Below are 72,089 nucleotides of genomic sequence, written 5' to 3'. Positions count from 1 at the left end.
CTTTCTAACCAACCAGGGAGCTCTATTTCTCATAGAGTGCTGTGATCTGCAGCCTAAGGAGTATTATTTATATTTGTATAAAATAATGTAAATCTACTGAATCATTCATTAATATTCAAGGAAGTTTGATACTTTTCTTCTAATTACAAAAAATTAGTGCTCTCGTGGTTTTTTGCGATTATCTCAAAATTAGATTTTTGGAATATGTGAGTTATGACTCTAGGCAACTCTATAATATTTGTAGCTTTTTTTATTTTAAATACTTCAAAAATGACAGTAGTGTAGTAGCAGAACGAGACAGAAATTCCCAGGCTTTCAGAAAATTACAAAAATGTATTATTATTTCACCGGGAGTCTAATCCGGAGCCCTAAAATACCTTACCCAATATCTTACGCATTGGACTTCTTCTTATTATTTACGTATCATAGTAACTGCCAACTTCGTTTATGTCGTGATCCCCTATTATAGTAGCTACGAGGTCTGCGACCCTCCGCCATATTAGTATTAAATATGTTTTAGGTAGATTATCATTTAATTGTTGTACCAATCTGTTTATCATTTAGTAACCATTTTTATTTTATGTCATGGTTTTTTCATATGGCTTATAAATGATTTAGTTTTTGCGAATTTTTCAATATTGAGATATCTATAGCTCTTTCGGGCTGAGTTGTAAAGATAAAACGAACAAAATAATAAGAAAAAAATACTGGTATAATTTTGAATTGTCTTTCAACAGTAATGAAGGGAAAAATTTAAACTTATCATTTTCGCGATGAATGAAAAATTAAGTATTTCTGTGTGATAACATAAGACATTATTAATTGTTGTTTATAATAAACCATTTCTTTAATGCAACGAATAATTCACAAGTAATAAGTATAAGTAATAAAGAATAAGTAACATTCTATATATTGTTTTTTCAAATGTGATTTTTTCTATTCTTCTTTAGACCATGTCCGATCCTAATAGGATCATATGGGCCTCCACAGAGTGGAGGTTTGTATTGACAGATTTTTGTTTTTACGAGAAATGGATGTCAGCCACTTGCTCAACCTATTAGGTCCATACTCTGACTCATACACAAATTGAAAAACAATATGTGTACTAGCCAGACCCAGGATTCGAACCTGGGACCCTCGACTCTATAGGCCGGCATTTAAGCCACTCGGCTATCGTGGGTGTAATTACTATTAGGTATTATTATTATTATAATTATAATTAATGTCTATTAGGTATATAATATCAGAAATGTTTTCAACTTATTTATGTTGTTGTTTAATTTATAACATCTCAGTTTTTGAATGACACTGGCAGTATGTAGATTATTGTAGAATACTGCCAGTTTTTATATTGCCTACTTAAAACTGAATATGCCTGATTTAATAATATATATATTTCATTTCCGTATGTCACGCGGAAAAAGTTGCAGGCTATAGCTAGTTTTGAATAGTAATATCGGTATATGAAAATATATCCGGTTTTAATTAATATTATGTGTGAAGTACTTTCAGTTGACAGTACGTATACATAATTACTCTAGAAGATTATATTGTTTTTGCAAACCAACACCTTCTCAACGTCAACTTGCATAATGCGCCTAAACTAGTACCTCTACCAAAGTTAACAAGGCAGCCAGCCTGGCAAAGTTGAGGCGCAAGATAGAATTAAGTTGTACTGTTATTTCACCACCAAGTTGTGCAGAAGTATGTCATTCTCAAGTGTCTGTATAAACAATGCACTGATGTTGATAATGGGATTTCTGAGCACTCGCACCCTTTACTAAGTGCTTTAGCAGAGATATGCCACCTAGTTTTCTATACATTTAAGGCTTAACTACAAATAGAAGTCGATACAATAGATGTTGCTTTGTATCAGTGATAACAGAAGCGAAGCAATGTGATATTGTTGTCAAATTGAAATAATATTATTAATTTGATAATATATTACTAAGTTATAGCTGAATGCATTATAACGAGGATTAAGTCATATGTTACCAATACAGAAATTTAATAATAATATTACTGCATTTAAAATTTATTTAAAGAAATCTTTTTCTCCGCCTAAATATATGAAAGGAAAGTAAAAACGGACACCTGGTTTGACTACAAATAACATTGTATTGCAGATTCATTTTAAAAGAACTTTACACGATTTATTTGCCAATTTGCAGGCCATATCAAAAGACAATCCTTTACGATAAGTAAATAAACAGCCATAATTATTTTGTTTTTTGCAAAGTATATTTTTGAAGCCAGATAATGGAAGTAATAGGTTGAGCAATATGCTAACATCCATTTGTCGTAAAAACAAAAAAAAACTGTTAACACAACTTCCACCATTTGAAGGCTTCTTAGGATCGAACATAGTATAAAAAAAACTCTATAGTTGATTTACTTAATTTGATCTTAAAACGATGCATTTTTGTTCATTTAATTCTCAAGTCACCAACTACAAATTTGAATTTAATTTGTAAATAATTATTTCAATATAATAAATCACTATCACTTCCAACTCACTCCAAATCAGAATAAAATAAACCATGATCAAATTGTAAACAAAATACATATCGACTGTAGAAATGAAAAGGGGCGTAACCCTCGCTTTTTCAAAAATAGGTTTTATTGCTTAATAACGTTGTACACGACTAAATACACGTTGTATCCAAAGGATGTAACCTGCAAATGTCGATTTATTATCTAAATTTAGCTAGCAATTTTTAAAAAAAGAAGGAAGTGACGTGGAAAAACGACATAACCATCATTTTTGTTGATTTTTTTTTTTAATTAACTCAATAATTAATTAATAATATAAGAGTAGGGATGTAAAAACTAAATTATTAATTATCATGTATTTCAAGGGTATGTCTATTTTGTATTTTAACTTTAACCGAAAACGATAACAAAAACGTTTTTGTGACTCCTTTAAAATTTGATTTTTGTGGAGTACACACTTTTCCTTTCCTCAGTCGATATGCCTTAAAATATAATATATTATGAATACCATCCTGCTAGGTATCGTATTTTTTCAAAAAGATTATTTCTCAGACGTGATTTAAAATTATTCATATTCATTAAAAAATCCTACATTCTTAAATTTCATAGATTATTCTTTGAATAAAATAAATAGTTAATAAATATCATATTGTATCAATTATCATAATACAGTGTTCTTTACCTTTGTTATTTTTCTGTGACAAGCTTTTGCAACTAATTTGAGCTTTACAAAAAATAATACCTACTGAACATTTTATGCATCGTCTATCGATACAGGCTTTAAAAAATGTTGCATCTGATGTATGACTGTGAAAGTGGAAGAAGATAACATAGAAAATACATCGAGACGTAATGATTGAAGTAACATAAATAATAATAATCGACATAATATATCCATATGATTTTTTTTGTTTCCTCTAAATATACAGATCGAGTTAATATTCATAACTGCGATATAATATATAGTCCCATACGTTAGTTAAAAAGATTTTATTGTAGATATATTAGTTTAAAATATTTAATAATAAATTAAGCTCTGTAGCATCAATACAAGCTGACATATTGAATAAAACATCGTATTTCTGATATTTTTGAGAATAATTTAATCTTCTATTAAAATACTGATATAAATAATTTATATAATATTAAAATGTCAAATTTTTAAATTGTTTTTTATTAAAATTAAGATTTTTTTATTAATACACAGTTAATCAAAATATTACTTAATTATATCAAGGGCATTGTTTTTACAGAGGAAGTACATTGTGGATACAGTTCAGTACAGTTTTCAATGGATAGATGGGCATCGTCGTACGCCTGGTGGTGTAAGTCTTCAAAAGATTCTCCTTTTGGTAAACTGTCAAATAAATGAATAACAAATTGTATAATTAGTTAATACTATTATCCATTTAACAGAAGAAAACAGGTCACGACTTACAGTAAATTTTGTTTTTTTTTTTCACTAAAATATAGCGCTTTATTAATATTTAAAATAAAATAATTATATTCATATAAAATACTTTCTTTGATAGTTTCTCTCTACCCCAATTATGGCTAATATAATAAATATTATAAATTACAATTGTATAACTTCAGTACTCACGTAAATATAACTCTCATAATTTCTTCTAAAAATGATCCTTGTCCCGAATTTTTATCCTGTCCCATTTCGCACAAAGCCTTCAAAACACAATTTCTGCCATCGTTACCCATTCTGAAAATATAATCACGTATATGTATAAAAATAACCTTAATTTCTTCTTTTAGTGAAACCCTTTCTACAATATGTATTTTTAAAATAAAGATCTTCATTTATCTATTTTTATTTTTTAGCAAAAGCCACTTTTGATAAATTGATATCGTGTCAATGTCAAAATCAATGAGTGCTTTAATATACTTCATGTCATTTATGACAATTTGTTTTGTTCATTAACAAGTTACCATTTTCAATATATTGTTATTATAACAATCGTATATTCAAATTAATGCCTGATATATTATTATTAGTATAAGAATTAAATATTACAAACAAATTGTTATGGAATATTTTACCTAATAAAGAAGGTATAAAATATTGATTATAATATTTACACATTTTTCTATTACAAAATAAATAGATAAATGCATATTATTAGTTTATATAAAGCCAATTAAATATTTCATCACACTTCATTTCCATCTCTCGTCCGTTTCATCTTCCGCAATCCTCCCTCAATTAGTATTTCCGATCACTCGTGCATCCTAGATGATGTCATTCAACCATCGCTATTTCGGTCTCCCAATATTGCTGAACCCAGTTGACATTACATAAAAAATATTTCAGGTTGGTCGACTATGGTTGTAGTCTACTTTGGTTGGGAAATTTTGATAGTTAATTAATTGATTATGTTAGTATTGTTTCCCAAATTCCTCGTAAACTTTACACTTGTGACGTATGTACTACACTCCATCTTGATTCTTGACTGCAACTATTATCTTCATGATCTTTTGTTCGAATATAAGAAGACCGTTTTAATGATGTGTTACCTTATAAGCCAGCATTCTAACCCATATAAAAGGATTTATCTCAGCAATATCGTTAAATAATATAGCAGTTTTTTGTGAGACTAATTATGTTTGTAATATATTCAGTATATTCAACATACATATTATATAATAGAAATATATAACAAAATATATATATACATATTTATTTGGTGGTGGCTTTATATCCAAATATGTAAAAAAAATATTTAACTATGTATTGGTTTTTATGGATAATTCAAATAAAATTTTAGTAATATTACTGCGGCAAGTAAATATATGTAAATGACAGGTTATCATAGCAAACCTAATAAGGATTTTCAGTTAACAAAAATGACTTTTTATATGGAAGAAAACATATTATTTTATACAATAAGTTCTACTCAAGTTAAATACGTTGGTTATCAATTAATTGCACCATCAAAAAATTGAAACATACAGAAACGTAAATTATTCATGTCAATATATCCCGCACCGACCGCGTTAATACATTATTTAAATGTTATCAGTATTATCACCACCATATATGTAATTTAAGTTCTACAATATTACATCAATAAATAATTAATATCACTTAGAATTATTAAGTTAAAGCTCCTTACCCTCTCAGGAGCTTTTCGATCTTCTCGTAGAGGCCTCTACGACTAAATCTATGATACTCTACGCTTTCCTTATTCATGTATACGGAATTCAAATATTTTCTGTCTTTCTGATCCTTGTGCATTTTAACTCTGTCAATTTTCATGATGGAAGCTCTCTCATTTTTCCGCGTAGTTTTATTTGGCTGCAAGTCTTCAATGCTTCGTTTAGCGAACACAGGATTAAAAATAACCTTTCTATGTCTGGGAGCCACCGATGTGTCTTCTGTATAGTATTGATTTTCGTTCGTTTTCTTAAAGTGTTTTTGTGCTGAGGGTTGAATTGGTTTACCGGAAAATCTGTAGAAAACATAATTAAAACTTTCTTATAAATTTGGAAAAATATCAAGATTTCTGTTGAATTCACTAATAGTCAACTTCAGCACAACTCAATATTAATTCAAAAATGTGGTAAACAAAACATTTACGTAATACTTGACTGACAAAGTTGTCATTAACAGAATAATAAAATAGTCAAAAATTTTAAACGGTTCATGGAAAATTACAATTTTTTTAATTTTGTAAAAATTGTACGTCGCAAAAAAATCGCGCATATAAAATACTATTTTATAATTTAATTTTACGATTTTTACTTCCTATTTGTTTAATTTATGGTTACACATAATTTAAAAACATCTCATGCATATACACACTAGAAAAAATCATATTGTAGAAAAAAAATAAACAGAGACCCAACGGATCTTAAACCTGTGTTTACTGGATTTGCGCGAGTATACTTTTCCAATTAAGCTACGAAAATCTTATTGAACTACGACGATTTTAACTACTAGTTGTTACATGAAATGCTTATCGAATTGCGATATAATATTGTCTATCGGTTTTAGTACGAGTATATTAAATTAAGGTATGTAATTTATTAGCATATTTATTAGCGTATTAGCCTTAATTACTATCCGACGTCGCGGATGACTCCATTATTTAGTTTTTATAACGTACATAGACTTGCTAATAATTTAATAAACTATTTATTAATCAACGAATAAGACGCATTATATAGAATGTTGTGTACAATTCGTTGAATAAAAGAAATAGTGTATTTAATTTATGGTTGTTGTATTTTATATATTACATTTAAAAAATCTATATGGATTCATATTTCAAATGTGATAATAGAGTCTATATATTTATAGTCCAATTAAATTAATAATTTTCTATAATTATGCAGTGCTAAGTAACAGTGAGTGCCTGAATACGCCAAAAAGTACAAACTTGTTAATTTAAACTAATTTAATGTTATTAATAATTTAATCTGATAATTTTTGGTTAATATAAATTATCAATTTAGTTCATAATCACTGCAATAATATGTATATTATGCAATGCTAAAGCTATAAGATTCAAAAAATATTTGTTATGTTGATTAATGGAATTGAATTAATTATTATTTTGGTAGCAGCTATCAAATTCTACACACACGTTTTGCCGTATAAGTCGCAATATTTATCAAAAATTGAAACATAGTGAAATGTCTGTATTTATAATATAATAGTATTGTGTACAGCCTTGATATAATAATACGAGAAGGCTGAATTACTTTATATAGCAGCTTTTATTATAATTATAATTTCTTTAAAACAAAAGGCCATTATCGTCATATTTTGTTTCCCCACTATACATGCGCTCGGAAAGTGTACAAAAAGATACCAAATTGCGATAAATTTTATCAAAAAATTATATCCCCACCATTCATAATAAATTAAAGATACGAGTACCCTCCCGTAATTTATATCCAAAGTGTCGGAAATAATGGGCAAAATTGTTGTACCTATATTCTGTTTCCAGTTTTAATTAGGGTAGCTAGGATTATAAAATAATTCCCGCCATCTGTCTAAGTCATAATAAAATTCGTGAATTTTTGCCCTTTTTTCGTACTTTCTCTGGCACTCATTCAATCAACACTTCGTTAATTTCAGCACTCTTAATCCACTCTTAGTAATAATTTCATCGAAAAATATTCGGCATGAGTGATAATAATTGACGGAATTAGAGCACGATGGACACAAGTACGTTAGTGAATATTTTTTAATACTAATAATATTTTTTTTTTAATTTAAGGTAAATTATCCTAATATAGATTGTAGAGTGAGCATAATATGAGCCTTAAAACACAATCACTGCTGGCCTGTTAATTAACATTTAATTACCACATTTAAATATCATGTTAATTATATCTAATGGCCAACTTACGCATAATATGAACCTTAACACAATCACTGCTGACCTGTTAATTAATATTTAATCACCACATTTAAATATCATGTTAATTATATCTAATGGCCAACTTACGCAAACGCGACAGTCGCGGTGTTAGCACCAAATGAGTTTTAACGTAGATGTTAACTGGTTTTTTTTGTTACATTGTAATTTACTAAAACCATTTGTTTAATACAACTGTATTAAAATAATCAATCTAATTAGCAGAAATACAATAATATGATTTTGGCCACCATCTTGGTATTTGGTGAGCTTTCAATTATTTGATAAAAAAATCATCTTACAGTAATATTAATCTCCATAATAAAACACATATTCTCTAAATTTTAAAACAAACAAATCACACAGTAAGTAGCTACACAAAAATTTAATTTTGATCACCATCTTAGTATTTTATATGCGTACAAAAGACTAAGTTTAACTTCTTCAATATCTTAAAAATTAACCTTATGATTTGCCAATTTAGCTATGCTGTTGGACTACCACATAAAAATAGTACATATTAAAATAATATTATTTACCTATTTACCAAAATCTTGCTACCCCAAGTATAAGGTTTTTTAGTGTTCGGCTTGGAATCAATATATACAACTGGACCTTCGTCTTTCCTATGCAGCGCTTCGGCATGGTGATCAAATGGTGAATATGGATCAGTAGGAAGTTGCCAGGCCAATGATGCAGTTGCTCCTAGGTAGACGATATCAGCGATTTGTATGTTTGACGTGTATGTCAAACAAAATACTGAAAATAAAAATATATTAATAGTCCAGTAACTTGAATGCTGTGTACGCAATGACTTTGACAATAATTGTCACAAATTGAATACAACGTATTACAAGCCACCCAATGCAACTGCATGCTGCAACACTGTAAATACTTTCACAATATTGCATTCATTATGTATTTTGCAAGTATTTGTAGAAGTGACATTAAAATGTTTGAATTTACGTACTGCATATTTGCGCAGGTATAACTGCATGTGTAAAATAGAAACTTGCACAAGTCAAGTCGCGTAGTTTTCGTTTTGTTTTATAATTTAAGTGTAAACTGACACCATTCGTATGAATATCGCAAACAATATAACTATACCGTTCAGGTATGCAGTTATGAATGTAGCTATATTTACGATCAATATCTTATCATTATAAGGCCTTCCGCTTATGGAAATACTTTAAAAAGACGAAACTGAAACTAAAATTCTAGCCAGTATCTATCTAATGTATTTCAATGGCGGCTCGCTCACGGCAAGAGTGGAATCTCTCAGTTTCAAAACATTTGTGATTAAACTGAAGAGACGCGACATGCTAGTCTCCCAGTCTCTCAGTTACCAGTCATCCCATAAATCAGTGGTGCCAATATATTCAATAGATTCCACAAAAATCATATTTTTTTTATCAAAATTGGTAGCACTGAACTGAGCTAAACAAGCAATTACAAGACTTTAAGGCATCAAATTTAAAGATAGACGAACCAATTTTTAATTGAAAATTTGTGGCAGTAGTTGAGAAATACCACTACCTGTATAATTACAGACTCCCAGAATATTCCCGTAATGATATTACGGAAAAAGCTTGGAATGGAGTATCCAAAGGTCCAATTTGACAGTTTGAGGTTATGAGATTATTAAATATTCAATTAGGGTTTAGTAGTGCCGTGTGCAAAGCATCAGTCATTTGCCAGTTTATGAGTTTCATCAGCAACCAGTTCGTCGAATTTTAATTTCTCCATGAGCCAAAGGCCTAACTGAGTGTAAATTTTAGCTTTAAAAAATAGACAAATTATTTCATTTTTATAGTGATTTAAATAAGTGGTCCTTTTTTTCTGGAGAAAACTAATTCAATTCTGTCATTTTTACTGTTTAAATTTAAAAAAATAAGTAATATAGAATAATATGTTGGTATATAATATTATAATATAACCATATAATATATTAATTATTTAAGACTACTAATGGAAATATTATGTATTTATAGTATTATGCATAATATATTGGTATTCCGTTATAATTTATCATTTTAAAATGTTAGGATTGGTCACTGAAATGTCACTTATATTTATTATTTACAATCAATTTTTCTTTGCTAGTAAAAATAACAAAATATATTAACAAACTGATTTTTATTCAATTTAGTCTTAAGTATCAATCGCTTTATAAAAAGCTGTTCATTCAAACGTAAAGTGACTCAAAGCTTGTAGATGTATTTTACTTAACTACTTTGTATTTCTTCAAACTATATTTTACAGTAAACTAGATGAAACTTGCCAACTTGTAGCGAACTCCCTTCAGGGAAGATGAGATAACGTCTCCGTCTCCTGAGAGAAGTTCCATGTCGCGAATCTTCTTCTTTCTCAGCTCTTTGAATAGCCTCCTCTAAGGTAAGTGTTGAGTTACCAACTTGTATGCTATCACTTGAGCATATTTGCAAACAATACAATATGTAAAACGTAACTGCGAATGTGTGGTAATGCATATTATCTGGAAAAATTAAAACATAATATCAAAATTAAAGAAAGCAAGATGTTTTGTTAAATAAAACTTGAGTAAAAAAAAATAATTAGGATAGACAATACACGCACTCTTACTTGGCACCACCTTACTTTTGTTACATCATAGTGTACGACAGACTATCACATGGGGCGATGAGGGGAAAATTAATTACAACTTTATGTAAGTATCGAATTCATTCAGTAAAGTACCGTCAAACTCTGCTACAAGTATGTAGATATCTAAAGAGGATAACATATTATATCCTAAATCAAAAGATATATTGTAATTTTTAGCATAGCATTAGGTATAACTTAGATATTATTAATATTAATACTATAGACCGAAGGTACTTAATGGAATTTGAATTTAAATTCTAATGGATTCAAGCTACGTACTATTCCATTTAAGTCATTTTTTGCAAACCGGGTTTCGCCTTTCGACATCTTCAGGCGCCGTGTACACTCACCAAAGGTAAACACACACTAACAACGAACACTCTTTACTCTAGCTTATATAATAAATCAATATAATAAACTTGGTAAAAACTCCATTACCTACTTGCAAGTTAAAGCTCAAAAAATAAACAAGTTATGAACAGTTGAAGTGTCAGTAAAAAACCTAATTAGTAAAAATCATATCTTGTTAATAACAATACACTCGATAGCATATTAAGTCGTCAAAACCTAATAAAAGATAATTATTATTAATTTATAAACAATAAATACCTCTTGAGTGTAGTCACTATTTTTGATTCAAAGAGTATCATGTAGGTTTCCACAGAGTGGTGGTTGTATAAACAGACATTTCTTTGATGGATGTCATCACACTTTCTCAAACTATTAATTCCATATGCTGAGTTCAAACACAGATTAAAAAACAATATGTAAATTTTCTGACCCTGATTTCGAACTCTGGATACATGACATTATAAACAGATACGTTACCGCTAGGCAATAGTAGGTATAAGTAATATTGAGGAATATTGACTTTATAAATTATTAAATTTAAAAGGTACGTAAATATACAATACAAATTGTTGGAAAATAAAAACAACCACTAAGACCTTAATTATCATCATATAATTATTATATTATGGTAGTAGATATTATATTATTAAGGCTATACCTCAGTTGAGGCATGGTCTTAAAAGATCGTGGCTAGGTGATGCGCGGATTGCGGGTCGAACGAAATATAATTTGTCTTATAAATCCAACATGCGTCAATTTAATGTTCTGTTTATTGTTCTATTAGTAACAATACTAATATATGCATTGACATGTTTTCTTTTTCATGTAAATGGGTAACGTTTTTAGTCATCTTTACACGACTTAAGAATTAATACTCCCGTCGCCATAACGAAACTAATTGACATTCTGACAGGTCGACTATTGCTCTCCGACTGGCAACGCATGCAAAATTACGTCCCACCTTTAGCTGATTTTTTTACCTTTTCACTGAACTATGCTCTTTGAATTGACGTATTGACACCTCGACGTTCGCTCTCCGAATGCCAGCGAGTCCAAAATTTCGTCGCGCCTATAGTTGAAAATTATTTGCCGTTTCATTAATGTATCGTCTTAAGGTTGGATTTAAAAGTATTTTTAAATATCTGAGTAAATCTTTAACTAAGAAAGAGTTATTGGTAAAAAATATTTCGAAAAATGATACTCAGATAAGTATGTAATTATTTGTTAATATTATGCAAATTTCTTAGTATTATCGAAACAACAAATGAAAAAAATTACCACTGTATAAGGGTAAAACGTTGTGGTATAAATAAATCATAAACACTTTTATAAATATATATATTCCTATGTCACGGTATTTTATAACATAAACTATTTGAATTATCCACGTACCTTTTCAGTTTCTATCCACAAATAATATCAACGACGTCACAACTTTAATTCGCATCATACTAAATCACTTTTAATTCATGAAACGTATTAAAAAAATCTATTATTAATTTGAAGTGGTGATTAGGTTAACTTCAGATGAAAACAGTTGGCAATGTGACAGTAGAGGGCAGTTCACTTCCTCGCAAGTCGTTACTCGTTCATTAGAGATTATTCGTTGTCGTCACTTAGTCACTCATAAACATTTCTACCGCTTACATGTACAACAGTAAAACTTTATAACTGTATTTTATAAATGGGTCAATTTGGTATTGAACAGTACGTCATTTCACATATTATGATTCATGAATCAATAGATACATAGTACTTACTGGATTATAAATTCTAGTCACAATAAATTAATTATTTATAATGTGTCAGTCGAAATATTAGAAAAGATTCTACATGGACATAATATATATTTAAATGTTTATTTAAAACATCATTTTTTTCAATCTTATATTTAATTTTACATTTTCCAAAAAAATAAATGTGCATGGGTTCACTGCGCAATTATAACTAAATGTTAAAAACATTATTTTGAAGTCAATAACGTAAAAAAAACAAGTAATTACAAGATAAAAAGAACTTTTTATGTACAACGTTTTTAAATTTTCTATTGAATCATATAAACTTGACTTGACTAGCTTAAATGATCAAAAAATATATATTTGATAGAAATAATATTGAAATGTTATTTTGACACTCATATTGATTTCCATAGTAACGCACGTATATATTAATAATTTACTAGCAACTAATAATAGTGGATTGGATGACGGATTTATTCCGAAATAACTTTTCATACAAAACAGAATTAACTGAAAATGAATTTAGTTCTACTTAAAGATGACTAAAATTATTTAAAAAAATGCATTAGCATCGTGTTCTGATATATTCTAAAAGTTTAAAATGTCTAGCTAGTCGGGAAGTTAATTAAACATCGATTGCAATATTTGTACCGAACAAACAACCACCGGTCAAATAATAATACGACCTAATAAAAACGTTGTAATAAAAATAGTTGAGTCGAAGGTCAGAGAAAACAAAGATGAATTCTACAGTCTGATTTGCTGAATCAAGTCTTCTACTTCTCTCGGTCCTGTGCATTACGTTGCCACGTACTTCTGCAGAACTTTATCATTTCATCGATCCAGCGGCCTCTAGGTCTACCTTGGGGACGTTTTGTACTTCTTGGATACCACTGGATGACAAGATTTGTCCAACGATTGTCTTTTTTTCGAGCTATGTGTCCAGCCCATCTCCATTTAAGGCATTTAATAAACTCTATTACATCGAAAACCTTTTTCTGCTTCCTTATCCATTCGTTCCTTTTTTTGTCCTTTCGCGTTATGCCCAGCATGCACCTCTCCATACCACATCGACGGTCCCTACGTAAACTCGGACATCTATAAAACGTAATTTTACAGGAGAGCTATTTGAAGTAAAAATAGTTTGTTTTCTAATGTTTTATTACTAGGCACCTGAAATTCAGGGAGTATTATAAATAATATACACAGTTTATTTACTCATTATTACATTCTTTCTAAATTATATACTTTTGGTAGAACTGTAGTTGTCCGACTTTACGTCGACTTCCAAACATCCGTTAATGAGACAACTACCACATGTCTCACTTTATGTGGGAAAGAATTCATCTCAATTATTAGCAACTTTACTTATTACTATTGAAAACTTCACAATTTTAACTATTTAGAAGAATATTAACTTCCCATTAGCTAACATTTTATTTAAAAAATCTTCTTTTATCAATAATAATGTAGATGTTCATCTGCTTTATCAACATTCCGACCCTAAGCAATAAAATCCGATCGAACAGGATGCCACCGGATTACGTTTATGACACTAGTTAAGTGTTTAAGTATCTACATAATTGTTGTTTTCGCCGACAATATTGAAAAAGTATCCACGCATATGGTTGAAAAATCTAAGGATTGTGAAGTCCATAGGTACCTACCAGCGTTCATTTCAATAAACAACAATTTTTGTAGTTTATGAAGGCCATGTTTGTTTCGAGGATTTTTACGATGGTTTTCAGATTTTTTATTTTCGAGTTTTTTCGCCTTTTTTTGTTATGTGACCGCTCATTTAAATATACATATTATCTGATATAACGAACGAAAACAGTCAAAATAATACACGTGCTTTTCTAGCGTACTTTGTTACCGGCCACCTGCATGGAGTATATAAAGACAACTGGCCACATGCACGACGTACATAAAGACAACTGACATTTATCTGTTTATGTGACCGTAAGTGATTGTCTGGTGTCCGATGTAAATACGGACAAAATAACATATCCGTGTTTACGTGGTTCGTTTAATAAAATTACAGTATTTATCGGTTTTTACGTACATTTTTTTCCGAAATTAAGTGAGATTTTTTTTCTCCTAATTTTATATCAAAGGGGAAGTTATTTTAAGTGTTTTGGCAGAAAAAACTAAAAAATGCTTTTTTGGTAGATGTCCGAGTTTTTAGGGACCATCGACATTGTGCTACTCTAAGTTTCTGGATCTCTCTTTTACTTAGGGTCCATGTTTCACACGCATATGTGATCACGGGACTGGTTGAACACTTTGCGCTTTAGGCACAGTGGAAGGTCACTTTTGAAGACATTATTCAGGCGGCCATAAGCACTCCAACCTAGCTTTATTCTGCGAACAATTTCATCAAATATACATCCATCTATAGACACTTCGTCGCTATAGGATTTGTTTCCCGAATATCCATTTTTGTCGAAATCGACATTTTAATGCAATTCAATTTCTTTTATCGAACTCTACCGAAATCATTTATAAAAACGATATATTTTTATCTAGGAACAGAGATATTTTTTTAAAAAACCCGAATACGCCATGTTAAGTTACAATTACTCCGTGGTGTTCTCCCGAATATCCAACTATTCGTACCTGAATATCTAAGTTAATTTTGGTCGAAATATATCTCTGGCTGAGTGTTTATTTCCCGAATATGACTTTAGCCAATCAAACCGCGCTCACGCCGTGCATCTCGCTCCCACATTCACGCTGTCTAGCTCTAAAACAATCACGCCCACTTTAATATGTTTCGGCCGTCCGGAGACTTCTTTCAAATTTCGTCTTATTGATATTGTTTTTAACGTTACTATTGTTTTAATAGTGAATTCATCAAATTTGAAGAGATTATTCATAGCTGATACATCACCAGTTCGCCCTGAACTTACAGTAGAGTTGTGGAAGTGACTATTTTACCCTAAAGAACTGCATTTTGTTTTGATAAATGACACAAAATCCCAACGGTTATATGAATTCTACAGTATGACCCGGCAACTACTATGACGTAAAAAATAATTATTATTTCAAATTATTATTAATCAAACATTGTTTGTCTTTATTTTACTTTTAATCTAGGTATTTCTATGAAAATAAACGCGATGCTATTATTTATTTTTGAATGCGCTGATAGTTAATTTAATTTAATATGTATGTTAGTAACTATTTATTTGGTGGATATTATATACTAAGAATATTGGTACCTACCTAATATTAGCAGCTTATGGTAATTAATTTATACATGCTATTATTTTGTGTTATTATTCCTTACAATAGTAAATATATAATATTTATTTGGTGGTTTGTAATAAGTTTAATTGTCAATTATAGAAATATATAGATATAATAATATACAGATATTATATAAATAGATTTTTTTTTTTTTTGGAAAAAGTATTAATATAAAATTGTTAGCAAGTACGAGTAAGTACCATCATAAAATATTGGAGAAATGACCGTGACGGCGGTTAATAATTGAAGTAGTAGATACCTTATAATATATTTTCTCAGAAGTTATTTTAAAAAATTATGTAAGTATGTTCAATTATTAGAATGGTACATTCTTAAATCTTGTGAATTATTCGTTCAATAAAAAAATAGTTAATTACTTAAAAACTATTTTATTACTTAATCCGAAAAAAAAACCGAAAAAGCGATTACCGCATGTTATTATTACATACGAACTTGGGTAATTACGATCATTAAGTACCTATTTAAATAGTAGAGGTAATTATTAACAATTATCGTCTAAATAAATATAACATTTGAGGCGCGTACTTTTTGACCACTCAGTAATCTGTGAGCCGTGCAGCAATACGCTACGGTTTTAAATCCCGAACGTCCATGTTTTGTCCCGAATATCCATTATTCTGAGAGAGCGCTAAAAAATTCCCGAATATCCACAGTGAATACTTGTAAATAAAACGCATTTTCTGTGCATTTAATGATTTATACCAGTATATTACTCTTGGAATCTATTCTTAGATAATTTTGCAATCATACAGTATTGAAAGAATGATTGATACATCTACTGATATTAAAATATACGAAAATAAAATTTGTTTTTCGTCTCCTGTAAAATTGACATTTGGTCTATTCGGGAAACAAATCCTATAGCGACGACTTGTTTTCCCATATAGATGTAGCTTTTCACCTGTTCGAACCGAGTGCCATTGATGAGGATCTATTGTTGTTTTAATTTAATAAAACGCAATTTTTCATTTAGTATTCAGTTGAAAATGTCCCTCTGAGGCGGACGAAACCGGTCCTAATCTATTTATTAAAAGTGTAATAAGTACTACAAAAAAAATGCGTTTTATTAAATTAAAACAACAATACGATGCAGTTCCGCCATGAATTGACAGTTAACAAAATAAAAGAAATTAATGACGAGGATCTCTTTTTGGCCCGCAAAGCAGTTGAATATGACTTTCGTCTTTGTTACATTTATTTTTAAGCCAACTTTGTTGCTTACTTCAGCGAATTCCTGCATTCTGCTTTGGATGTCTTCTGAGTCTAGCAAAAAAAATACTATGTCATCGGCAAAGCACAGATGACTCAGGTATTCTCAATTTATGGGGATCTTTTTGTCATTCCAGTCAAGTTACCTGAATAAGTCTTCAAGGGTAGCCGTAAATAGTTTAGGTGAGATTGTATCACCTCGTCAGACTCCTTTGCAGATAGAAAATCTGCGCGATGGTTTATGGAGATTGGCAGATGCTGTTGTGCTATTGTATATATTATTGAAAATATTTATATAGCGCCCAGGGATTCCTTGTTTTCTGAGTGCGTTGAGTATTGAACATTTCTTTATCGAATCGAATACCTTCTCATAGTCTATAAAACTCATGCATTGTGGCAGTTTGTATTCCTGGCACCGCTCTATGATTTCTCTGACGACTTGGATATGAACCATAGTACTATAATATCCTCCTCTAAATCCGGCTTATCCTCTCGGTTGGTTTTCGTCTAGTACATTTTGCAGACGGTTTGAGAGAATTTTTGTGAACGTCTTGTAAAGAATAGGGAGTAGACTTATTGAACGATAATTTGCTAGGTCTTCTCTGTCACCTTTTTTGTGAAGAATGACAATGCTGGCATTTTTCCATTCCTCTGGGACATCCTCTTTGCGTATACAGACTGTAAACAATTGTGCAAGCACTTCATTTGCATCCTTTCCCGCTTTTTTGTGGATATTTATCGTTAGACCGTCTACCCCCGGGGGTTTCTCACTTTTCATGTAATTTAAAGCATCGGTTACTTCCTAGGATGTGATTTCGGGAGTATGATCTTCCGAATTTCCATTTCTCTGAAGATCTAAGTCTATAGTCGTATTGTCAGTGTCATCACTGTAGAGATCGCTGTAGAACTCTTTAACTCTGGCTTAGTCCTTAATTTAATTGATTTATGGCTAACTCAAAATCTATAATCTATAAGAACGAATATTTGAAAAAATATTTTTTGCGATTCTTTGTTTTTCATTTGAACAAAAGTAATTTAACTTAAGCTTTAAATTGATAAATTCAGGAGGTGAATTTCAAAAATGATCAACTCAAAAAAATACTGGCAATGCTAGAGTGCTTGACAATATGTATGTAATTTTCAGACTTGGGCAAATTAAATATCAAATTGTTTAAAAAACCTACTAAATATGAGACTAATTTAGAGACAAATTCAGCAGGTATATTTTCAAATAACATCAAATCCGTTTCAATCAATGACATCGTTGCAAATCCAGATACCACATTGTTTAATACCATACATTATGAAGATGATCAGAAAGATAGCTCGTTTGTTTTATTGGTAATAAGCACAAGCATTTCAGGAAGGAGAAATGAAAATATCATTATTTTCTCACTTTATCAAAAAATTTATTTGACCAAATTTGAAAACTACCTCCTTACAAGATAGTTACGGTAACTCGTATGAACTATCAAAACGCTACGTGTTTACATTGATCTACCTGGCGCATAATGAATTATTGTTTGCGCGAGTTGCAGTCAATTCAATAGGTCTAGGAATACTTTTATTATAGGTGCGTTCAGAGTAACGAGGCCTGAAGTGCCATATATATTAAAAAGGAAAAAGATAATAATGACATGCTTTGTTTTCACTTCAGAAATAATAAACTTTTATAATATGTCCTATGCGGTACATTATTATACAATTTATATAAAATATCCTACACGTATTATCAAACTTCTTAGTTGTCAAAATAATGACACATTTGTAAAATTGCCCACATTTTGTAAAGTTATATAAAGTTAATAACTTCGTAATTGACTTATATCAACGAGACACCTTTTTGATATTCAAACTGTATGTAACGAGTACAAAAATATAATTTCGTTATATGACACATGTTCACAAACCTATATAAGTCGTGACATGAATAATCAAATTGTCATAACTCATAACCTTACACGTGTATGCGTAAAGTAACTAACCCACAATTTTGTAAAAAATTCCTACAATTGCTCAATAATGTAGTTACATTATTTAATTTGAATCAAATTTGATTTTAGCACAGGTTCTGTAAAAAAAAATATTTTACTCACAGACAATTTCATATTATACTTATTAATATTGAATTGTATTCTAATGTGTCTCTAGGTATATTATTATGTTTAAAAAATACATTATTCAACAATTTATTATAAGTCAGAGAATTATACATTTAGATAAAAAATATAGTTATACAGCATTTTGTCATTGAGCTTTTAAAACGCCTGATGTACATTACAGTATTGTCAAAATATATTTTTTTATATTTACTATCCATTTATTTTTCCACATAATTCAATAAAACCCGCAATGTTAATAAACCACTAGGAAAATTTTAATATAATGTATTATAGAATCGTCCGATTATATATTATTATTTTTCATTAAGCAATACAGCAATACCCTAATACCTCCATGTGCGTAGTCATTACAATAAGTTTTTTACAAATTGTGGGTTGGTTGTTTTCTGTATATATACGTCCTTGTATAACGTTATGTATCAATTTAAATTTGTACACACCACAACTGTATTAAATCACGTGATTGGACAAATTTCACTGTAGTTTCTAGATCAGTCAACGGGAAAATATTTTTATCTTCAGAGAAAATTGCCCCAGTTGGTACTTTAAAGTTGTTTATCGAAGTTCATTGTTACTTACCGAAGGCAGTGAACTAACGTCAATTGTTACAAAAATATATATAATACAATTATACCGTTAATAATAAGCTCTTTGTTTAGGATATAATATATAGTATAATAAGTCATCGGTATTTTTAATACTTACATAAAAACAAAAATGATGTGAACCTATTTTTTTAAATGCAGTTATATGTAGATATTCATTAGAAGATTTTATTCAATATGGTGAATGCACGTGTTTACAGTGTGATGTTTTTAATATTGATATGTACAATTTTAAAAGCTTGCGATGGAGACGTGGTCAAAAGTAGACCCAGAAGATATCTCAATTTTTTGGAGAATACCAAAGTGTTTGTAAGTCACAGTTTCATTATTATTTTTTCAATCTAATTTTGTTACATAAACCATCGTTCTTTTATTATTAAATAATATTCGTATTTAAGTTTTGCTTACAATAATACTCTTTTATTATGGCAGTATCAGAAAATTTGAAAATGTAGGTATTCTTTGTAATCTGACCTGAAGTAATAAATTATATAATAAAAACATCGAACATAAATAAATTAGGTATCTAATATAAATAAAAGTAGGTAATATAAGTTTATTAATAATTTAATATAATTATTATAGACAAAAATTTTCAATAAAAGATAGATAGGTAGATACTTTTGTTATTTTCCAAAACAAACCATTGAAACAAAACGCTAGTATTGATTGCTAAAGGGTCCTTAGTAACTAAATTGTCATATACGTCTGTTGCTATGTAAATCAATTTGAAATGTCAAAATAACATTTCAGTTTTCCTCTCTATAGAAATAAGAGTTTCTTCAAAATCTTTGGTTATGACAGCATTTACCAAAATGTATTAAAGGAGTGGTAAAATGGTATTAGTTTATTATCCTTACGAAATCCATCTTCACAGAGCGTGAAAATTAATGGTAATAGTGCCGCAGATTCCCGCATGAGCATTTATAAGTTTATTTTTAGACCAAACCCAACCTAACCTAACTTACACCAATATAATATAACCTAATATAATCTTAGTGTGTGATAATGATGGATCAAAATGTATGAATATTTGACTTATAACTTCATTTATATAGTATATAATCACAGGATTTATTTAGTAAAAATAGTCCAAAACTTAACGTACTTATTTTTCAAGTACTTGCTTTTCGGTTAGTAATCGTAACTTTTTTAATTTCAAAATACATAACAATGTTCGATTCTAAAAGGATCATAATATGGCACCCCACAGCGTACAGGTAGTAGTAACAAATTTTTGATTTTATGAGAAATGGATGTTAACCCAATGTTTACGGGACGCACAAAATTGTGTTTTTGCCAACTACTTTTCAAATGCGAATTAACACGTTAATTACAAAATTAATTAAAAGGGCCCGGTAAGCATTGGGTTCACATCTTCCTCAATCTACTAAGTCCATACTCTGGTCCAAGCACATATTGAAAAATAACATCTAAATTTTCTTGCCAGATATTATAGAGGTCAACACGTTAACTGCTGGGCGTCAATGTTATAATACATGTTAAGAATTCTTCAAGGGTGCTTCCTGCTGTAGTATTGATATACAGCCTTATTTTTTCACCTAACAGATGCAACGTTCGGCTAACTATGAGTAACAAATACTTTTCTCTGAAAAGCATGTTTTTTGTTTGTGTTCAACTATTCACTATAGTAATAGTTTATTATAATTATATTACTTTAACCCATGAAATATTCAATGTTTTTTTTAATATAACCAAAAGGCAAGTTTAGTGAAACAACGTGGTTATTATACTTCGTTTTCTTTATATAATTCTAGGTTCGTCTCAATACCAAACACAATATGGTTACTGGAACAAGGATTTATGCTCAGGCAACTGGATTTCGAGTAAATTTTGACGTTCCTGTCATTAAATTTGGAAGGCGGCGTCACAAAATAGGCAGAAGAGATCTCTATCAAAACTTGGAAGAGTTAGTTATGCGGTAAATTATGTACAGTTACTTAATCAATACTTCAGTTTTATTTCCGGGTTTAAATGACATTAATGCACAAAAAATAGTCAAAAATTCATTCAGTATACATATAAAACTTATTAATTATATATATTGGTCACACATCTCAGAATCTTTTAGAGATAATAATATGAGAGTTGAAATTCCCAAAATAAACAATATAAATACTGCAATTTAAAACAAATATTGATAAAGACTATCTTTTGTATGAGTGAAATCACAAAATGCTGTACTATTAACTATTCCAGATAATTTATATCAAAATAAACGAATTATAAATTGGTTAAATAGCTTTATCACTGTATCAACCGGGAAGAAGTAGTTAAGTCTTGTTTTAGGTTAGGTAAGTCATATAGCTTCTAAATTCAGTAAGTTATTTATTTATTTAAAAAAAAAAAAAAATTCAGCTAACTTATAAAACTATACCATCTCATTTGTATATGTAATTAAAGAAACAGATTATTCCACAATTTAAAAAAAAAAAAAATTTTAAATCGTTCCCTTGACAGATTGCTTCTCGCACCTAACTAACTAACTTAACTAACCTAACCTAACCTAACCTACCTACTTCTGCCCAATTGATACAGTAGGTGTAACTAAAAAAAATATCCCAAAAACGTATGAAAATACACATTTTGCAATGATTATTTTTATTATAATATGTAATTATTTCAATGCCAACTCAATTTCTGATCTTTTTTTTCAGGCATGGTTTTGATGGGCGTGCATGCATTTTAAGAAATTTATGTGAAGCCTCTAGAGTAGTCACTCCGCAAAGTGGAATTTTACTAAAGTTATACAAGAAAATTTTCACGTAAGTAGCTATTGTCTCATAATAAGTTAAAATAAGACAGATTTAAATCTAGATGTCATCAATCTTCATCATGAGAATACATGAGAATACTTACAAAGAAACTTATACAAAAAAAACAAAATGGCAAAATTTAAGTATGGTTTTTATCTCAGTTGTTTTACGAACGTAGACATCTTATTATTGACATTTAATCTAAAATAACCATACGAAGGCTCCAAACATAACAATTAATGTGCTAATTTTACTATGCAAGTCTTTGTTGTGGAGTTTTGGAAGAGCACCCGCCTCTAAAGCCATTTGTTTTCTCTTGTAGAACGGCCTGTATAAACTTGAGTATGTTTATCTTACAAGGCTACCTACATCTAAAAATTTCTTAAAATAATATGTATTAAAACAGAAAACTTGCCTAATTCAATCCAATCGGGCTATATCTTGATTGAAATAATAGAAAATCTTTACGTTTTTTTAAATAGCGGGGTCATTTTACTGTAAGCAAAATGAAGGAGGTGATAAGTCTAAAATCGCTTAAGAAAATTAATTTCTGGAGAATTATATATAGGAACTCTAATGTTTATATGTAGAATTTAATATTTTTGATGCGATGATTTGACTCACAATATTTTTCTCATTTATGCACATATATATATGTGTATTTTAATAGTTCATTTTGACTTTTGACTGTGTAATCTGCAAACCAGCTAACTGCATTTTGTTATAAACTAAAGAATGTTTTCTATGCTCATACAAAATTTCAAATTCCTGAATTATAAATAAATGCGTTATCATTATTCACACAAAATAACCAACTGCAAGTGCCAAATTTCCAATATCATAAATGGCACGACTCCGTTATTTGTATAAATTTGCAGGGAAGCTAAAATAGTGTATTATATTATTAATAATTCATAGTGCAGTTTATTTGTAAAAAATAAAACTGTATTTTTAGAATTATTGTTAAATTCCACTCGATAGTTAAATTATTAAGTAGAGTTAGCAGGTTTGCAGATTAAGCATTCAATTTAACTTAACTATAACTCGTTTAGATAACAGGAAAGATAATCTCATCCCTTAATAAATTCGACAGTCTTTGCTTTTCTTACTTTTTACAATTTATTTTTACCTCTTTTATGTGTTAATTATGTGTTGAAATTCATCAAATCTCTATTTTATTCAGATATCTTTCCTAGAGTCGTCAAAAAATAGAGAATTTTTTTGACCAATACTTCAATACTTTTATATGATACAACGCCTATACCAGGTATTGATATGACAGCCCTAAGCATACCTACCAATTGAATGTGTGGCGGTTGTTCCTGAGATATTTTCAGATCCAAAACTGCAGATGTCGCTCGTCATTTTTTTGCACTCCAGGATACGTTGAATTAAAACTATATACAACGGGACTAGTTTAAATAATAAAAACTTTAATAGAATATAGAAATAGTACAAAAAAAAATTATAGCAATATTTTTTAATTACAGGATTCCAGAAGGCGACAGTGAAAATTATCCATATTTAAAATCTGAAGAATGCGAAGAATTACGAGATCACTGCCCACTACCTTTATTGGAACTATCTAAATTCACCGATGACTAATTTCAATTATTATAGAATTACCAATAAAATAGTATCGTTCCCCATTATTTAATTTTACTAAAGAGTAATTATTGGGAAGCTACTAAAAACTTTCAATTTAAATATGGCAAAAATATAAAAAAAATTAACAGACACTGTAAATTTGATACAATTTTTAATTATGTACCCTTATGCCGATACCAGGAAAAGACTCAACAAAAATTTTCATAACAATATATTTCTTAGTAACGTCTATTAATTTATGCTACTATTTTTGGATTGGATATTATAATATTTTGTTGTCCTAAATCGCAGATATTGTTTTCGAATCAAATAACATGCTTATTTAATATTCTTGTTACAAATGTATAATGTTTATTTTATAAATAGAATTAATTCATTCATTCACTGCTTGTCATAATATATATTACCATGAATTTATTTCAATAATAAATAAATGAAACATTTATTTTATTATATAACCAGTTTTTTATTATTTTTCTTATCACAATTGTAACACATTATGCTTTATTATTAATAGAGCGATATAACAAAAAATTAGCTATAAATTACGACTAATTGTTAGTACGTTATACCATTAAATTAAATACACAATAAAAAACAGCTACAAAATATATGTAAACGATTCGCAAAATTGCTGGAGATCAACTTGAAATAATTATAAATTTTATTATTTACATATATTTTTTTACTTTTTGCCCCACTGAAAATACTTATAACTTTGACATGGAATAACTCTTGCTGACGTACTTTTGTGATGATAAAAATAACATTCCAAATAATCCAACCTTTTCAACTCTTTTGTCTCGGCAAGAACCCATGTTATCTTCAAAGAGTTTTGAGAGTTCCATCACACCTCCGTCTACATACATGATAATACTAATAATAAAATTGAACTGTTTGTCTGTCATTTCGAAATATAAGTTAATACACATGCAACTATTCATCGGGAGTAGGTAAAGTGGTAATCTATTGCCTACTTCCAACCGATGTCGTTCGCATGGTCTTAATCGAGCTCTCAGATAACGTTACTAAAGATACTGAATGTATACACATGAAAATATAATGGTTGGCAATAGGGGTTGGATCCAACCATAGTATAATATTATCTTATATTTTTAAATTTGAATCAACCTATTGCATAGTTATATTATGTGACATTTGTCTACTTCATATTTTTGTATTACACGTAAACGATGATATCACGGACTTTTGTTAGTATACCACAAAAGATAAAACTGTTACATCAATAATTATGATTTAAAAAAATCACTTAATTTAACTTTGGCTAATATATACAAAAAATAAGTTTGGTTCAATACCTATATCAAATAATTAAATTCACATCTTCGTTTGATCTACGAACTTCTATAAAAAATATTTTAAAACAGCATGAATAACGTGAACATAATGCAGTTTTCTGAATCTGAATCCAGAATTTCATTAAAAAAACAATAATTAAAATAAGTTTTAAAGATTTTTAAAACCATCAAAACTCTTAAGATGTTAAACTAAGGGCAAATATTGAATATTGAATCAGTAGATATAATATACATCGTATGATCATAGACTAATATTATAGTAACATCTATCGATATAAAATAGAATTAACTACTTCAATCGATATCAAACCTTCCAATCAAGCAGTTCACAAATAATCTCTCGATTGATTAATCTTTCCTCGCATACTGTGTGTATCCGCAATACCTATACATTAAACTAACAAAATAACAAAACCATACTATCATATAATATTAAAATAGATATTAAATAATAAACAATCATAAAAACAGTTCTATGTTTAATGATCAAGTATATATCCATATTAAAAAACACTAGCAAAAAGTAGTTGGACGTCATAGCAAATTAAAATAACAAACAACTATAAATGGTGATCCCGACGGAAAGTGACGAATAACTAGGTACAACATTAAGATTTATTTCAAATTTAAACCATTAATTCTTCCAATTATAAATATGCCATCTTTATTAATTATAGACTATCTTTTTTAAAGTCATATTATCACTATTGACATTACATAATATTATGACAATATGTGCCATTTTTAATATACTTTAAATAATCAGAATTTATCAACATATTTAATTTACCTATAATGATAGTCCACGTAAAATAATATAAAAATATTGTATAGATCCTTTTTGGTATTGAGAAATACAAATCTTTAAATAAAAATAATTTATTATAAATAATACAACAATATTGATGTAGGTACACTGTTTAATACTGTTTGGTAAAACTTAAACTGAAAAGAGATATAAATTATCTTTGAGTAAATAATCACATGCATATAAAATATTTCAAAATGAACAATAAATTAATATAATAATTATTTAATACTATTGTAATGTTGATATTATATCAAACACTCCATGTCCCAGAGGACATTCTGGATAGATTCCTCGGCAATCATACATTTGCTTTCCAGCTTGATGGGCAGCATTATAGTCATAATCTTCATCAAGACTGCTTGTGTTGATGTCAAGAGCTTCATCATAAGTTGGTCTGAAATGGTATTAATAATTAAACATGATTTTTTCAAAACCAGCCAGGTATTTTAATAGTGCATAAAAAGTCTGGAAACCTGTATAAACTCACCATAAAAATTAGCACAATAGGGGATTTATATAAAGCAAGCCAGTTTGAAAGTTTGTGAGGTTAACCACAAAATTAAGTCAGTAAGCAAATTAAAAATGATTTTATTATGTCAAACCTCCATTTTCTATAACATATTTTTATGTTATTTATTGAAAAATCAATTACTTTTTTAATACTATTAATTGTTTTGTTTTAAATTTTTAAAAATTAAAAATCTTTTCAACAATCCAATTGTTTATAATCACTTTTAAAAAATCTACATATAATTTTGAAGGTGAAAAGGCACCTTTAAATAATTGGAAAAAATTTGCGCAATTTGGACCAAAGTTATTATAATAGAACAACTTAAGTTAGAAAATTCGCAGATTACGATTTCTGTCACTTCACACGAATTACTACATTGGATAAATTTAATTATTGTAACCGTTATTATTTGCAACTGCTCTTACGTGAAGCCTATAGCATCGTTTTCTTTCGGTTTTCGTCACTCTAACTATTTAATATTATCGAACTTCACGCGTATGTGGAATAATAAATTTATAGGTAAGTACTTTTACGGTACTAAAAACTACCAAATTTTTAATCGATTTGAACTCCACACTTTTATTGAATCGATTTTTAAGGCGATATATCAGTGAAACGGCAAATAATTTTCAACTATAGGCGCGACGAAATTTTGGACTCGCTGCCATTCGGAGAGAGAACGTCGAGCTGGGAACACGTCAATTTGTTTCGTGATGGCGACGGGGGTATTAATTCTTAAATCGTGTAAAGATGACTAAAAACGTTACCCATTTACTTGAAAAAGAAAACATGTCAATGAATATATTATTATTGTTACTGATACACAATAAATAGAACATTAAATGGACGCAAGTTGGATTTATATGACAAATTATATTTCGTTTGGCATGCGTCATTTGCACCCGCGCCCGCAATCCGCGCATCGCCTGGCCACGATCTTTTTAAACCGTGCCTCAACTGAGGTATAGCCTTAAGTATCTTTTATGGCATTTATTGTTTATATTGTATTTTCAATGAATATGTTATATTGGTCAAAAAACTGTATAGATATTATATACATATTATGGAATAAATTAATAAATAGATCATGCTTACGTTAATAGTAGATGTAAAAGTTCTCCAAAAAGACCGTTTTCATGGACAGGAGCTTCAGCAGCTTCACATATAGTTCTCAAGAGACATTCTTTTCCATTGACCCCAAAACTGCAAACATTAAAAAAATTTAAAAAAAAAAACCTCTATAAATATTTATTTTATTTTTATAGACTGCAGTGGGGGAAAGGCGACATATTATTCTAACAGTATTTTTTCATGATGGCTTATATAACAAATTACATCATTGTCGTTTCATTAAACCCTCCGGTGTAAACGTTGACAAAATTTATTTTTAATATTTTCTGTTAATTTATATAACACTTTGGTAAAACTCCCAATATTCTATTTTATGCTACTGAAATAAAATAGAATTATTAGTAATCACATCCGAACTATAACAAATACTTGACGATGACGACTCCTTTACTACTTCGAAGTTATTCACAAATTTTTGTCTCTTCTGTAAAACTTTATTTTTTACATCTATAGTTTTTTTCCCCACATGAATCATCAAAATTTTAAGAGAAAATTCATTAAGAAAATCTTGTTGCATTTCCTTTTTTATAAATACTTGTTAATACTGAAAACACTAATAATAAACATAAAATCCAATAAAAATTTTATGAAATAATTAAGTATCTGTGATTTTTGATTAATTCATTGTATGTATATAGGTATGTTAAACTTTAATTTCTCCATACAAGCTGAGAAAATAAACTGCAAAAGTAAATTATATAAAATAAACAATCGTTATTTAAAAACTTGAGTACATAGAAAACCAGATTTAACTCAGTAAAACTATAATATGTACATCTCGAACATAACAACTTCATTCGGTCAAAGATCGCATACATGTAGGAGTTTATAATATTCATAATAGCTATAAATATTTTAATATTATTATTTAAAGTTATTTTTATAAAATCAAAAGTTTTAGTCACTTATTTTACGATCGAATGCTCTTTGATCACCTAATTAAAACTGTTATTGCTTCCGATTGAGGAAGAAAACTCTACAGAGCAAACTTTTCATTTGCACTTCGCCTTTCTGAGTTTTATTTAAATATTTTCTTGGTCCAGGGTTAATGACATTAAGACTGACAACCCGATAGCGGATGAAAGAAAGGAACTCCGAGATAAATACAAAATTATTGCCGTCTGGATGTGATCGTAGCAAAGGTTAATATTTCACGATAAAACAATTTTTATGGAGGTTTTTATTTTTAAAAAAATATTTGAACAATAGACGATAAAATCTGTAGCAACAGTGTTACATTTTTATTGGTTTTATTAAAAATGCGGTTGTATTCCAGTTGTTCTTTGTAGAGTTTATTTTAGAACTGTTTCTTTATTTTTATTATCTTTTTCCTATACCTAGTGGGTTCAAAGTTGTAACAGAAACGATTAGGTTTACCAAATATCTTATACAAAGTATCGATATATATTTATTAAGTACAGTCATTTGGGGTAACATTGGAATTCAATGTAACATTGGACAAAACCTAAGCAACTGCATTTTTTTCTGGTGGCTGGCATTAGAATACATTAATACAATTGATAGAAAAAGCACACCCAATCTACTTTCTTTCTACGGATGATTTTATATTCAGCCACACTAACCTGTCAAACCATTTATAATAACCGTTATTGTAGCAAGAGCAGCATTCTGTATTTGAAAGGTCATTTTCAATTCATCATCACTCTTGTTATGGGTACCTTTCCCTAAGCCAGACAGTAAGTATGGGTAATAGATACTAAGTTGTGATATTTTGATATTTTCTATTAGAATAGAGTTTTTACATAAAAAAAAATCATTCCAATGTTACCCAGATAGCTTATTCAGCTACAAATCGGAGAATTTGGTCATAGACAATACTAAAGTCCATAGTTAACCAACTATTCATTTAACATTGGACCACCTATAAAAACAGCGTTTTAGTTGTTTTTCTATATATTATTTTATAAGATTTTATATCAAAATTAATTTATCGAACTTATAAGAACACCTAATAATCTAGATAGATGTAGGTAGCTGACTATTTCCAAAAACCAATCAATCGCTAAAAACACCTAAAAATAGTCCAATGTTTCATGAATTAACTGTACAGAGTATGTATTTTACTATTTTTTATAAGAAATACTCAATTGCTTGTGTAATTACAAGATTGATAGTCACCGGGAAAGTCCAAGAATGAAAAGGTTGTGAAATATCCCCGACTTTTTAATCAATTAATGATTATCGAAGGATGGATTATCATTTGATAAAGCCACATTTTCGTACATGACCTGCGTGGTTATGGAATATATTCAAATCATTCATTAAATACTAAATCGAATTAGAAATAATAGACAATCATGACAAATACAGATCCTAAAATATCTCAATTGCAAGCTGTGCTGTAAAATTTACTGAATATAATGTTACTACATAATATTGGAAAATTAAGAAAGAATATTTTGGAAAGTTATCTATTCACCGACATATTATGAACACCATATTAACAAAACCTACGAAACTCTACGAACCAAATTGGTGACAAATAGAAATAGGCTGCCGTGGGCCTAATTAATGTAAATAAAAATATATCACAACTAACTTAAAAATATATATTTAGTGTTTAAACAAGCACTTATATAGGTTTTGAAACTAAATATTGTGGATTTGAGTAGGTTTTTAAAGCAAATTGAGTATCCTGTTAATATAATGATTGTTTTTTTCATATGGTTTTAATTGGATAAAAAAATAAATAAGCCATTTTTCTGATGTCATTGGTAGTATGGACTATGGGAACACTATACTATTACAGACTTGAGTTGGTTTTGGAACTAAAATAGATTTTTAACATGCGTTATCTTTGTATTGAGTGCGGTTACACAATATATTTTGTTGTGTGGATATTTTAATAAGGAACAATTTGACAACATAATTTGAAATAAATTACAAGATTAAAAGAACTTTTTATGTACAACGTTTTTAAATTTTCTGTTGAATCATATAAACTTGACTTGACTAGCTTAAATGATCAAAAAAAAATTGCACTTGATAGAAATAATACTAAAATGTCATATTGATTTCCATAGTAACGCACGTATATATTAATAATTTAGTTGCAAGGACCCCGGACCCCTAACAAGCAATAATGGTGTCGAAATAACTTTTCATACAAAACAGAATTAACTGAAAATGAATTCAATTCTACTTAAATATGGCTAAAAGTATTAAAAAAAATGCATTGGCATCGTGTTCTGATATATTCTAAAAGTTTCAAATGTCTAGCTAGTCGGAAAGTTAGTTAAAAATCGATTGCAAGATTTGTACCGAACAAAGAACCACCGGACAAATAAGAATACGAGCTAAGAAAAACGTTGTAAAATAAGATCTTTAGGTATATTTTCAAACTAATATCATGTAGGTAGGTAGAAAAATAAATTTTTAAATAACGACATTTAAAATATTTTTTTTTGTACGATATTAATAATATATTTTATTTGGACATGAAACGTTTACTTCTTGGAACAGACATAGTAATGATATTTATATATTTTTCACAAATTATGGATATTGTTCAATTATATTTACCGAATATGTCCCAAATTTGTAATTTATATATTGCACTTGGAGCCTTAAAAAAAGTCTTTCGTTGTAATAAAATTCTATTATATTATTCAAATCGAAAATATTATTTTATTTAAAACTTTAATATAAAGTGAGTTTCAAAAAGCTTCAATACAATGTATAACAATCTTCTACGAGTTAGGGGTAGTTTCATTAGTACTATTTGAAGAAATGATACATCTCTGGATCACTTTGGTAAATTACTGTGATTTTTTTTTCTCGTCTGGCGGAATCAGCATTTGGGAAACGAGAAAGTTAACATATTTTTGCACGAAACTTGATGACTTGGTTATGTAATGGAAAATGGAAATTTCTCCTATTTCAAACAAACAATAATTTGTGTGAGGAAACAGACTGCATTTACTTATTGGCAAGGATTGTTTGTTTGAACTCAAAACATCAGAATTTATGAAATCTATTTATGTTGTAGCTGATTATTTAATATTAAGTAGTTTATCAACTATACAATTCTGAAACTTCATTGCATAAGGTAACGGAAACCTACCGCAATAAAAATACTTACGTATATCATATGAAAATACATCAGTAACAGAGATAAGTATAAGAAAAAATCTTCAAAAAAGTACGACGGTAGGACCAGCCAATGTCCTTTACCAATTAAGTCATCTGCGTCACACATAAGTATGACGAAATTAACTGGTAGTCGAGCAACTTAAGCTTTGAAAATTTCGATGATGTTGGTGACTGGTGGTAAGAAAATTTTGCAGAAGGAAATAATTGTTCATTTATAAGTCTTGATAATATTTTAATGTTTACCTAAATAGATTTTGACATAATTATTATGTGTAGGTACTTTGTTTTATTGTTGTGTTTTATACATGTTCTTCCAGAAATGCATGCACCGTTTATAAATAAATTAGTACTATTAACCTTTCAAATGGATTTCTCCCAAATAAATTATGCTACATAAATTTATAATACAATTATCTTTAACAAAAAATAATGATTTACCATATTATATGATAGGTTTTCAGCTAAATTCACACAATTTCTATCAGTTCAAAACGCATTTAGACCCACTCATTGGTCGGCGTAGTGGTGTTACACGATATAAAGCCAATGAAGTATAAACTGATTATTATAAAGTGGTTATCGGCCAATGATAATTTAAAATTTAATTTGTCGTGGTGTGTGGTAATGTACGATTTCCATTTTTAAGTACGTTTCCATAGACGCAGTGAAAAAATTAATCCTTATTGTTATAAAAATACTTTACCCATCCATTGTCGTCTCAACCGCTTTGTAGAACACATTTCGGTCACTAGTTTGTGGTGGTAGACTTCTCTTCTTTCTTGATACTGTGACGTATGGATAGTATTTCGAGAAGAAGGTGATATTTGGAGGTACAGCGTACTGATATTGGAAGTTCAGGGCGAATATAAGGCTGACATTTGCTGGGTTTTTGATGGGCATAGCAAAACCTAACAGCAACTGGAAGGAATTAATGTAATAATAAACATCTTTTATTGAACACGCATAACTTGAAACACCGCAGATATATACCTACTAAATTAAATTTAAAATGTGATTTTTGAAGTTATACTTCTTTTGGCGCGTTTGGGAAATCAGATCAGAGTTTTTTTTTTGGCGTGTGATATGTTACACATAATTTATTTTTTTACACGAAAAAAACGCGCTCGATTGGATTCGAACCACCGATTGTTCGGCTATCAGCCGAACGCACTACCTTTACGCCACAGTATGATACTGCAATCGTGACGATTATACAGTATAATAGTATAGTTTAGAATTTTTCCGTTACCTAGGCAGCGAATTTATCATTGTCGGCCATTTGCAATTCCTTACGTAAACAAACGATTAAACGTCAGAGTGACAGTTGGTACTTTAAAAATAAAAACAACGAGAAACCATTATATAATTTAGTAATATAAGTTAGAGTGTGTCATGTTACATTTCACGTGACATGTCTACTTTTCAAACGCAGATATTAAAATAAATAATGTTAATTAAATAACAAAATTTGGCACAACCTTGTTAAAAAGTGTGTGTCAACCCTTGTTTCCAAGACAATGACGGTTAAAAATAGGCCAATCGGATTCATTCCCGCTTTTTTGAAAGCGTCATGTCAACAAATAAATTATTTCCGCCCGCAAGATCCTCACTCCGGGATTAGTTTCAGTGCAGATCGGACGTCTTTGATTAACAGTTAGATACAGTTTCAACGCCATTTGTAGTTACTTCCTTTCGGACAGGAGGAAGGATTCGCAGTTCATAATTCCAGCCAAGATGAAGTTCCAGCCATCACAATTTAAACATAAAGTTAAGTAATAGTTACCATCTTCCAAGAAATTTCTCTATGTCCATACCAAGCAACGCTTCTCAAATTGTATTTTTTTTTTGTATCATTTTTAAATTTCAATGTTTTTGTGTAATTAAATAACACTTTTCACGATTAGCTGTGTTCTTATTTTTATACTGTTATATTTAATTTGTAATTACACATCTTTCAAGGCGCCCAAAAATTATAATTTAATATTTCAACGAGTTTACAAATGACATTTTATTTGAGGTAGATAAGTGATTTATAAAGCATTCTTTACACAGGGTTAAGTTGGCAGAAAGCCGAATCTTATAAGCTGTGAGATTAAATATTTCATGTTTTATTGATTGAATTAGTTGGCACTATATGTTTAATAATTGTGCATTACAATTATTAAACTTCTTTTACTATCATTCATACTAACTATTTACATTTTACTCCTTTCCCAATTTTCTATTATGACAAGTGTATAGAAATAAACCAACGGCGTTCCAATAAGCGGTCCTTTTTCTTGAGTGTGTAATTTAACAAGATAACTAAGAGCTAGTCAAAGAATCTAGTTTATCACAAGTTTTTTTTGTGTTTTGTTACGCCAAAGAAGTATAACTTCTAACGCGCGTACATAAGTACACACACCGATTCTTTTTTTTCTAGTAGGTATATATCTGAGGTGTTTTTAAGTTATGTATGTTCAATTTATGGAATGTTGCATTCTCAAATCTTGCGAATTATTCATTGAATAAAAGGAATAGTTTATTAAACATCTTTATATGTCACTTCAACTGTATTAACCGTTAAATAATTAAGGAAAAAAAGTGTACCTACAACTATTTAATTTAAATAAATCGATAAATAGGTATGCTATTTAAATGACATACCGGGTTTGTCCACTAAGACCAGAGGTCTGGGAATTAGGGTAATTAATATTAATAAATTAAAATTATAAGTTTATATGTAACGCTAACTTCACCGCAGTCTAACTTTTGACATACTAATGTGCCTGAAGATCCTAAAGGATTGACCAGTTAAATACGAATAGAATATCAGAACAAGATTGATCTCTAATCTTATTGAATGCCAAAAACCTCATAGGATTTTAAAATTGCATATTTGGAAGTACCCACGTTATACATCATTTTTAAAACAATAATTAACTTTTATATTTACTTTAAGTCTGAGATGTGTGGTAATATAGTTTTTGGATAATACTCAAAAAAAAAATTCATCCCATGGATTAGACAGACATTGTGAATGTCAAGTGCTAATCATATATTTCACATATGTATATTATAAATAATTTAATTGTAATAATTAATTTATGAAGATGTGAAACTGATTAAATATCTACAATATTCATTAAATTAGTTTTGATTCATCGAAACAAAATAGTACAATAAATTAAGAAGGTGCTACAATTCATTGTGATTACTATTACTCGAGTGTATATATTATATAAACGGTAAATAATAATGCCAAAGTGTACCATATATCTACTCATCGTGACAAATTGTCTTTTTATATGCCCTTCTAATTGGCAAATAAATGTCATAGCAGTTGTATAAAGTTATCTGCAAATTCACATGCAATGCATCGTTACTTGTAACTAACTTAATCCAGTGGTCAATTTTTGCTTCAATTTCATATATTTCGACTGTTCTACAAGGTTGTCCCAGAAGTACCCAACCTAACAAAGAAAAAACAAATTGGGATTTTTTTTTCTATGTAGTCTCTTTTTAGGTCGATATATTTTTTCCAGTGATGCTCAATAGCTTTGATACCCTGTTTATAGTGAGAATCGTCGAGCTCCTCAAAATAGCCATCAACCGCCGACTCGACCTCTTCATTGTTGGCAAATCTTTTACCACCGAGCCATTTTTTTTAAGTTTGGAAACAGAAAATAATCTGAGGGGGCTAAATCTGGCGAATAGAGTGCGTGAGGAAGCAATTCAAACTTTAACTCATTGATTTTGGCCATCGCGATAACGGATGTGTGAACTGATGAATTATCCTTGATGAAACGAAACTATCTTTTTCGCCAAATGCGTTTGTTTTTTTCTTGATTTCATCAGTCAAACGCTGCAATAAGTTTGCATAATTGCCGTTGATTGATTTTCTTTTCTGAAGATAATCAATGAAAATTACCCCACGCGCATCCCAAAAAACTGACGCCATGACCTTGCCTGCAGATGGAACTGTATTCGCCTTCTTTGGAGCCAATTCTCCCCTTTCAGTCGATTGTTTTGACTGTTCTTTCGTCTCAAGTGTGAAGTGATGGACCCATGTTTCATCCATGGTTATGAATATACGCAAAAACTCTGCTTTATTGCTGTGAAACTTTGCCAAATACTCGATTGAAACATCCTCACGATGCTGTTTTTGTTCCATTGTGAGTAATCGCGGCACCCACCTTGCTCACAGCTTTCTCATGTCCAAATTTTTAATCAATATGTTATGTACAGCACTTTTTAAAATGCCTACTATGTTTACTAGCTCGGGCAATTTCAGTCGATGTTCATCCAATACCATTTTGTAGATTTTCGTCACCATTTCTGGCGTGGTCACCTCATTTGGTCGACCACTGCGATGTTCGTCTTGGCAGCTCGTCCAAGCTCGTTTAAACTCAGCCACCCAATATGTTACTGTTGTTAACAAAGGAGCAGACACCCCCAGAGTAGAATCTAGCGCCGCTTTAATATTGGTTGGACTGAAGCCTTTTAAATGAAAATATTGTATCACATAAATATGACCAATTTTTTCCATGTTTACAAATTCACTGAGAGCGTTCACTGTTGTTGAATGACACATAATTATTGAACAACGTAGCGTCGTTAAACTACAAACTTAGGCTTTATAAGGTTAATACTTTCTATCGTGGTCACTATTTTTAAACAACAACTGCTATCTATACGTCAGGTCGGGTACTTCTGGGACTACCGGTATCTATATCCATAAATGAAGATTTTTTTCAACATCTTTAGAAAACATATTTTGATTGGAACCAAACCATTAATCCCTATTTTATTTGAAGGTATTGTTGAATTTTGAGTTCCATTTGCAATTTTCTCAAACGTTTAACTTTGGTTTATATTCGATCTAATTTTGTTCATAAATTTTTAATGTTTACTGATTTTTACGAAATAATAACGCCAATTCAATGAATAATTAATTAGACTCCGTATGAATAATATGTTTTGGCAAATTAAGTATGCTTTGTTAAAAATTAATAGTGAAAAATCAATACATAATATCTGAAATCCGTGTTGGTTTAAAGTAATTTGAACTAAGGTAAAAGACGCTTAAATATGATATTTTGAATATTTTTGAAATTATTATTTATACACGTTAATTGGAAATAGCTTTACGCATTGCCTCAAACTTTGCGTACCGTCTTCGGCGTTTTATTTTTCTTTATCACGGCGAGAAAAAGTCTTTTGCAAAGGTTAAGTTTTAATAGCTTTTCAAAAGCTGTTTCGGCCGCAAAGTAATTAAGCGCCATTTCTTCGTATCCACTCGCGGCAATCGAGTTAACGTTTTTGTGAAGGAATTATTCAACCTCAAAGAAGGAACGAAAGGGGAAGCTTTCAGCATTGGAGAGCTTTTGTCGGAATAACACGAATGTTAAGAATTTCCACCGATGTAACTCAATATTGGGCTTGCCGTCTGCGTCAATTCATCGAAAACTATCCCATCTGTCAATTAATATAATTATATTAATAAACTTAAACCACTGAACAAATTCTTTCAAACAGTAATATCTAGGGATGTCATATTCTGGAAAAAAATCCCAAAATCAGTATCACTATCGAAAGAAAGTACCGATACATTTTTATGTCCCTAGTGGTACTCAATGAGCACTTAACGATCACATGATGATGCCTTAAACCCCACTAGATCAACTAACTCATAATGTGTAGTGAATGTTCATGAAAGCGAATAACTAGGAACAAAGACAGGTGGATTGCACTAGTGAAAGCCTTCATCCAACAGTTAATAGACCCCAACTGACAGATATTACGTGTACTATCAAATCATGTGTACTAGGTATTCGTAAAATGCAACCGCGTCCCATTATATGTAGTTTTTGCTTTTACATATTAGTAAGTACAAGAAACTACCATATTGTTTTATTGTTTAAGACTAATGCATTAAATGCATGCGTTAATTGCGTAATAATTATTATAGCCATATTGAATCTAATCGAATTTTGATGCACTGACTAACTGACGAGCTTTTGTTTTTTACACAAATGAATGTGGTGAAGATATGACATACGTTTGCTCCTTTGGTTAGATATCTGTATAAATAATTTTTAAAATGTTATTAATTTATATTTTATATTTTTCAATAGTTGACGCATGAGTAAAATATACTTGCTACTAAATATACAGAGTGGTTACATAATAACGTGCTAGATAACTTTCGCAAAATGCAAACATTTCGACGTTATATTTTTTTCACCTCCTTCTACAATCCAATGTAGCTCTTGGACGCCTCAAGAAGATAATATTATTAGATTCATGCTCTGGGTCTAAATGTAATGGGTAATTTATTTGAATCGCGAATACAGTTTCTCTAGTATTTGGGGACATTACAAGCATGGACCTTCCAAACCAACCCACCCCGCACCACACTCGTTCTTAATCGAGCGTATCACGAAGTCATACGTTTGACGTAAAGCATCATCTGTTTGTTACGCCTTGGAATATCTCTGGACCAGTTACCCCATACTAAGGCCGCGACGCACTCAAGTGTGATTTGACTGAGTTTAAATCGAATTTTTTTGATAAAAGTGAGTTCCATGGTAAGAGAATTACGGAGAACTTATTCAAATACCATTATAAGTAGGTAATAATATTATAAAAAAGTAGTACAAAACAAATCTAATTCAAAACTGAAGAACATTCTATATCTGGACTTTTTTTTAAGTAATAAAATTGGCTTTTATGGCGACCTAGTATTTAGCGACAATACTACTTGAATTGTAAGTAATACACTACTGAGACAGTCACCCATCGGATTTCGGCCAAAAATAGCTTTATTTTAAGCCTGCTTTAGGGTCTCTAAAACTTTTAATGATAATGTACTTGGACATAGTAAAAAAAATTATTATACCATTTTTTTTCAGAGCCTTCAAGTGTTAATTTAATTTATTTCACATTCTTTATCAAACACATATAATTTGTAAATAAACCTATCATAAAAAATCTTGAAAAAAAATATAAATACCGCCGGGGCTCGAATCTGCATCCATCAGATTGCGACTAATGTACTTTACCAATTTAATAAAATTAAAAAATATGCCGTATTTTTTGATATACTTTTGATATGTAATACTCATTATTCAATACAACTTTTATTTGTCATATTTACTTGATTTCTGTTTGCAATACGTATTAATGTGACATCTGTCACACGTTATACGGTATGTGTTATGTACGGGAAAACTCGGTATGTACTCCATACGTTCAGTTATTTTAATAAGTCTGACTTATGATAGTACCATTAGATATTAATAAAAGAAATAATAAAAACTACTAGTGAAATACCTTGGATGTACCTCCGCTGGGAAATACTATGGGCAAACTGTTTCTTTTTTGCCTTTTATTCGTTATTGTACCATTAGATACTGAATGGGTCGTGGCGTCAGCATTTAATAATGATATCGTCCAACCAATACAAATAACTGCTAACAACGTAGAACTGAATCTGGAACCAATAATAAAAAAATATTAACTTTCTGAAAATGGCCGAAACATCAAAAAATATGAAGATATTTAACTAAAAATCATTTCTTATTGATGAAACATAATATTGTCATATTATGATCATAAAAATATAAAATTAGATAAATATTAAATATGAAGTGTAAATCAATAATCAATTTACTGTTTATTTTAGAAAAATATCTACATATTAGAAATAATTTTTGAAAAACAATCAAACCGAGTGGGACTTGATAATAAATAATAATTTCATTGTTCATAAGTACAAGAATGAGAAGTTGGCTGGCGTGCGTCGGACGTCTATTAAGATTAAATTAATCAGATTTTATTTATAGCGCACGTAGACACGTACATGAATTTACTTGCACCAATAGTGTGTATTTTAAACTATCGCGATAATAACTGTTTACACGTAAATGTACTGTCTGTCTCGCCAATCTCATTGTTCAAGAGTAAGCGAGACGCAATGTTTCATGGTACTATTTGACAGGTCGTGAAAATCGGTTAACCTCAAAATGAGTCTCTGCGCGGTGTAGTTAGTTTTTTACCGGCAGGTTTGCCACTATCGCAGGGGCAGATATCGCACAGTCTAATTGTCACGTGAAAATGTATGCATGCAATCTTGCAGTTTGCGTGGTAATACGTATTTACACGTGCACTTTTTGTTATGGCTGCGATAATACGTACTGTCAGCATTTACTCCATTCACATGTAAACGGGGTATTGCCTTAATTAACTCGTTGAGTGAGCACACCGCGCCTGGCCCAAGGCCATTAGAGGTCATTAGCATGTTATCGAATTGGGTTAATTAAGTGGTAATTAATAGCTCAGCAGTGAATATACTAATTGATTATAAAGCAGATTGACTTCCTGATCAGTGGACTTTGAAGTACCTCAGTTACATAAAACGCAGTTATAAGAAATAATTTGCATGAATCGTAGACGGATCGATAACTTAAAAGCGAAAACAATGAACATTTTTAAGCCTTATGTATATTTAATAAAAAAAATCAATCGTAAATATTTCATTGTCATCGATGAAAGCTTTACTTTGGGCTTTTAACCAATTTAAACTTAGTCTAGTACTATTTGACAAAGAAATCCTGTTAAATTTTGTCATTAAGAAATCAAAACACATTTTTTATTATTGCAGGAAATTATAATCTGGATGTACCTGAATACTTACGCCTTTAGTCACGCGTAGAGAGTGTTTTTTCACAATGTTTAACGAATTATGCTCAACATATTTCTTTTACGCCTGAACAACATTTAAAATTAAATCAAGGGAAACCTTTTCATAGAAAATTTATTGAAATAAACAAAACTGAAAACAACTTAATGCCCAGGCACTACTTTTGCCGTTTGTTTGAGCGTTTTAAGAGGATTTTATATAACTTTGAATGGACTTTCACAAACAATTGAAATGTTTCGAGCTAAATCAAATAAAAGATTCACTGTACCTACAGTTTTCATTAAAAATTATTTCAGCTCTTTATTTCGCAGAAATCAAATTATTTATAAAAATATTTAACTTTGACAATCTTTATTTTATGTTAGAATATAAATAATTTTTCGTGTTTTGTCATTGTTTTATTTCTTTACCTTTCAATAAAACTTTATCTTTAAACAAATAATAAATATATAGCAAAAAATATTAAATTAAATTATTTAAGCAGCTACACGATGTCCTTCAAGCTTTGTCGAGCTTTCAAATATATCAAATCAGTATATAAAAAACGTAAACCATTTTTATTATCATATACCAACACAAATACGCACTTGCGGTGGTATATTTGGTAAGGCTCGACCCACGGCTAGAAAAAAGGCCATATTGTTTTTTCAACGTAGGTTTAATCCAGACCAATAATCTAGTAGTCTGGGTAAATAGCCAATAACTATTTGTCACAAAAATAGTATGTAAATACTATTAACACACTTTATAATTAATGGTAGGTAATTACTTAGCAAATTGTTTGATAAATTCTTTAAATAGGGTTCATTTGTTACGGTTTATATTTCTGTGGTTGTACGGTAAAAGTTTTTAATTCATGTGTTTATGAAATTAAGATTGTGTGTAAATAATTGTGCTCTTTTTATCATAGATTTTGTCACATGTAATCAAAATAAATAAATATTGTAATTTTTAGAAATAGCTTAAATTGAGAAAATCATTTTGAACTCTAAGTAAAATTACTTATTCAAATATTTAAAATAACACAATATTAAAACCTTAATGATACATAAATAGTGTAAATAAAAGATACATAGATTAACTTATAAGTGAGAGTATTTAAAAAAAACTGTGATTTATTTCAAACCCGATTATCTCAGCTGCAACCAAACTGTCTTAAATGCTTTTACCTCGAAACCTCAGATTTTAAATCTAATTTCTCAAAACTCATGTCTTTAACTTTTTAAATTAACAGTATTTTATAAATTAAATTAGTACATTCTAATATCATTGCTATGTAATATTCATTGTTTTTATTGTAATAAAAATAGTTATTATATAAACACAAAATAATTGATTACTTACTTATTCATTTTTTCGCAATAAATACTTCAAACAGATGATGTACTTTCGTGATGTAGGCTATATCGGCTCACATGCGCAGTGTCAAATGCGCCCGGTCAAATAATCCCGCGCGGAGATGAAAAAACCGTGTGTGTGAAAAACCAAATAAACCTCCACCGCCGCAGCAAAATGGCCGGCGAACACTCGACGGACTGGCCAAGCGGGAAAACTCTAATTGGACGAGTAAATCTTTCGGCAGTGTCGCCATCTGTCGGGACGGGTAATAGCTATGTCGTGTCCGCTCCACGTTGTCTATGGTCTGGGTGCCGTAGCTTCGATTTCTCGACGTGATCGCGCTTTCACTGAAAAATGTATTAGGTATATTGGATGTTAGGTAAATTTGACTTGGGTATTGAACGTTTTGTGACAGTTTAAAAGGTGTTGAAACCGTTTAAGACTTTCTTTGCAATATTATTTATAATATAAGGATTAACAATATTACAAAAAATGTTTTAAGGCAGATAAATAAAACGGGAATAAGACAACTGGACGCCAGGATAAGTGGACGCCGCACTATCGAATGTAATAACAGTTATTATTAAAATAAATAGATTTTCGTTATGATTTTATACAGAAAGTAGACGAGGAGGTTTTATAAATTTCTATCTACTACTTAGTAATTTTAATTGATTTTATTCTTAACATATTTTTATCGCGGATTGGAAATAAGATATTATGCCTGACGCTTAATATAAAAATAAAAGAACTATTTTATCGTTGGAACATGTTTAAGTTACAATTATCAATTACAGTTAAATAAACAATTACAATTACAGTAGTTAACAATTAAATCATTATTTACGTGTACATATTTAAATTCTCACCAAGTATTAAATGATATAATAATATATAAGTATTTAATATATGATTGACACCGACAGTGGCCGTGTGGCTTAAGCGTTGGACTATCACGCTGTGGGTCTCAGGTTCGAATCCTGGGTCTGGCAGTACACATATTGTTTTTCAATTTGTGTATGAGTCAGGGTATGGACCTAATAGGTTGAGCAAGTGGCTGACATCCATTTCTCGTAAAAAACAAAAATCTGTTAATACAAACCTCCACCCTGTGGAGGCCCATATGATCCTATTAGGATCAGACATGGTCGGAAAAAATTAATATGTATTTTAAAAGTACCTATAATTCTCGAACATCTATTTATTTTCGAATTTCATTCGATTTCGTAGCACCCAGTTGCCCTGGCGCCAAATCGTCCTTGACCCAATAAAACATATTCTTCTTCTTCCGCGGCGCTACATCCCGGAGTGGGATTTGACCTCCTCTATAACCGCTCTCCACTCACACTGGTCTCTCGCCACACTTCTCCAGTTACCGGGTCTTCATATATGAAGCCAGTCCACATCTCCTTTTTGGTCGGGCTCTGGGTCTCTTCCGTTGGGGTAGCCACTTCGTCATGATCCTTGGCGCTCTTACTTCTGGCATTCTCTCCACATGTCTCGCCCATCGTAGTCTTTCGTAGTTTAAGTAATTGGAAAAATTTAGTCCTCTTTTCCAATTGATAAGTAATTTGAATCGACCGCAGTATTGACTTTAGGCTTTTTACTTTCTACATAATGATTATTTCTATAAGAAGCAAAGCCGGACTAATATGTAACTAATATATTATTATATTATAATGGCTCGGTGTTTTATCTCTTTGATATGAAAAAATCAAATCGAATAAGTCTGTTGCTCCGTTCTTTACATCTATATACTTTTTATTTCCATGTTTCTGATAGTTATAATTCTAATGGATACCATCCGAGTAATCATGAATTAATTCATTGATCGGGCGACATTTTTAAGGATGTGAGATAATAACTATGTCTTTATTTTTATTTTCATATTATAATTTGAATGTTTACTAGCAATCAAATTCTCAGTAATCCTTATCATTGTTTTTTAAAGTCGCTTGACTTATTAATACTGTGTAATCGACAGATTCATCTTTTATTAGGAGTGAATTGAGGATTTTGGTTTTAAGGCCAAATAGTCGTACATATAAAATAAAGCTTCATTGATACAGTTGATGGTAAATATTTACAATATTAACGATTTTCAATATAAACATTTAATCTGAATTATAAAATACTTATGAAACTAGTACAATACTTGATAAGTATTCCAGATCGTTTCAAGTACCTATGTGCGGATAAATAACTATAAAATAATATTCTTTTTAAAAAACCAATTCTTTTATTCAACTAATAATTCACAAGATTTGAGAATATGGCATTCCATATATTGAACATAAATAACTTGAAAACACCTCAGATATTATATCCACTAGAAAAATCTATTCTAAAAACTTCAACAAAAAATATGACCACTGGTCTACTGATTAAGTTGGCTACAAGTGATTTTGCATTGCAGAGAAATTCACACTACTGCTATGGCATTTATTTTCCAATTTGCGTGGCATATAAAAATACAATCCATCACGATGAGTAGAAATCGGCCAATACTACACGTAAATCGTTTGGAATTGTACTAGAGTAAGTAATCACAATGCACATAAACAATGGCCGCCTTTGCGTGTGTAAGAATATTAGTTTGGAAACAGAGCGGTGTAATTGTGGAGTTTATGAACTTAACCATTCTGCATACGCTTGCAAAATAATTTCAAATGTCATAAAAAAAATAACGTATTAAATTCTTTCTGTTTACAGCACAAATTATTTGGTTTTATATAAGAATGTTTATATTTAATATTTTTAGTAGATTTTATTTTTTTCATATTTATTTTTAAATGAATACGTATTTTTTATTTTTATTTTTAAATCTTATTTGGTTGTTGTCTGCATTGTATCGCTCATTGTCCTGGTGGGTCTTCGAACAATGACCCTGAGAGAGATGCTAAAAGCATTTTTAATTCAATTCCAGTTACTTGAGTAAAGGAATAAAAATCAACCATTTCACGCTTCATAGAAGTACTTTAATAAATAATTCATTTAGTAAGTGCTTGTTTATCAGTCCGAAATGCCTTTATATATTAAACTTGATAGCAATCTGATTAAATAAACAATGTAAAAATTATATTTTAGAAAATTTTAAATAAATCTGTACATTACATTACAACCAGATCCATTTCAACTATTTAACTATATAAAACTCAATAACACCTTTTTATAATAGTTATTTCCGACATTCAAGTTAACACCAACGTTTTACGGGTTTGAATATAGAATATACCTACTATATTCTGTATTCGAAAAGCAAATATTTGTGGTGGTAAAGTGTTGTGAATTATTCGTTGAATAAAAGAAATAGTTTATTAAACTATTAGCAAGTGCAAGTACTAAATATTATGTGATCCGTGACATCGTTTAGTAATTAAGGCATTTAATTAATACATCACCTTGTTTCAATGTACAAAAACCGATAGCCAACTTTAATAACGCAATTTGATAAGCATTTCATGTAAGAACTACTAGTTGAATTCGTCGTAATTAAGTAGTATGCTCGTAGCTTAATTGGAAAAGCACATTGCCGCGAATCCAGCGGTTACAGGTTCAAGTCCCGTAATTAATAATAAATTTTCTTCAATATCTGCAGTTAATATGTAATTTTTTTTTAATAAACTTGTAAATATAATATCCACTTGAGCATTTTTCTGCTCTGGACATGAATTTTCTTTTTATGCATTATAACATTGGTCCCCAACCCCCGGTCCGCGGACCGGTACCGGTCTATGGATCAAATGGTACCGGGCTGCCCAAGGAACATTAAATTATTTTCATGTTATTTACTGTGGTGTATTTCTCTAGGGTTTGTGCGACTTTCCTACAGACAAGGTTTCGCATTAGTTTGTTTAAAAAAAAAACTCATTGTTTTTGTTAAATTTTAATTGTATCAGACTGTTCTATGTGTATTTGTCAGTTATAGTTTTGTTCATCTGTCATAATATAAGATTTAAAAAATATTACATAAAAAACCATTTTTATTTCAGTATTAATGGTCCGCGATTTTTTTTTTCCTTTTTTTACCGGTCCGCAGGTGTAAAAAGGTTGAGGAACACTGCATTATAACATCTCAATAATATATGATATGACAATGTTTAACAAAAGGAGAAGAAAAAAATGTATGGCAAAAGAGCCTTATAAACCAAAGCAAAGGTTTTTAAAATTATTTGTTTTTTTAAAGTGGTCATTTTTATTTATCAAAAATGTATACTGTAGAGCTTTATTACTATTCTAATTTTAAAGTCGAGTGTAAATTAAATATGCCCCACATATATACAAATTCATTTGGTTCATTTTCATTTCACGGTCATTAGGCCCCTCTAAAGCGGCACAGTCAATTGCCGAGACTGAATTATTTTTATTTTTCCTCCAGGGGAGAGGGCACAAAAACTGAACGGGGGAGAGGGCACAAAAAACTGAACGGGGTGATTTAGTTTTATTTACGCGAGCGACTTAGCGCGCCCAACTAAAGCCTGAAGGATTAAAGGGGACACAAGATGGCGGCTCACGAGTGACTACTCCCCCACATAAAATGTTTGTATTTGCGGCTTTTTAGATAGAATGATAGGATTTATGGCAACTATAAAAAAATAAGTATCTAATATTGAATCAAGAGGGATACTTACTATTTTATCAATGGTAAAAATTTCTATAGTTGTAAGGCAGAGTAATATTATTTATTGAAGAGCAACATAGAAGCTATTTTTAAATGTACGATCTCACAAAAATTAAACTAATTTACAATTATTTATCTAATTTGACATTGTTTATCATAATGATTTGACAACCGAAATAGCCATAGACTATAAAATACAAATGTACTCGTATAATAAAAGAGAATAATATATTATGCTTTGTATACTTTAATTCTTTCTGCAGAGTGGATTAATTGTAAACAATGTTTTCACTAGAAATCTTTGTTTTCCATTCTCTTAATGGATATTTTTAATATAATTTTTATGATACTTTTAGGTAGCTATCCTTTAACATAAATCTGATTTTTTTTCAAGACGTACACTAACAACATATCCTTGGTATTATTGACTGTAGCCAGTGGCGTCCCGTTGGGGGAAGGCAGATTGAGCGCCGCTTAGGGGCGACAGTTACTCGAAGGGCGGCAAATCGAGGAAAATCGTTTGGTATATAGAAATAGCTACCTAAACTTAGTACTTAATAACGAAAATATCTTTCCATTAAAATATTCAGCTCACTGGTTGGAAACAAAATGTAATTAACATAAATGGTTTAACAGCACTGTATTTTTTGTCGGGTTTGCGATATCTGGTTTACTTCCGCTGTCCTTCAATGTCATTGGTGACTAGAAACAACACGCGCACGGATGATAAAACATACTGTTTAATAAATGGAGCGGCATTTTTACTCTGCCCAGAGGCGGCATTTTGTCTAGGGACGTCACTGACTGCAGTGCATACAAAGATATTCGTTTAATTTATGTGTCATTTTTCTGTCAATTCGTAGAAGAAATTACGACATAAAATGATACACCACAGTTTTAATGCATCCCGTATTATACTGTTTTAATCGAGCATATATCATGAGGCAAAAATAGATAACGTGAAACGTCTGGAGTGTTTTAGACGTGAGAATGTTTTATAAACAGTTGCCTGAAACTGAGGTCTCAAAGAATGGTTGAAAACTATAAAAAAACATAATAAAGAAAGCTGAAATAAAGCGGTCGAGCTAATTACTATAAGAAATCCTCTCGCTCGCATTTTTTGAAAGTATTACTCACGGGCAGTATGGTGCGTGCAGTGCGGTCTAAATTTAGAAGTTCATGTGTGCGATTGGTACGATGTTGCATCACCGCATCGCACATTATTTGAAAATTATTTTTTTCAACGTTCTTCTAAAAAAAATTTCACGCAATCGGTTTTCAGATAAAAACGTAAAAAATATATGGTTATCGATCTAATTTCTGATACAATTAACATAAAACTCAACGAATGTTTGAATATTTTCAGATATCCTACAAATATGAGCAACGTGGTGACATGGCATTAAAAGTAGTCGTTGTGGTGCTAGGTCAGATGCATAAATATCCCCAACAACTGACTGTTGCTACATTAATTATACCTCTCACCTATCCAAATGCATTCCAGGAATTTGTCAAAAATGTCGAGATCATCTTGCAATTCATTGCTACAGATACATGTAATAAAATCTACAAAGCGAGATTGAATGAGTTTAAAAATGTGATCTCGATCTTAGTAGCAGTAGGATGCTCTATAGCAGTGGTTCACATGTGCGGCCACCAGCGTTTTACAGAATATTTTAAAATAATATTTATAAAATTATAAAATTTGTTGAATACACATTACTTTGCTTAAATTTCTTTCTACGTTCAAATGATCCATAATGTGTTCTTGTGATGGGATCATGTGTGAAATAGTCCGTTTTTGATTTAACAAAATTTCTGCCGGTATACTAGGTATTTCACGCATTTGTTTAAATGTGGGACCAAATAATATGAAAGATTCGTCAATTTAATACTTATCGTATTCGAGAGAGAAAGAGATTAGGTAATACTAAAAAAATATTGGACTCTTCGGGCTGCAGTACAATATTTTAGTCAGTTTCACGATAACCTACGCTTATCATGTTGTAATCACGTGATTATTTTCGGTAATAATTTACCTAAATTTTTAATTTAAATCTAAATTTAATTAACTAGGGCCTAGGCTAACGTTAAATATGCGTAATTGGAAATGAGTCATGACCAAATACTTAAAAACCATTTGAATAATACCAGGATTGAAAAATGTTGGTCAAAGTTATACGTTGACTAAGAATCAAGTCAATTCAAAGAATTGGCAACAATTGCTTTATTGTCGATTTTATTACTACTGTGTACTGTGAAAGATCATTTAGAGTAATGCACTTCATAAAAAAACAAATATCGAAGCCAATTGACAGATGTACTTAAACGTAAAAGCTACCATTGCTCGCATTGGAAAAAAGGATTGTTGAAGAATTTCCATTTGCATTATTTTAAGATAAATAGATATATACTAAAATGTTCAAATATCTTTTATTAAATGGACTTGTCTATAAATTAATTGATCCATTTTTTTAGTAAATAAAATTTAGCTTTAATGTCAAGAGGAATACAGTGAAGCTGATTATGACCAACTTGAAACAGAGAGATTTATATAGATTCTTAGCCATTGATCTGAATAATATGTAGCACTTGGTTAAGTAAATTAAGTTACTAAGGACAAATTGTGTGTTATGGCGGTTTATAAACTTTAACATTACAGTTTCTAACGATAACGTCACTGTGCAAAATGATAATGTGATGATCCAGAATTTTATAATACATTGACTCTATTTTAAACGAAATTTAAATTAATAATTTATTGCTATGATTTAATTTTGACTTTTCAATTTAGAATTGTTTTTATATCATCCCATTACCGACTGCCAATTAATCTGCATTCATGTGGGGAAATATTATTTAAATGCAACATTCTGATCGTTTCATTTCTCGTTAAAAATATGTATAATTTTATATTTCACATAAAATGATTATCCTATTTTTTTCACACGTTTATATTGTATTTTTACCACGTTTTTATTAGCTCGTATTCTTGTGTGTCCAGTACAAATTTTTTCTTGTTTTTCCAAGATTTGTATTGGATGATTGAAGATTTCTAACTAACTTTCCGACTAGATAGACATTTGAAACGTTTAATAAATATTTAGAAATTTTAAGAATATATCATAACACGACGACAATGCATTCTTTTAATACATTTAGCCATTTTTAAGCAGAATTGATTTCATTTTCAGTTAATTCTGATTTGTATAGAAAGTTATTTCGGAAAAAATCGTAAAAAGTACTAAAAAAGTAAAACACAATTATCGGTTGCTAAAAGGATCCTAGCAACTAAATTATTAATTTATACGTGCGTTACTATGGAAATCAATATGAAATGTCAAAATGACATTTCAGTATTCTATATTTATTCAGTATTTCCATCAAGTACAAAAAAAAGTATTTATTAATACATAGAATTGTCAAGTTTATATGATTCAACAGAAAATTTTAAAACGTGGTATGTAAAAAGTTTTTTTTATCTTGCAATTATTTCTAATTAATATTGCTCTCCTTAAAATGAGTTGGTTACTCGAGATAGTATGCACGATCACCGAAAACAATATTTTTTAAGTGGCAGTTAGGTCTTGTTCAGATGGCGCTTGTCTCACCGCGCTTTACGTGCAAATACCAAATGTATGCTGCATCCATATAACGCATTTCATAAGCGTGAGATTCCTATACTAGATAGTATTCAACATGAGACGTAATAATAATTAAATAATTGTTGCAACTATCGGCAATTATTTTCGCCTTTATTATATCGACACACTCGTAATACGCGCGTACTCGAGAGTCTGGCGAATGCTCGCACTCTTTTTTCTCGTTTTTCCTTAGCTCTTTTCACTCTTTTCGGCCTATAGCTCTTTACTGCAACGTACATCTCCCAATATTAATGAGTTGATCGGTCCAGCAGACTTTACAGCGTCCGTCTGTTCGTTTAATCATTTAGCGTTCTTTTGTAACCTTATATTACTGTGATTATTCAATAGTATGTTTAGTATTTTGCTACTTCATCAACTTGGCAACAGTTATCATATGGCGTGGGTCCGAGGTTTGAAAGCTGATCCTGACAAATACACATATTGTTTTTAATTTGTGCTTAGAGTCAGAGCATGGACTTAATAGGTTGAGCAAGTGAATAAAATTAATTTCTCGTAAAAACAAAAAGATGTTGTAAAAACCTCCACTGTGTTGAGGGCCATATGATCTTCTTGGGATCGAACATGGTCACGTGGTATTAAGTACGGCGTACTGTTATTTTCCTCTTTATCCATTTGTTTATTTTATATTTTTTTCCGATTATGTCCAACATGTACCTTACAATGCCACGTTGCGCTACTCGTAGTTTTCTAATACACGAATTCTGGTAGCACACATTGGTTGAACACTTCAGACTTTATAAGATGATAATAATGCACCGAAATGCGTCAGTTTAATTCTGCGAGCAATCCTATCATACATTCTTCGGTTAATTGACATTTGCTATCCATGATAAATGTAGTTGTTAACCCGCGCGATTTCTTTTAAATTACTTTTGATGCTTCCTTTGAATAAGGGTAAAAAAGAGGTATGTAGTATGATTATATTACATAACCAACATAAATTTAAATGTTTATTTATCAATTGTTACTGCAATTAATTATGTGATAATATCTGCCTCTCCAGCAACCTTCTATGAATGGCCGGTGCAGTAATATTGTGATTAACTATTATCAATTAACGCTTAAAAAATGGCATGTATTAACTTTTGAGTTGGGCATTTCATTATAAGTCTAATCATTTGACAATCTGGTAAGATTTTGTAAAAAAAACACTAAAATAGTAAACCTATGGGAGTGCCTGTGACAGTGCAAAAGTTTCCTCAGCCCTTGACAAATTGTAAGAGACTCCGGGGATTTAATTTGGAAGACCGGAGGACGGAGGAGGGGGCGAATCGGAATAATGTGACATAAAAAAGACAGAAATCAGAGACAAATTGAGAGGGCGGAATTATACGTCGAGTTAAACATTATTTTTATATCTTCAAATTCAAAAAGATTTTGTGAACTCTTTTAAGCTCCCTCGGTGGATAGGAGTGGAGACATCTTTCAGCAATGAGAGACTTTTTCTGTCAGTTTGTAATCTGTTGAGCTGATATTGTGAGTAGCTTAAATTTTTTAATGATACGATTTGAAGTATGAATACAGAAATGAAATTTTTAAATAACTACTATAAAAATAATATATTTTAATAAAAAAAAGTATATATTTATTAAGCTGCTACTGTCCATAAGGATCGGGATACACTAGCCGCAAAACAAAGTCGATTCCACTGTCAACAGAAATAAATAACTTATTATTCTATTTGCTAGACATACCTTCAGATTGAAAATTAACATTATAGTGATCCGATTTAACCAATTTATCACTCTAGTTTGAACTCTTTTAATTTTTGAGTTAACCATATCATAAAATTGAGCTCACATAATATAGACAACATTTTACAGTGACTTTTTGCAAAATTTTGTGTTATTGAATAGATTTCTTGTTAACTATCAATTCTTAGTGGAAATAAGTGTATTAAATAAAATACCACACAAAATGTAGTAGCTACTAATCCCACTTCCTATAATAGTAATTAGGACAATGTACATCATGTACCAGTTGAAAATGTCCTTTTGAAGCGGGAAATCGATCCTGATTATTATTAAACGAAGAATGTGTGTATATTATGTTTATTATGAATATTGTGTTTTATTTTAATTAATACTTAATGGGTATTAAATTCAATTATTGCCAGGTATTACAATAGATTTATTTCCTAAGTAAATCATTTGGGTAGAAACAACGCTCAATCTATAAATTTAAACCTGCCAAATACCTTCCAACTTACTACATTAAAAATTATCTCTTTTATAAGAATCTTTTATTTCTTATATATAATATAGCCTTATACTAGAAGGATGAAATGCCGTTCATAACATAACCTGTATATTTTTCATCTCTTCCAAGTAGAATGCATCCCTACATTCGTTATTCTTAATCCGGACCATGTAGCAAGAATGGTTAGTGCCCAACTACCGTGGGGCATCCTGGATACCAGGTCGGACGGTCGACTGCAGGCCCAAACATCGGTGGTTGGACGGTATCATTTATGATACTAGAGTCACCGATGGAGATACTGGCCCAGGATAGGGGGAAGTGGAGAAAATTCTTGAATGTGACTATGACCCAAATTGTTTTGTTAAACCTGCTCATGCCGATTAATATTCATACATATTATAATCGATCGCAAAAATATTATTTAGTTATTTTTATATACATTTTTTACAGGTCGTCAGCCGTATCGGTTAGTGCCTACTCAGTGAGATTGTTTTTAAATAAGATTGTTTAGTACATACATTTTTAGTATACAAATTTTACACGCATCAAATTACGAATTGAAAATAAGAACTTTTACTTTGGTAATATTTATTAATATGTATTATGTTTAAATGCATTTTTCATAGAAGGCATGGGATACTCAGTATCAGCATTATTCAATCGTGAATGGTTCAATAAAAAGGCTATCACGATTGAATGAATATCTCACTCCGTTTTTATCTTGATCGTGTAACAGTCACTCCATATCAGTCACTCAGTATCGCCAAGTCTCCGGTTATATCTCACTAGTTTGAATATTATTCTATATGATTGACTGTATTGCACCTATATAACCGTCACATAATTGCAGTACCTACTTGTCAAGTCGAAAATAAATCTCGCCATCTTCTCCAGCAACTACAAGTCTTCATACTCCGCTTATCAGCAATCATCATCTCAACTCACACACGTCTCACCCGAAATAAATATTGTACAACACGAACAGTAGAGTCACAGAAAAAAGATATTATATTGAATACTTAATTAAAATATAACAGACCTGCGAGTATGTTATCTTTTATTATTGGGATCAATAAAACAAACATTTTTAACTTCTAGTCCAAAGCAAATTAATCCGGCCATTGTAATTATTTAATAAGGTAGATTTAGTGCATACAATATTATAGAAAAATATTTGGTACAGTTCGGTTATGAGGAATACAGCGGCAAACACATTTTTAAAATTGCCGATATACTCAATTATTTGTTAGGTTAACCTAACCAAACCTAACCTAAACCAACCCAAACTAACAAATAAACCATTCTATCGGGTATTTTCAAAATGAGTTTTCCACTGTATTCCTCATAACCGAATTGTACCAAATATTTTATTTAATGTAAAATGTTATCAAAGATAAGTCCTTTTTTGAAGGAGATACTTTTTTGATCTAAGAATAAAATTAAAAGCTATTAGTAATTCATCATAGGTACCTATTATAAAACTTTTGTATTGTTTAAAAAGCTCATGTAGGTATAGTATGTAAACAGAAAAACTTTCAGGTTTTATAGGTAATTAATTATATTAAAATTTCCACAAGCCAACGCTATTAAATACATTAAAAAGACAAATGGTCCTTGATTTTCCTGCCCTTGATAGAGGCAGACAATGAAAATATAAAAGCTAAATGTTATTTTTCAGTCTTTTCAGCTTATTAAAGAGACTTTTCTTAGCTTTATATTTCCTGTTCAAGTATCAACGTTACATTTCCGGTACATATATCCCTATTTATTTTCATAAGGACTTTATCTTTTTGAAAATAATATGCCATGAATAGCCGCCTAATTTAAAAGACAAATAAAAGTACACTAATTGGACAACTCATTACAAATAAGATTTTGCGATATGAAGTTAGTAATTTGAAATAATATCGACTTCCGCATATGTAGAATTGTATATTATATTAGAAGCAAAAGGGCTTCTCTTTACTTTTTAAATGCACATCAGTCACTGTCTGTAATTTTCAAATTAAGACTAATAAAGTTCTTATTTTTAACTTAAAATATGAATTATGTTTATTATTAAACTTAGTAAAAAGTAATACAATAAAATTTATAATATACTTACCTTTAACTAAGTTTACGTTTTTATCCACATATTATCACGATGGAAAAAAGTGTTGCTTTTAACCTACTCGATTTAGAAAATTGAAGGCTTTATTTTTAACTGACAATAAAAACTATCCAGGTCTATTATGGCCGGCTGTATATCCATCATCCAAGAATCTCTTTTCTGAGTTCGATCTTTCCCCAGTCAGTCACACTCAGCCATTTGGTGTCCCTGTTGGCTTCCCTCTTGGCGTTATCCGCCTATCTCTTTAGGTAGCTGCCCAGTATCCGAGTGCATACTGGGATTACTTCATAAATCTTATTGCGATCTATTAACCACTAGTAACTATTTAAATATATTAGCATGTTTCAATATCACTTCTGTCTTATTTTGTGCTTATAAAATTTAGTAGATTGATGAATAACCGTTTCCTTAGGTCGCATTTAGAAAAGGCATGAAAAAGAAAAACATTCCATACTTTTGTAGGAGTGGTCGATGTGAGGATCGATGGTGTTGTAGATGAAAGACGATCGTGGTTATTCGTGATGATGGAGAAGTGAGAGTTTATTTATGGTTAAATAAGTACAAGGGTACGATCGGTATAATAATATAAATAAATTGACAGTACATTTATACTGATATAGTAACGGGATAGGTATTTAGATTCGAGTGACCTTTTTAATGAATTATTTTTCGCTATTTATACATCAATATAATATCTAAACATTATAATTTAGTAAATAATTATGTTAATCGAGTCAGCGACTAAATGGCATGTGCGTCAATGGACATACTAGTAGCTAGGAATTTATCATTGCGGTCATATAATTTGATACTATGGAAATGGATATTAAAATAATTTGTCATTGCGATACAGTATTTAATATCGCCGATCAATCTGCTGACACAGATAATGAGTTGTTTATCGCCATACCTTTATACCGTGAATGTACATGGAAGAATATGAGGCTTCGCATTAGAAGCAACGATGCGCGGTAAGTAGTGGCACTCATATTCATCTTTAATCTTGGTACTATGCTTGGCACTATTTAGCTATATAATTAATTCTGTAATGGGTTGTATCCAGCCATCGCACGCTGCGCAGTATTGTGTCTATTGCATCGTATATTTTTCATCAATTATTTCGTTATCAACATATCTATTATTAAAGTCCATGTTTTACATGTACACGATTACGGTGAGCACACACTAGTTGAGCACTGCGTTGTAGAAACAACTTAATTCCATGCGAGGGAGCTTATTTTTTGAGCAATTTTTGAAATGGTATTTGAAATGTGTATTCATCTCTAGAACATAATAAAAAAATGTTCTTTCAGATTTCCCTTTACTTTACTGATGTCATCAAATCTTTAATGTTGCATATTAACTGGCTTGGGTATCATTTGGAGCTTTTCATAGGTTCATTTAATATGGAAGTTCATAAGAATTCTTTGTAAAAAAACAACGTTATGTATATCGTAAATGAAAAGGTTGTATATTTTTATGTGACCGTGAAAATGAATTATAGATAGACAGTAAAGTTATCTTAAAATATTATGACGCCATGCAAAATTGATAAAGTTTTAAAAAATCTTTCATTTGAATTGGAGATATTTTTTTTTAAGTTATTAGTCACTTAACTGAATAAAATAATACTTTCTAAAGCTTTCGAAATGTATCATCACCAACGTAGATTAATCCAATACTAGATGAAGGCTTCTACAAGCTAATACCATTACCCACTATATCCGGTGTTTTATACTCCTTCATCGTTATTCCTGTCATTATTGTGTATTGTGTTGCTACATATTTTTACAGAACTTAATTATTCTTTGATTTAAAGTCTTCCTGTCTTCTTTTGGATGTATTCTACTATGTAACGATACCATAGCTCCCACATCCTAAAGCGGGCCCCCAGGGCAGAATTTTTGACGACCCCTTCCCCCATATCCATCGCTAGGCTTAAAGGCAGTAAGACGCTCTACAGAAGCGTTTTATTAAAGGTGTTTAAGGTAAAATTAAGGGTATTCGGTGTATTTTTAGCGATAATTTTGCATTGTTGAATAAATTCACTTGAATTATGGAGTTGTCAATTATGAACATAGAATAATCAAAAATTGTGTTACACGACTAGATATTTTAAAATACTAATACTCGCTAAGTAAAATAGCGCCGCAGGCGACTTTTTTCAAATTGGAGCAAATTTGTGATGAATTTTTATCTCACTTATCAAAAAGACCCGTCACGCCACCCCCCCCCGCAGATCTCGAGCCCCCAGACTAGACCCCTTTCAGCCCCCCCTTGTGGGGACTATGACCGATACCATTAAATGACTATAAAATAACATAATCTTCAATACGTCGTATTTAAGATTATCCCATATTTCTCCATACTCGAGAATTGTACTTTCGTATGGACACATCCAGCCACATACCTTACTTATCTGTTCCCTGGTTGACAGAATCTGAATCTCGAGGTCTCTCTCTCTCTCCAATTGGTCATATTCACCCTCTCTGCATATCACTTCACTTGACTTTGTCTGATTGTCCCATCATCTTCAGGTGCAAGCCTGACGCAGCCGTCATAAACCTTATATATTATATTTTTTAGAATTAATAATAACCATTTGTTTTTTCGTACAAGGTAGTTGTTAGTAATTTTGAACAATCACAAACACCCAGTCTTCGAGAAAAACACATAAATATTATGTCCTCTCCGGGAATCAAATCCAGAACTCTCGGGTGGAAGGCCAGCTCCTTCCGCACACTGCACCACGAGAGCCGCCTTATTCATCGCATCTTGTGTCAAAAAATTTGAAGAGCTGAACATTTGGTTATGTTAGGTTAGATTAGGTTAGGTTGGATTATATTAGATTACGTAAGGTTTTAAGCAACAATCATTGCTGTCAAAAATATAAAGCAATTCAATTTCATAGACTACCTACTACAAATCGTATTGTTTTAGTTTAATGGAATGTCACTGTATTGTGTATAATATATTATAATATTCGTACTATTGTAAATTAATTCTATAAACAGAAAGTCATGTGGGCAGCCGCATCATAAAATGTTTAACATAATAACGAGACTAGTTGTTAAAACCACTTTAAATTTTACCCCGGCTTAAATGATATTTCTGCCACACCACTTCGTGATACAATAACTGTGAGAATTTGTATGTTTATTGGAAATACAAACAAAATAATATCACGATAATTAAACGTTCGGGTCGCAAGAGCACGGCACCGGTCAACGGACGTGTTTTTTTCATTTGATATTTCCACAGTTTCATGATGAGTCAATCATGTTAACACATGAAATCAGTTTCAATCTATTTATTATTGCACTGTTGTTCAATTTGTGAATACCTGAAACGTGTATTGTTATGACAGTTATGTTGTACTGAGCTTTTCCCGTTGTTATACTGTCTATAGCCTAAAAAGCGAGAACGCGTATAGTTTACTAAAGTTTAGTTTGTGTCATATTATAATTAATAAAACTTTTTTAATTTACCAGTTTAGTCATATAAAATTGGTGAACGTTATTCATTTAATAAAATATGTGATAGATATATTTTAAAGGTTATAATAACGGATCAAATATATTCTATTATTTGTCTATCATATTGTCTGTTTGACTAATGTTTATTTGTGTGTATTAACAATAATTGAATACGTGTTGCAATCAAATTATAATTTCATGTATTTAAAGTCAGTTAATTATATTTCCTATATTTATATATATATTTATATATATTCATCTTGATACTGTTGAATAATTTAATATAAAACTAAATTAAGATGTTTTGTTTACGTAATTTGGCAATCTGCATAACCATCTTTGGTGTCGGGATCCTTTCATCCGATTTAAATGAACTAAATGTAGTTGAGTTGAGCCTTGGAAAAGAAAACTCACTGCTTCCTGTGCCAGCGATTGAGACGCCCCAGTTAAAAGAAAAACAATTTCCCGTCCTGCGCCGACAGAAGAGGCAATTGATTTTTCCTATTGCGACTTTACTACAGGCGAGTGGATTTATATTGGTTTTATTTTTTTAATACCTACTTGATTATCCAGTTAGATTTTTATTACGGTTCACTTCTATTATCTCTGATTGCCTTTTGCTCGATGAATTTTCCAGGAAAATACATTTTTTTACTGCCGCTTAAATGCTAATATCCTATTAACATTACGAGTTTCATTCAATTTTAAATATTAAATATTACAATTTCATTTAATCTGATAAACAAAAGCTTATTACACTAATAAATAATAATATTATAAGTATATCATATTTTTTAATTTATTTAATAAAAACAATATTCAATGCAAAAAAATGTATAAAAAGTATGTTACCATTTTCTTTGTATACTATTTCATCAACTTAATTTTACTTCAGTTATCTTATATTATATAGTACAATGCTTTTTTATCAATTTATAGCAAATTAAACGTTATAGATTAACCATCTCTGTGAAATTTTTCGTTTGGTTAATTAAAACCATTGGAAATTTTTGATGGTTAGTTTTTTTTTACATTTACCATTGTAGTGCCTTCCATCTCTTTACAGAAAAAAATTAAAATTAACTATTTCTTTTATTCAACGAATAATTCACAAGATTTAAGAATGTACCATTCTAATTATTGAACATACATAATTTTGAAAAACACAGTAATTTGTCGGTTCGTCAAACGCCGGTTAGTAATTGAAGTAATAGGTATCTACTTTAATTTAATAAACAAAAATCGATTGCCAAAGTAGCTTGATTTGGAAGAGCGCTGATGAGTGGGTATTAAAAGTGGTCAATAGTTAAAATTTGTCGCAATTAGTATGTCACTGCGTAGCATAGAGGTAATGCGCGGATGGGGCGTAAACCCGGGAGATGCAGGGTTCGATTCCCTGCCGGGGTGGCTTACTTTTTTCAAAAAAGTTTTTTTCTATTGGTTATAATATAATTTCTCAGGAAGTGTTTTTCAAAAGAATGTATGTTCAAAAAATTAAAAATTCAAACTCTTCTAGTGAAAACTATCATTTTATAATATTCTTTACAAATATAAAATCAACCAAAAAAGAATACATACAAACGTCAACTTTATAATATTATAATGAAAGCATTTATAAGGATACAAAAAAATTGCAATGTTTCAAGATAAACATCCCCCACTTTTAGCCATTGCGGCTATGACGCTCAACGAAGCATAAGCGTTTTGCGACTATTACATGGCCTTAATCATTAATATGCACATATTTCTTCCCGTGTGCAGAATATAGGCGCCGCTAATAATATCTCTAGTGTACAATATGTTTACTATTTTATTTAGATCTCGCCTGTTATGTTGCCTTGTCTCGAATTAGTGCTCTCCCATTATCTCTTGTGCCCTGTCCAAAGTATCGAACATTACCTACTAATAATGCAATAAATTTACATTATGAAATGGCGTTTTCATCTACTGCCCATGTATCTAAAATACACTGATAAATAATAAATAATTTAAGTTTCAACAATCTTATATTATATTGTCGACACTGATATTAAAATATCGATCATCATGACGATATTATTCGCTTTCGTTTAAACTATATCATTATTTTTCATTCTTCATTCTTCATTTATTATAATATTATAATGTAGAAGAAAAAATATAATATAGGTAGTTGTATATTATGTTTTAACAGTACAACAGGCCACGAGGCCCAATGACAGCAATGTAGTGAAACAGTAGTATAATAATAAAAGTGAAACTAGGTTTTGAGAAAATTGCATAAATATATTGTGACTCTATTGGGTTGAACCCGAAGGCCCCGTATAAAATAGCTTACGCATTGGACTACAAGGTTCGTTAATCCCTATAATATCTTTGAATTACTAATTACCAACCTAAAATTTGATCATTTATTCAATTAATAACGGCCACTCTTAACATAACATTTCTTATACGAAAAATTTACTATAAAAAAGGTTTTATACAAAACACATGAAAAACGTTCATCTCAGAAGAAAAATAAATAATAATTGGATTGAACGGGATTTGAGCTCACAACCACTGTATTTCGGGTGGTATCCTTTACCATTTAAACTGCTGATCGACTCACTAATCATGACTGAATTTTAATAAACAATAATATGCAACGAAGGTGTTTACCTACTCCGTTTAAATTTGTGACCATATTTGTGTAATTTTAAATCAACGTAACAATATTACATCACCATATTCATATGGAAATCCACAGAATATAATATTATGTTGAATTAACAGAAATGGGCTTTAGCCACTTGCTCAGTACAATATTCGGTCTCCACTCGGGTCCAGTAAATTTTCCAGGCCTGGGATTCCAACACAGGACCCATGACATTATACGCCGATAAATTACCACTCAGACATAATTGATTAGGTACTTATTATTGCCTACATATTATGCAATAAGAATGCGATACTTGCGGATTCATGTCCGATTCGGTGCAGGTATGTCCCTGCGGCTCCATTCTATACACAAGGCGACTAAAGACCGCTAAAGTGATAAAATGATAGTATTTATTACATATTTGTATTGAGGTATTATAATTGTTATAATAAGTTAGCCGTCTAAACAGTCAAAACTGTCTATCTCGCTCTACATTTTATCACTGCCAAGAGAGGTGCTGTTAAAATATAGCAATTATTTTAACAACTACAACCAACTTATTGTAATAATTGTTACAGCTAATACTTTAATACAAACCTACCCTACGTTTGATAATATGTATCTCTTTATCGGTCGATAAGTATAGAATAGACACACTTATATATATATTACGAAAATTGTATGAATCTAATAAATTATGCTTTATTCTTAAATCTTATATAGGTACATAATAATATATACACATTTATATAAAATAGTCTGATTTAAAAAAAAATACATCATTTTATTTTCTAACGATTTTAATATTATTGTATTTTTAAAACGTTCATTTATATGAGATGTATTATAATAATATTTTTATGTAAAACGATTTTTTTTATAAATTGACTATCACAATGTAAATATATATTTTTTTATATATTTTATATATATATAGTTCAATTTTACTTTTAATATCTACGCATATAGATTGTTTAATCCTGATCAATCAAGCCGTAGATAGATACACAAAATGGACGTTTATTCGCTTATATCGCTTTCCACTGTCAGCTTAGGAATAGCCAAAACCGACATACAATTTAAATGCAATCAATTCGAACATACGTCATCAGAGACCAGTGGTCAAATGTGCTACCTACTATTATGCAATTTCTGGCTCAGATATACAAAACAATTTTCACCAAGCATCAACTCGCTGAATACAATATGGTAGATTAATCCAAACAATAATTTCAATAAACCCTTTGTTATTACATGAAATATCTAGTGCTGTCCATAAACAAATTTATGGAGGAAAATAACATCAACACTCTACCTACCACAGACTTCACATAAAACATATATATTATGATGTAATAATATAACCGACTTGTATAAAAAAGTAAGGTAAAAACACTTATTTTGTCCAAAATTCCCCTAACGCCATTTGGCTTAGTAGCGCAGATATCGTAACACACACTTTGTATAATTACAGATACCTCATTTTAAAGTAGGCACTTATATAAAATATTTTCTTAAATACCTCAAGTATATACATTACAGTGATTGCATTATTACCTATTTGGATTAAAGTAATCATTTGATATCTCAAAGTGACTTTTGGTAAAAGAGATTATGATAAGAAAATACAATTTATTTTATTTTTTTGACAATGTCCGATCGATGTAATACTATCATTTGGGCCTCCGCAGTCCATACTCTGACTCCAACCACAAAATTGAAAAACAATATGTGTATTTGCCAGACCCGGAATTTGAACCAGGGACCCAAGACATTATATGCCGACGCGTAAGCCGCTCGGTCATCGTCGGCGTTATAATATCGAGCCAAATCTTCTTTTTCTTCTTTCACCCTGTCACGCCCCAACACTGGGGCATAAGGTACGTACAAGTTCGCGCCACTTCCCTCGGTCAATCGCCAACTCTCGTGCCTCCCGCCATGCCACCTGCAGCGCGTAGATCACTTTTTTAGCACCGCTGTAGGGTGAGGGAGGGCTGGCCACGGTGTCAAAGCCCTTGAGACTATGCCACAAGGGTACGAAGGGTACTCTGGTGGCATCCGGAATACGTCATGTCCCAGCCACGTAAAGCGTCTCTTCATGATTACCTCAATCACCAAAGACTGCAGTGTCCGTTCACGAACTCGAGTGTTTACCAATGTACCCCAAGATTTGGCGGAGACATCGATTCTTAAAACGCAAAAGCCGAGACTTTTTAAGCTTAGTAAGATGCCATATCTCACAGCCATGCAGGAGCACAGGTAGCACGCACGCGTTGAATAAACAACATTTGGTCCTCACAGAATACAGCCTTTTTCTCCACGCGACTCCAAGTTGGCTGAATGCAGACCTCTACGTACCCATGCGTATTCCAAGCTCACTGGAAATACCACCATCGTTGGCAACAGTGGCACCCACGTATTTGAACTTGGTCACCAGATCGGCGCGCAGAGCGGAAACCCGCAGAGGAGTGTCGCGTCGATGCATGCAGCACTGCGCATGGATTTGGTCTTAGCCGCATTCAGATGAAGACCCACGTGTTTCGAGTTCACGGCGAGCCTGTTCACGGTTACCTCCAACCGTTCGATCGTCGAGTCAAACACGACTGCATCATCTGCATACTCCAAAACGCACAGTCTATCTTGGAATAGTTAGGTTTCATCATCATGACGTAGCCCACTATCGGGGCGATTATTATTACAGCCAATTATTATTACATAATATTAAGATTTTATAATCATAATCAATTTAGTCTTAGAGGGCGGACAATGTAGTATTGAAAAAGTAGTAGTACAATGTTTCTTAACCTTTAAATCTAACACAAAAACGCGGACCACCGGTTAAGAAACAATGTACATATGTGAAATTCCGAAGGGGTAGCCCTGCAATATTCAAAAAATGTTAACATACTCGTAATATAACTAGATATTGTAGAACCATTATGGACGTATAGTTAAGTATAATTTACAGTAGTTAAGATGCAAATTAGTATGAAATAGTATTTTATAGATTATTTTTGTGAGTGCTACCCAACTACACCATCTATTAACAGAACACCACTGCTCCAGATTCTCCAATTGTCTGGCTGCATACTCAAGGGATAAAAGATGACATAAATATTAATAGATTCCATTCATGTTCGTTACCACTTTTATGAACGTCCGCGGAGAGAAGGTTATTTCAACAATATCTTTACGACATGTTAGTTATTTACTCAACTGATTAAGTAAGCCTTTGCTCCGTTTCAAACACACACTGAAAATACAGCAGGTCAATTTGCCAAACGTGGGATTCAAACTCGCTTACCTGCACTTTAGAAGTACTATACATAAAATATAAATGAAATACTACACATTCAAATATCCAAACCACATAAAAATATAGTTTTCCAGCTTATAATACATACATAAAGTTTATTTTTAGTTACGTCGTGTTCACCAGTTTCCCATTGCTTTCAATAAATATTATGTATATTCGCTTAGACAAGCTATATGATATTATAATAAATGAAAAAATATCACTAAAAACTAACATTAAAATCATTTTCAATATATTTGCCATCCATGCACATCGTTTGATATCTGACAGACGTACCTATAAGCAGTGTATATGAAACTAAAGCTCGTTTATTTCTGGTGTACATACTCGTATATACATATTATTACAATTTCACTATGATTATGACCACAAAACCCATTCAAATATCTGCGGTAGAATCGTCTGCTTATGACTGTTCGTGATAGAATCATTAGCCGTTAGTTAAAACCGAATTCATAACATGAGTTGTAGGTATACCTACATACAATATAAATATATTAATATTAATTTTAGTATTTCATTAAATTTATTTGATTGAATTAAATTATTTGAATTTTCGAATTAAGTGGATACTTTTATTAATAATGGTAAGTACATAAATCTAACTATCAAAATTAATGTGTATGTATAAAATTCATATCGACTGTGAAAAGAAAAAATGGCGTAATCCACAGAACTCAAATTTTACAGGAGGCACAAAAACGTTTTTGTTATGGTTTTCGGTTAAAATTAAAATACAAATAACTACAAGATAAAAATAACTTTTTATATACAACGTTTTTAAATTATCTGTTGAATCATATAAATTTGACTTGACTAGCGTAACGATCAAAAAAATATGTACCTGATAGAAATAATACTGAAATGTCATTTTGACATGTCATATTGATTTCCATAGTAACGCACGTATATATTAATAATTTAGTTGCTAGGACTCCAGACCCCTAGCACCCAATAATGGTGTCGAAATAACTTTTCATACAAAACAGAATTAACTGAAAATGAATTCAATTCTACTTAAAGATAGCTAAAATTATTAAAAAATGCATTGGCATCGTGTTCTGATATATTCTATAAGTTTCGAATGTCTAGCTAGTCGTGAAGTTAATTAAAAATTGATTGCAAGATTTGTACTGGACAAAAAACCACCGGACAAATAAGAATACGAGCTAAGAAAAAAGTTGTAAAAAGATATAACCTTGAAGTGCATGATAATTAATAATTTGATTTTATATCCTTAATCTGATATTAATTATTGAATTAATTAAAAAAAACATCATTAATTATGGCTAAGTCGTTTTTCCCACGTCAATTTCTTCTTTTTTTAAATTATTTGCAGCTTACATCCTTTGGACATGTATTTAGTTGAGTACGACATTATTATGCAATAAAACTTATTTTGAAAAAACTGAGGGTTACGTCTTTTTTCTTTCTATAGTCGATTTACTTTATTTTTTTATTGCCACACATATTGGCATAATGTATCATCTGAATTTACAATTATTGATGTATTTAATTATTTCAAAAGGCACACATGCCTAATAATCCTTTAGTAAAGTCAATAAATTAATAAAGTTGGAAAAACTATGTGGCTAAATATAGATATTATCTTTTAGCGTACATCTTTAGGTCATTTGACTTGCTTTCAAAGCATAGCTGCAATACGTTTATCAACAAAGATTCCTCATAAAAACGGCCGGGTCCAATGGGTTAAGATAACCCCAATCAAATAGAGTCTAATATGATGTGCCATTAAGCTGAAATGGTAATTAACATATTTATAAAAAAGTGGTTCTATTCATTCAATATGTTTTACAAAATCAATCAAAGTTTTTTTGTAAAAAAAAATCGTTTGCTTTTTGAGTTAAAATGAAAATCACCAAAATGCGCTTTGTAACTAAATATTTTCTTTCTTATTGCAGTGCTCATTTGCGGTGGCAACTCCAGTCCAGCTTAAAGAGTATGTCATTTTCGTCAACCAAGGGTGGCAGCTTAATTTTATACTACCCTTCAACATAACGCAATTTGCTAGCGTCTTTCTGTTTGGATCCCCGATCATCAATGGAAGGTCAAGGGAGAAGAGGGACGACTTTCACCACAGTGGCTTTCAAGAAAAACTCGTTCCTGAACCCATTGATGCTTCTACCTTTGGTGATATAACGTCAAAGCAGATGTATTTCATGATAGAAAAATATTTAGATGGGTAAGCATAATTTCGTAGATATAACAATAAAACTATATAATTTTTTTTTGGTTCTTGGCACCACCCAACATGGTCACCATATTACGCTTTCAATAATTCCTGTCCCTCGCCAGTCGTATTGCGTCTTCTCAAGCCATGCTACCATCCCGTAGTTTTTACAAGTACACCATATAGAATTATAGATGATAATATTTACCTGACTAATCAAATTGGTTTGAAGAACGGGTAGGCCAAATTCTCTTGAGAAATTCATAGCACGTGAGCAAACTAGGCCCAACATCGCATCTTCGCCAGCACGTATCTGTTATCAAAGCTCAGCATATGCGCTTTCGTAAGGTACCATAAGCCAGCTTCGTCATAATGCAAGTGTTGAAGAAACCATTTGGTCATTACAAAGTATCATCCAAAATTCTGTCCAACGCTGATCTGAGGATAATATGGATTGAGACAACTGATATTACACATAATATAAAAATAAGAATACTAACACTATGTTAATCCATCCACATGCAAAACAGGAATTTTTGATAGATTTATTATGTATTTATCGCCCAATTTGCCTCCAATACTTTTAGGTACCAAACGGTATCAAATGTATAACCTTTATGTGTGGAATATACTAAAATACATTAATAGCATTACGGTTAATAAGGAACACAATATGTGGTCGGTCATGTGAGACAAAACACTAAATGCTAATTCATTGATACTTATATTAGGCAATATGGCACTGGGCCAATCTCATAGCCGTATTCGTTTTAACGATGACAAACAAAAAATACACATAATATTATTATTAACCATTTCCATAGATTCAACGTTTACTTGGTGGTTATTCATGATAATTTATAAAATGGCCTTATCACTTGGCATTCACATAGTAAGCTTTAACAAGTATGATACCAACAGAAATATGGTTTTTGTTTTCTAGTATAATCCTAATTTATCTCCACTCATTACGATTTTTAATGCCTATTCCTTCAACTTAATTTTAACTTAATCAGCAGACCTGTCCGTTTCTTATAGTAGATAGAAAGTTGTCACTACGTCAACTTAATGCAGAACTATTCTAAATATATATATATGTTACGCCGAATGTGCGAAATTGACTATTACATGAAATGGACAAAATTTTGGCTAATTCATGTAATAGTCAAGCCCGTTGCCTTATTCATGAATTAGGTAAATTACCTACCGAGTGCGTGAATTCGCCAGGGTATAGAATTCCTTAACTGTCAACATGACAGTAGAAAAAGTAAATTTAATACGGATGGTTTTATTAGTTATATTAGGTTAGGTTTTGTAATTTTGAATTTAACTGAATGTCCATTTTGAGGTTAGCTAACAAGTGTCAACAAACTATCAAATCATACTATCACAAACAAACAATCAACCATTGCACGATTGATACCCAAGCACGAATTAAATCGCGAAAATACCATTTAATAAAATTCTTCCGTTATCATATTATAGTTCTAGATTTTTTTTGGGCATAGTAAATGGATATTAACGTCTTTGTAGTTATTGATTGGTATATTTTTATATAATCAATGACATTTGACACATTTGGTTAGTTTGATTAGTTGCAAAAAACGCCACTGGAGCGCAACCATCTATTTTGACCAATGCATGAGCATTTGACACATTTGGTTTAGTTGCAAAAAACACCACCATAGCGCTACTATCTAATTTGCCCAATGCATGAACTAGACAGAAAAAATAGTGCCGAATTCACGCACTCGGCAGATATTTTGCATAATTCATGAATAAGGCAACGGGCTTGCATTTTTCATGATTTAGTCAAAATTTAGCCCATTTCATGTAATAGTCAATTTCGCACATTCGGCGTAACATATACATTAAATGTTTACGCCTACTACTCCCTAACGTCGCAGTATTAACAATATTTATGATATTCTTCAAACTTAAACATTTATTTTGTCATATTTGATAAAGCTTACTGTGTTAGCAAAACAGCAATCGTAAAATATTTTTATATCAATGTGACGAATACCAAGTAATATACACCTTTATAAATTAACCCATTGAAGACAGATTTAAAAGGAATAAAATTTTGATTAATTCTCTAGTAAATTGAACTAGAGTGTACTAAAACTTTCTTTTTATTTGTTTAATAACAATTAGTCTTTTATGAATGTGTAGTTATTAAAAAAATGGGTTCGAATAAATATCTAAAAGTAAAAAAAAAAAAGAGCAAGGACAATCGACGCTAAACTGATGCCAATAATTATCCAAAATCACTTGGTCTACAAAGGCGTCACATTGTAATATTATCGGGTTACTGCCAAAAGTTAGTAAGTCTCGAAATCATGTTATGGAGTAATTGCAATTTGAAGTTTGACATGTCTTCTAAAATCAGGCATAATGCCAATTTCTTTGTGCTTTATGTGCATGTTCTATATATCAGATGACTTTGATTGTTTTTTTTAAAACACACAATCCGTTGTTAATTCTAAATACCTAAATTATTGACTTACCAACTTTTGGCAGCAAATAAAATAAAAATAAATTTAAATAACTTGTAGCTTAACCTTTTTTTGTTTCATTTTCAATAATATGGAAGCTCCTACTGCACAGAAGAAAAAAATTCATCAACATCTTTGATATTAACTACTTTCTTCGAAAATGGTTTCCAGCCGAGGCTACAATGGAAGCGGTTGCGTGCTGCACTCCATCTGTGAGCATGCTGCTGCACCATTTCACCAGGACGACGATTTGATGCATGAAATATTACATTTCATCATGACGTAAGTTGATGGTTATTTCTATATATAGATTGTTTCATGTGCAATTTCCGTTTGTGAAAGTTATTTGATGTTGTTTGACAAATGACATGGCATATTATAATTAATTGGAATATGGCGCCTCTGCTAGAGATTGAAATAGCAGTTTATGGTTTTGCAAAAAATTACAATACACCATGACGTGAATACTGTAAACCATAAGTTGTCTACCATTCGGATATATTATGCATTTAATATGAAGTATTTTAAGAAATCATAATTTATTCCTTACCAAACTTTGCACGAGATCGCTTCGTTGATCGATTTAGATTTATATTACTTAACAAAATAATAATAAATACATTTTTAAATATCAAAATTACTATATCCATACAATATGTCGAAATGAAAATAATTCTGACAGCAGTAAAAGTCAAACAAAAGAACACCAAATTAAAACCGAATCCAAAATATGCACACTTTGTATTAATCTGTCGTAAAAAAAATTCAGAATTCGAAGTATATAACAAAAAAATACTTTATATTATAAAATATAAAAGTAAAGGTCGAAAATGTAGAATTTTGGGTTTTAGCAATTTAGCCTAGTTAGTCCAGATTTTGTAGGAAAAAGTATAATATGTCATTATGATCGTTGTGTTTTTCATCTTATAAATCAAGATTTAATGACCATATTATTATAACATATTACACTAATACCATAAAAGCGTATCGTCGTGTTAAAATTGAGAATACATCAGCTGATATCCATATTTATAGTAGTTTTTCAAATTGAATTATTATTTTGTCAACACATTCATTAAATTTTCAATAAATAATTTTATAAATTTAATATGGTTAATATGGTTAATAACGGAACGTGATTTTACATATCTGAAACTATAGGTATCTAGTTATAAATATTTTTCAAAAATCTTGTGTGTCGTCGATTTATTTTTCTAAATAATGAATCTTAAATGTTGGAGGGTTGGCAGGGGTATTTATTACTTAATTGGCGTTTCTTACTAGTGCACCTTGTATTCCATACAAACTATAATCATTAAGCATGCTCTAATATTTTTCAGCCCTTCTGAGCATGCCACACCAGATGACCTATCAATATTCTCCAGAAATAAAACCATGGCTGATAACTTGAGCCAAAAATACACTACGTTCGAAAATCCCACAGATGTCTATGAATATTTGGAGGCAGAGCTTATGGGACAGCAAAACGAAGACTGTGATAGCTTGTACTTTTGCCCAGTCTCACCTTTGGATACATTTTCTAAGGTTGTCTATGACCACAGTGATGAATACTTTGAATAATTTCAGTTATTATATGCTAAATTATAGAAAAATATATCATATGATATAAGTAGTTAGTTAAAAAAAGAAATATTTAAAGTGGGAAATCATGTACAAAAATACTTGTGGGTTTTGGGAATTGGGTGGTGGTGGGATGGTGAATAGGTGGGGCATTAGCATGCATTCATTGATTTGAATTATCTTATTGAATAAATGACATTAGTAAACTGTCAAATTAATATGATTATAATAGTGTAGTGCAGTTCAATATAATATCAAGAAATGACAAGAGCAGTGCGAAAACATGTTTACATTGCAATTATAATTCAGTACAATCTTGCAGTATCCTTAGTTTGTATAGGTATAACAAATGATCCTTAGAGCCCAATGCACAATTCGTACTTACCAAATTTTCCTTAAGGAACCGAAAATGATATGGTAACTATAGATTAAAGAGTTATGAACACGTCGCCTTATGTATTCATACAATAACGAACTGTCATTTTGAGAGTAAATTTAACGGAAAAAAACTAGGTCAAGTAGGCAGTGCACTTTCCACTGACAGATGTCAAAATAAAATCGCGTGTCTATATAACAGTACATACACACAAATTCATTATAAAATATCATCATCATCATCAGCCTGAATCTATCCACTGCTGGATGAAAGCCTCTTCAAGTTGCTTCCACTTCTCTCGGTCCTGTGCATTACGTTGCCACGTACTTCCGCAGAACTTTATCATTTCATCGATCCAGCGGCCTCTAGGTCTACCTTGTGGACGTTTTGTACTTCTTGGATACCACTGGATGACTAGAAATGTCCAACGATTGTCTCTTCTTCGAGCTATGTGTCCAGTCCATCTCCATTTAAGGCTTTTAATAAACTCTATTACATCGCAAACCCTTGTATGTTTCCTTATCTACTCATTCCTCTTTTTGTCCTTTCGCGTTATGCCCAGCATGCACCTCTCCATACCACGTTGTGCTACTCTAAGTTTCTGGATCTCTCTTTTACTTAGGGTCCATGTTTCACACGCATATGTCATCACGGGAAGCACACACTGGTTGAACACTTTGCGCTTTAGGCACAGTGGAAGGTCACTTTTGAAGACATTATTCAGGCGGCCAAAAGCACTCCAGCCTAGCTTTACTCTGCGAACAATTTCATCAAATATACATCCATCTATAGATACTTGTTGTCCCAGATAGATGTAGCTTTTCACCTGTTCGAGCTGAGTGCCATTGATGAGGATCTCTTTTTGGCCTGCAAAGCAGTTGAACATGACTTTCGTCTTTGTTACATTTATTTTCAAACCTACTTTGTTGCTTACTTCAGCGAGTTCCTGCATTCTGCTTTGGAGGTCTTCTGAGTCTTGCGAGAAAATTACTATGTCATCGGCAAAGCGCAGATGACTCAGGTATTCTCCATTTATGGGGATCCCTTTGTCATTCCAGTCAAGTTGTCTGAATAAGTCTCCAAGGGTAGCTGTAAATAGTTTAGGTGAGATTGTATCACCTTGTCAGACTCCTTTGCTGATAGGAAATCTGCGCGATGGTTTATGGAGATTTACAGATGCTGTTGCGCTACTGTATATATTATTGAAAATATTTATATAGCGTCCAGGGATTCCTTGTTTTCTGAGTGCGTCGAGTATTGAACATTTCTTTATCGAATCAAACGCCTTCTCATAGTCTATAAAACCCATGCATAGTGGCAGTTTGTATTCCTGGTACCGCTTTATGATTTCT

General features: G+C 30.8%; 3 protein-coding genes across 3 annotated transcripts; 1 reads left to right on the top strand and 2 right to left on the bottom strand.

Annotated features, from left to right (window-relative positions):
- Positions 1 to 4,092: 4,092 nt before the first annotated feature.
- Positions 4,093 to 10,501, bottom strand: LOC147072805 (uncharacterized). Its single transcript, XM_085945721.1, has 5 exons — positions 10,497 to 10,501; positions 10,153 to 10,292; positions 8,487 to 8,630; positions 5,619 to 5,880; positions 4,093 to 4,207 (listed from the first exon to the last, which is right to left on the bottom strand). Exons 1-5 carry the CDS (start codon positions 10,499 to 10,501, stop codon positions 4,093 to 4,095), a joined length of 666 nt encoding a protein of 221 aa, XP_085801847.1.
- Positions 10,502 to 26,536: 16,035 nt separating this feature from the next.
- Positions 26,537 to 43,592, bottom strand: LOC147072804 (uncharacterized). The gene is made up of 5 exons (XM_085945720.1): positions 43,562 to 43,592; positions 39,378 to 39,457; positions 32,767 to 32,981; positions 27,915 to 28,022; positions 26,537 to 26,702 (listed from the first exon to the last, which is right to left on the bottom strand). The coding sequence occupies exons 1-5, from the start codon at positions 43,590 to 43,592 to the stop codon at positions 26,537 to 26,539; spliced, it is 600 nt and encodes a 199-aa protein (XP_085801846.1).
- A 25,348-nt stretch (positions 43,593 to 68,940) lies between these two features.
- On the top strand, positions 68,941 to 70,361 carry LOC147072803 (uncharacterized). The gene is made up of 2 exons (XM_085945719.1): positions 68,941 to 69,062; positions 70,121 to 70,361. Exons 1-2 carry the CDS (start codon positions 68,941 to 68,943, stop codon positions 70,359 to 70,361), a joined length of 363 nt encoding a protein of 120 aa, XP_085801845.1.
- The last annotated feature ends 1,728 nt before the right edge of the window (positions 70,362 to 72,089 follow it).

This window comes from Rhyacophila brunnea, unplaced genomic scaffold (assembly GCF_057557595.1).
Source record: "Rhyacophila brunnea isolate RB1 unplaced genomic scaffold, BYU_Rbru_1.0 scaffold_19, whole genome shotgun sequence".
Taxonomy (NCBI): domain Eukaryota; kingdom Metazoa; phylum Arthropoda; class Insecta; order Trichoptera; family Rhyacophilidae; genus Rhyacophila; species Rhyacophila brunnea.
The sequence above is the reverse complement of the archived record's forward strand: the minus strand, read 5'-3'. Positions and strand labels throughout refer to the sequence as shown.

Excerpts from the sequence above, each read along its gene's own strand:
- LOC147072803 (XM_085945719.1), top strand. The coding sequence starts at position 68,941 with ATGGTTTCCAGCCGAGGCTACAATGGAAGCGGTTGCGTGCTGCACTCC. Across the intron at positions 69,063-70,120 it reads ATATTACATTTCATCATGAC|CCCTTCTGAGCATGCCACAC; the intron begins GTAAGTTGATGG and ends AATATTTTTCAG.
- LOC147072804 (XM_085945720.1), bottom strand. The coding sequence starts at position 43,592 with ATGGGCGAGACATGTGGAGAGAATGCCAGAA. Across the intron at positions 39,458-43,561 it reads ATGTGGAGAGAATGCCAGAA|TATCTAATGGTACAATAACG; the intron begins GTAAGAGCGCCA and ends CGACCCATTCAG. Across the intron at positions 28,023-32,766 it reads GTTGAGACGACAATGGATGG|TTTTGGGGTCAATGGAAAAG; the intron begins GTAAAGTATTTT and ends TAATGTTTGCAG.
- LOC147072805 (XM_085945721.1), bottom strand. Across the intron at positions 8,631-10,152 it reads AGGGAGTTCGCTACAAGTTG|TATTTTGTTTGACATACACG; the intron begins GCAAGTTTCATC and ends TTTTATTTTCAG. Across the intron at positions 5,881-8,486 it reads GCTGCATAGGAAAGACGAAG|AAGACACATCGGTGGCTCCC; the intron begins GTCCAGTTGTAT and ends AATACTATACAG.